The sequence below is a fragment of the Lolium perenne genome, chromosome 7, assembly GCF_019359855.2.
Source record: "Lolium perenne isolate Kyuss_39 chromosome 7, Kyuss_2.0, whole genome shotgun sequence".
NCBI lineage: Eukaryota > Viridiplantae > Streptophyta > Magnoliopsida > Poales > Poaceae > Lolium > Lolium perenne.
Genome location: NC_067250.2, coordinates 121,810,496 through 121,882,584, shown reverse-complemented (window position 1 = coordinate 121,882,584; position 72,089 = coordinate 121,810,496). Strand labels below are relative to the sequence as shown.

General features: G+C 46.1%; 3 protein-coding genes across 3 annotated transcripts; all 3 read left to right on the top strand.

Moving 5' to 3' along the window:
- Window positions 1–22,071: 22,071 nt before the first annotated feature.
- LOC127323770 (probable carboxylesterase 2) lies at window positions 22,072–23,496 on the top strand. Its single transcript, XM_051351890.2, has one exon. The coding sequence runs from the start codon at window positions 22,159–22,161 to the stop codon at window positions 23,236–23,238; it is 1,080 nt and encodes a 359-aa protein (XP_051207850.1). The 5' UTR covers window positions 22,072–22,158; the 3' UTR covers window positions 23,239–23,496.
- Window positions 23,497–46,587: 23,091 nt separating this feature from the next.
- Window positions 46,588–47,854, top strand: LOC127323883 (probable carboxylesterase 13). Its single transcript, XM_051351983.1, has one exon. The coding sequence runs from the start codon at window positions 46,795–46,797 to the stop codon at window positions 47,755–47,757; it is 963 nt and encodes a 320-aa protein (XP_051207943.1). The 5' UTR covers window positions 46,588–46,794; the 3' UTR covers window positions 47,758–47,854.
- Window positions 47,855–56,775: 8,921 nt separating this feature from the next.
- Window positions 56,776–58,192, top strand: LOC127323882 (probable carboxylesterase 2). The gene has a single exon (XM_051351982.2). The coding sequence runs from the start codon at window positions 56,901–56,903 to the stop codon at window positions 57,876–57,878; it is 978 nt and encodes a 325-aa protein (XP_051207942.1). The 5' UTR covers window positions 56,776–56,900; the 3' UTR covers window positions 57,879–58,192.
- Window positions 58,193–72,089: the final 13,897 nt, after the last annotated feature.

The following is a 72,089-nucleotide window of genomic DNA, read 5'->3' as shown; positions in this document are numbered from 1 at the left end:
TTTTGTTTATGGACTGCAACTTCATCACCTCACTCCCAACTCTATCCTCCATATTTCCATCTTCATCACCCTTTGCGAGTCCTTCCTTGGCGTCCAGCCTAACTGGGCGTTGTGGAAACGCATCTTTTTCTGTCGCCGTAATGGCTCTCCCAATGTCGCCTATAACATAGGCGGCGTTGTTATCTGCGTTCGCCCTGATGTCGAGTACTTCGATGTCAAATTCCCTGACTCAGTTCAAGGGTGGCGCAAAAAATGGCTGTACATCCACGAGGAGAATCATGGGTGTGCTGAAAACAACATCCCTCCTTTTGACGGTGCCGAGAAAATTTATCGCCGCCGCTCCTGGGATGCAGAAGCTACCGATGAAGAAAAAACGGCGACGGAGGCGCTGATGGCCCGCATCCACGAGCTCCAAAGCACCCGCGGTAAAGAACCGTCGGGTATCCAAATCACGGCGTATTTCCTTAGGATCAGAGTGCAGCCTCTGCAGGCTCGCAAAAATCCCCTCTGGAAGTATGCTGGCGACAATGATGTGGATCGGCTGTCGGTGGATTTGTCGGTCAAGGATTTAGAAAAACTTGTCCGGAAAATCTCCTCCCTCAGCAAGAAAGATGATGTCCCCTCTTCTTGTCGCGTAAAACCATATAGCACCACCAATGCGCTTCCCAAGGTAACCTTTGTCGACTTGCTCATTTTTTGTTTGACATCCTTTGCATAGCTCTTTTATCGACATCCCCATTTGTTTTCTTATAGAACCATCCAGATCTTGTCTCTCTGCCTCCCCTTCCTAAAGGTGGAGAAGTCGAAGAACGAGCCGTTGTCACTGATGACAACCAAGATGCTCCTTGCCCTGATAGTGAACCCGCAGGTTCTCGAAAATCTGCGGGATCCTCTGAAAAGGAGGCTGGCTCTAAGGCTACCACATCGGCACAGTCTCCTCCTCCTGCTGTTTCTCCAAAGAACAAAAGGAAGAGGACATACGTCGAAGATTCTGGCACCTCCAAAGCCGAAGAAGCTGCGCCTTCAAATCGGAAGGCGGATTTCGATCCATACCTTGACGCCCTCGTCAGTTCGTAAGTCACCCCTTGTTTCTTACTGCTTTGCCTCTTTGAAGATTTTTGTCTATCTTGCTTCTTATACTGTCGCCATTTAATCGTAGTGGTGACGAGGAAGAAATGCCAGCTATTGATGCGACTGCTTGAACGAGTACGTCGCATACTTTAGTTGTTTCTGAAGTGCAAGTTGAAGGAGAAGAATCTTCGCCTCCTCAACAAAACACCGACGCACCTACTCCTCCTGCGAGTCCCCTCGTCCCTTCACCAAAAAGGGCGAGGGTTGAAACAATCGCAGAGCCTACCTTGCAATTGGGTAGCTCCTCGACTCCTCTTTTGGATGATGTAAGTCCTTGAATGCTTTCTGATGCTGTCGATGTTTTCATTGTCTGCTTCTTTTCATTTTGTGCCATCGCACTTTTCCCATACCGACGCTTTCTTTCTCTATCTTTCTTTAACAGCCTTTGATTAAGGAATTCATCCGCTTTGGTGCCCAATTCGTTGGGTACCTGTTATCACCAGAATTTGACCGGATTAGAGGTGGGCCGCGATCAAGATTGGGCTTGAAGAATATACATGGAAGAAATACGTGAACCGGCCTTGTACACGAAGTTTGGGCAGTTTGCCCTTGTATCTGTAAATATAGTAGGATACGTGTCGGTTAGTTAGAGTTTGGCTCGTGCACGGTTGGGATTATTCCCACGTTAGAAAGTCTACGGACTATAAATATGTATCTAGGGTTATCAAGAAAAACAACAATCACGTTCATCACAAACCAATCTTGGCGCATCGCCGACCCCTTGTTTCGAGGGTTTCTTCCGGGTAAGCATCATGCTGCCTAGATCGCATCTTGCGATCTAGGCAGTATACGTTTATTCGTTGTTCATGCGTTGCTCGTACTGAAGCCTTTTTTATGGCGAGCAACGTAGTTATCATAGATGTGTTAGGGTTAGCATTGTTCTACCGTGCTACATGCTTCCGTCCATGCAACCCTTAGACGTCTAGCCGTCCTTACACCTTTCTTAGGTGTAAGGGCGGCACCTTGTTTGATCACTGTTTAGTAGATCCGATCCGTTATGATTGCTCCTTGATTCCTCAAGGATTAGTTTAATATCTACATAGTTAGGCCTTACAAACGGGTTGAATGATCCAGTAGCGCGTAGGGTGTAGTTTGCTAACCCTAGACAAGATGTTCCGGGGATCAACTTAACGTTGGTTTTTAGGCCTTGTCTAGGGTCGGTTTATTATCACCGTGCGTGGCTGCCAGGCTCAATCACGAGTAGGATGTTCCGATTATGTGGTGAAAACCCTAAATCGTCGTAGGTCGTTTTAGCTTCATATTGATCAAGCAGGACCACCATGCAATCGTAAATCCTATACGAGTCATGGGTGGATCGGCTCCTTGAGCCGATTCACGGGACAACCTGAGAGCCGATCGAGGCTCGTATTTAATGTTTACGTGTATGCCATGCAGGGAACTTAGCGAAGCAAATCCATCACCTTCCTGATCAGGTATAGATCAGGTGGCACGCCCTTGCACCAGCATCGGGACGTGCGTACCAGAAGCTTTGCGGGCCGTCGCTCGGAGGGACCAGGGCCAGCCGCAGCCCTAGGTTGTTCCCGGCTCTTCGTGTTGCCAGCCGTAGCTCGCCGGTGGGTTTCGGACGCCAACACATTCTGGCACGCCCGGTGGGACAGTCTTCGACATCAACTGCGTCGCCATCTACATATGAGATGGCGAAAGGTACTCCAGTAACATACGAGGATCTGCCCAAGGAGCTCAAGAAGAAGTATGACGACGTCAAAGCTATCCTCGAAGCCGACCTCATCGGCTCTTTCCACAGGACCCGCTCGCACGGCATCAGGTGGAGAGGGTTCACACCTGAAGGCGCGCTCGATGGAGTGGACCTGTCCACCCCTTCAGAAGAACGCACCAGGTCCTTGCGTCAGGAGATCAATTTCATGGTAGCTCATTCGCTACACCGCCATTCTGAGAGCCTGGTGAACACTTTGGAGCGTGTCGCCCTTCGGGTGCTCCATGAAATCTTGAGGCATCAGTACTCTCCGTCAGGGCCGGCTCTAGGGACTCACCAAGGAGAGCTACCACTCCAGAGCCGACCACCGCTGCCGTTCGCGCTGGCAGCACCAGAGGTGCCGAGTACACCGGCATTCGTCGTCTACAAGATCGGTGGCGATCCTAGCGATTACCAGTTCTTGTATGAGGCGCCTAAGGATATCCCTCACGGATACACGTCCACATACGTGCCAGACAGCAGTAACTGGGCACTCACGAACCAGGCTGCAACAGCAGGGACTTCCGGAACAGCAGGAGGAGCCTCTGGATCAGATCTTGAGAAGCAGACGTGGCTAGCTAAGTATGCCACTCCGACGAACGTCCAGAGCTCAACTCCTGCAGCTAGCTCAGATCTTGAGAAGCAAGCGTGGCTAGCTAAGTATGCCACGCCAGCGAATCTTCAGAGCTCCACTCCTGCAGCTAGCACTGCGGATCAGATCAGCACGATCTTGAGAGACCAGTTCGGCATGGTGCCGAAAAGGAGGGCAATCGGCTATTCCAAGCCGTACCCCAACGACTACGATTTGATCCCACTACCACCCAAATATCGGCTCCCTGAATTCTCCAAGTTTAGTGGGTCAGATGGCTCCAGCTCTATCGAGCATGTAAGCCGATATTTGGCGCAGCTGGGCACGATCTCAGCTGCAGATGCACTACGCGTGAGGTTCTTTGCACAGTCCCTCACAGGATCGGCTTTTGGGTGGTACACATCACTGCCACCAGATTCGATCCGGACTTGGAAGAAATTGGAGGAACAATTCCACATGCAGTATCACTCAGAAGCTTCCGAGGTTGGCATTGCCGATCTAGCACAAGTACGTCAAAAGCGCGGAGAAACAGTGTCAGAATACATCCAGCGCTTCAGGGCCGTTAGGAACCGATGCTATTTGGCTCGTTTGACTGAAAAAGAAGCGGTTGAGTTGGCGGTGGTGGGTCTCGCATCACCGATCAAGGACATGGCTTCCCAAGCAGACTACCCTTCACTGACGCACATGGTTCAGAAACTGTCTTTGTATGAACAGCGCCACCCAGAGCTGTACCAAGACAAATTCAAGCGTGCAGTAGTCCTGGTTGAGACAGAGGAAGATGAAGGGTCTGCAGGAGATCAAGAGGTAGCAGTGGCTGAATGGACTCGGGGGGCAAGCCCCGTGTCCTGCAAGTGGGTGAAGCCACAAGGTCCTCCAAGAGGGTTTGACTTTGACGTAACTAAAGCTGAGCAAATTTTCGACCTCTTACTTAAGGAGAAGCAGCTGAAGTTACCCGAAGGCCTCAAAATCCCCACGGTACAGGAGCTGAACGGAAAGCCATACTGCAAATGGCATAACACGTTCTCCCATACCACCAACGACTGCAGGGTGTGGCGTCAGCAGATCCAAATGGCGATAGAACAAGGATGTCTAATTTTCAACCAGTACGCCATGAAAGTCGACACACACCCCTTCCCCGCCGTTAACACGGTGGACTACGCTTACCCCGAGGGGTGCCAGCCAGGTTTCTCGTTGAGCATTAACATGGTCGAGCCTGGGCACCACTCTGGTAAGGACAAAGGCGAGGGCAGCCGCTCTCGTAGCAAGGACAAAGAGGAAGCCGTTCCACGCGATCGGCTCCGGCACGACAGCAAACGCTACATCACTGAGGGAGAAGTGAAGAATGTGCGGTATCAACGACCTCTCTCTGATCATCTCCTCAACAAATATGTAAGTCAGTACGACCAGCGCCGGCGGTACAACAGCGACGATGAAAGGGATCGTCTAGCTAGCAGGGACGCTAGGAGACATCGTCGGCATGATCGCGATGAGGAGAGATACGTGCGCCGTACCAAGGAAAGGTCAAGAGAACAAGAAGACGTGGACAAGCACTGGGACTGTCCTTTCTTCAAACATTGCTGGGATTCAGGAATGAGCCGATTGCCTACAATCGGCAACTGCCCAGAATGTAGACAGAAGAAGAAGGGTGCAACAGACGTGTCAGTGTTCAAACGTCTAGGGCCTCTCCCATCTAGGAACAAGCAAACTGAGTCCTCTCGGGAAGAAGACCTCGAGGAGTTAGAAGATGACTACGAAGAAGAAGAGGACAAGTACCACCGGCCAAGGTGGTGCCCAGATGGACTCAGCCGTTCCCAAAAGCGTAGGGTTCAGCGACTGCGTTGCTTGGAGGAAGCCGAAAGGTTATACCTGCACACGCTAAGGAAGGCGCGGCCTGATCTGGCAGCGAAAATTCAACGAACCCTAGACGAAGAGGGTCGACCACAAAAGATGGAGTGGCGCCCCAAGCAAAGGAAAGCCGATGATGAGACATCGGCTAGTACAAACATGGTGTTCATCCTTCCAGCGGAGTTTTGTGCTCCAGGATTAGACGAAGCGCCTGTGGCACAACTTGGCTGCGGCCCACGGCCGGTTATCTTTGAGAAGCCACGTGAAAGAAGTTACAGACACCTGAAGGCCCTGTACTTACGAGGTTATATCAATGGGCAACCTGTCAATAGGATGCTGGTGGACACCGGAGCGGCAGTCAACATCATGCCATACTCCATGCTACGTCGGTTGGGACGCTCTAGCTCGGATCTGATCAAGACCAACGTTACGTTGAGCGATTTCAACGGCCAAGCATCAGAAGCACAAGGTGTTCTGAACGTGGATCTGACCGTAGGGAGGAAAACCATCCCTACGACATTCTTCATCGTCGATAGCAAGAGCACTTACGCTGTCCTGCTATGGAGAGATTGGATCCGCGCCAACTGTTGCATTCCATCTACGATGCACCAATGCCTAATCCAGTGGGATGGAGATGAAGTAGAAGTCGTCCATGCAGACGATACAGCCGAGGTTTCAACGGCTGGCATGAACGTTTGGGAGACGGAAGGCCAAGAGCCACTCTCAGGCATCACTTTGGACGACTGCGAGTACATCGACGTGTCAAAAAACGGGGTGAGGCTGGTCTTATCCACTGGCCTGACCATGTAACAAGAGCAAAGTCTATGAACGTACATGGGAAGGCCGATCCTTGTGATCGGCCCCAAAAAATAAAAAGTAATGATCTTGTCTCGAGCATGCCACGTAGTCATAGTGAAGCACGAACAAGATGTAAACCTCTTTTGAGCGATGCAATCAAGATGGGGGCCGATCCCAGCAATCGGCCCATATTATCCTTACCACACGTTTTCCCTGTGTTCGGTGTCGATCTAACATGTGACGGAAAGCTAGGGTATGGGTTTACATCGGCTTGTGAGCTCAAAGAAATCGGCATTAGTCATGTATGCAGAGCCGATGTTCAGGTTTAGTTCTTTGGATAACTGCAGAGCCGGTATCTGCAGTAACCTGACAGATTCGGCTCGGGGGGCACATAATCAGAGGAACATGTGCGATACATGGGCAGCGAGATGTGAGGGGCCGATAGAAAAATCGGCCAGTAAAAAAAAAATTTACATGCAAGTCACAGCCGATGCACAGACATCGACTTGAGGAGAGGCACGAAGACAACAGCATACAAGTACAGCCGATGCAAAGACATCGACTTCAGAATAAAAAGCCGATGCATAGTGATCGACTTTAGAGGTACAAGTTCAGCAAAACATTTGACAGTTTACACAGAAAGGCTCTACTGAAGAAACGCGTTGAGGGCGTGAAGGGCGTCAGCACGGATACGATCCACCTCGGCGATCTCAGCCTCGTCGTCCTCGTCTTTGCCCGTCACCATCTGACTGCTCCGGGTACAAATTTCAGCCAGATCGGTCTTCAGATCGGCTGTGAGGCCCTTTGCTTCCTCTTGAGAGCGGGCAATAAGGGCTTCCTTGTCTTGGATAAGCTGCTTGGTCACCCTGACCCTCTCTTCAAGGCTCTCCAGCTCCTTACGCAGGGTCTCGAGTTCGGCACTATTGGCAGAAGTGTCAGTTTTGGCGTCTAAAGCAGCCTTTTTCTCGTTGAGCCGTTGACACTTGTCTGCAATATCGGCTCTCAGTGGAAGCTGGGCGTGGCGAAGATTAATTCTTTGACGAGCCGACTGCAACATTGACTTGAAGACCGACAGAGTCACAGCTGGCCAAAGCTTCACCTGCAGTGTCATAGGGAGATGGGGCTGGATATCTTCGAGGATGCCCTTGACTTCCTCGGGATTTTCAACCAGGGTCTCAATTGAGGAAGAGAGCAAAGCCTTGAGACGCTGGAGTGGACCATGGACCGTGCTGGGACTGGGCTCTTCACTTGACTTGGAAGTAGCTGGTTCGATGGATTCAGGATCGAACGTCAGCAAGCTTGAAAGGTCACAACCCTGACAAGACGAACAAAAGTGGTATTAGTATACAACGAAGAAAGGGATAGAGCCAAGGAAGTGGAGTGTACCTCTCCCAAGGTAGGAGGAGCAGCCGATGTTGTGATAATCGGCTTTTCCGTGGACTTGGCTAGGTTAGCCACTTGGTCAGCCACGATCGTCGAGGTGGCTAGGTCTAGCGTGGCGGACGGCATCAGTACCTCCTCGACGTCTCCGCTAGAGGTATCATTGATCTGCAAAAGGAAGTAATTAGCCGATCCAAGTGGCAATGGGTTAGCATGAAATATAAACCAGGGAGATAATTACATTTGAGACCTCCTGGCTTGATGGAGAAGCTTGTGGGTCTTTGCGAGCCCTTTTGACGCATCGACGCTTCATGCGTGACCCTGTTTTGATCGGGGCTTGGGGAGCAGTAGGCTCGGGAGTCGACCTTTTCTTAGAAGCTGGCGCTGGCGAGGCCGTCTGGCTCTGTGTGGTGGACCTCTCGGAGTTGCCCGAGCTCGAATCCCTCTGGCTGGACTCTGCGTCCCCGCTGGAGTTCTCTTCGGTGGAAGTCTGTAGAAAGAAGTACAAGCATGTTGCAAAAGACTGGGGAGGCAGATAAATGTGGTTAAGGCACAAGTCAACTTACGCGCAAGCTTTCTTGGGCAGGAGCTTTGCGCTTCAGGGTCTTTCTGGTAGCCACTTTCCTCACTGCCGTCCTCGCCTGAGGTGAGGCTCGGGGGGCAACTGGCCCCAAAGATGCTTTACTCTTGGGAGCCGATTTCGGTGAAATCGGCTGACTCTGCATTATGACTTTCTTCAGGGATGGCGAGCTCTGGCAGAAGAGAACCACTGGGGCCGGAGGAAGGAATTCGAAGGGGGAACCATCGGCTTGCGTGGGCTCTGGGCCATCTTGTTGCTGCCAGGAGATAGAGTCGGGTTACAGACAATTACCATGAGCCATTGCAAGAAATTTATAAGTAATGGTACCTGGTCTGCAGGAACGTCATACTCGGCATCAAGTTGTCTCAGCAACGGTCCTAGAGCTCTTCTGAAGGCATGGGTCTTCCACATGGACCACCAAGTCTCGAAACCATCGGTAGTGGAGGTGAAACGGAGGTTGTGGGGAATTGGAACGGCCAGAGCATCAAAGAAGGTGTAGCACCTTTGGCCAGTGAGGATGTCAGGCAGTTCAGCTACCGCTGTCGTCAGGTGGTGTAGGAAGAAGTGTGGAGGCACCTGCCCGAGACCAAGCTGTCGGGCTACTACTACCGGTTGGTAAGACTCATAACCAGGCTTGATGATCCGGTTTGAGGTACTCATGCCAACTGGGAGAAAGCAAGGACGAATCATGATAGAGTACAAATGCCGGGTGCTAGCGTCATCGGCAAAGTTATCCAATCGGAAGGAGACTGGGTTCTCAAAGTTCTCCGATTCAGTATAAGGAAAGAACAGGGGGTTGTCCAAGCCTTGGAAGAAAATCTTGAACCACCCTGCTGCTTCCTTAGGGATCAGCCTGCTGCCTGGGAGACCATACAAAGCTTGGCCATAGCTGGTGCATCGGATCTCCTTTCCATTAGCATCTGGGAAGGTGCAGGTGGCCAAAGGTGGGAAGTCTGGGATCTGGTTCTGAAAGTACAGCTGAGCCCATAACTGAATAAACCACCAGGGGCCTCCAGTTTTAACTGTCTTTTGAGAGAACAGTTTGACAGACATCAGTTGAAGAGATCGATAGACCTCTCCAAGAAACAGTTTGCCAAGGCCAAGTTGGGTGCCTTTGGCAAGTTCATAGGCCAGGGAAAGGTAATTCTTGGTTGGGGCGAGTGATGGGCCACAGAATATGAAGTGCTCCAACCAGAAGTTCAGAAAGGCTGTGTGCTCTCTCTCTGTCACAGGGCCTTTGGTTTTCATATAACGATTGAGGTAGGCACCCCAGCTGGTACACTCTTTTTTAGAGGAAAGGGTGAAAGGAACTTTCGGCAGCTTGAATGCAGAGGGGCTTCGGGATGCAATGTCTAGGCCTGTGATCATGGCCACATCCAGCAGAGTTGGTGTCATAGGGCCATGGCCAAACATGAAGTAGTTCAGTGCATCAGACTAGAAGTAGCCGATGGTTTTCAGAATATTTTCATTCTTTTCAAGGGGAGACAATGATAATGACAAGGCATCGGCTATCCCTATGGCTTCCCAGGTGGCATAGTGGGTTTTGGACACTCTATTGTACCATGCCACCCAACCCTCAGGAGGATTAGGCCAGGCTCGCAGGCAGTCGGCCGGCCCAGAAGACAGATCTAAGTTCTGGTTCACGAAGGGGATTCTGTTAGCCTCGCATGAAATTAAAAGAGCGGGACTCTCGGAAGAACGGGGACCGAGGCACATAGAATTTGCGAGGGAAGGATGTGGCAGCAGGATGTCTGAAACCTAAAATTAATAACGGAACAGAACATTAATTCAGGTGTTTGCTATTAATCCTAACGTTGATTCGAATGGCGGGAGGCGATTAAGGATTACCTTCAGACCGGAGACCATGGCGTTGGTATTGGATGATTCCGCCATTGGATGCGCTGTGGAGTTGGGGTGGTGCGGTTGAGATCTGAGATGCGGGTGGCCGTGAGTTGGAACTGCTCGGGCGGCGATTTGGGGATCTGAGTTTGCTTTCTCAGACGGAGGTCGCAGGTTACCGTTTGGAGGGGCAACTGGGTTGGCCTTGCTCGCGTTTTATGGTAGAGGCCGATGCGATGCCATCGGCTCTTTTTTGGGGGGTTGTTTGACTTTGACTATCGGCAAAAAATTGATTGGGAACACTTCTTCATTAATAAAAGGGGATTCTTACAATGAAGAGCCGATTGCTCAAGAAAGGAGGAACAAAGGAAGAGCCGATTGCTCAGGAACTACTAATCCTACACTACTAATCCTCGCTGGCTTCGTCGTCGGCATCGTAGCTGCCGTCGGCGCTGCTTCCGGAGAGTTCCTCGTCGCTGCTACCCCAGCCCTCGGCCGGAGCTTCTTCCTCCTCGTCATCATCATCGTCCTCGCTGTCCGCCCAAGCGCGGAAGCGCTTCGCCGGCGGATACCCAATAGAGGAAGAGGAGTCATCCTCCTCCTCTTCCTCCTGTTCCTCCTCTTCTTCTTCGTCTTCTTCCTCCGCCTTCTCGAAAGAGGTGGGGTTCGCCCAGGAGTGGAGGTCGTCCTCGCTCTCGCTCTCCAGCTCCCCTTCGATGAGGAACTGGAGGTCGTCCTCCCCATCGGTTAGGGGCAGGTCACCATCTGACCCGACGAGGGCCTCGGGTGGGCCATCTGGCACAAAGTCGAAGTCCCACTCCTGCTCACTCGAGGAAGAAGATTGGAAAGAAAGGCCTGATGAGACGGAGGAAGAGGAAGACATTGCTACAGGGAAAGAGGGTTTTTTGGTGCCGATAGCTAGAACAGAGGAGGGGGATGAAGAGGCGAATCTTTCGGCACGGTTAAATAAGGGGGAGCATAGTGGAAATTTAATGCCATTACAGTTTCCGAGGAAGTGATGCTAAAGCTATCAAATCTTGCAGAGAAGTTGAGAAGGCAAGGCATCATGATGAAGGTTACTGCGACGGTTCTGCTCTGCCACGACATGACCCGACCAAGAAAAAGCAGAGTGATTTTGGAATTATCAATTCCAAAACCAGGGGGCATGTGTTATCACCAGAATTTGACCGGATTAGAGGTGGGCCGCGATCAAGATTGGGCTTGAAGAATATACATGGAAGAAATACGTGAACCGGCCTTGTACACGAAGTTTGGGCAGTTTGCCCTTGTATCTGTAAATATAGTAGGATACGTGTCGGTTAGTTAGAGTTTGGCTCGTGCATGGTTGGGATTATTCCCACGTTAGAAAGTCTACGGACTATAAATATGTATCTAGGGTTATCAAGAAAAATAACAATCACGTTCATCACAAACCAATCTTGGCGCATCGCCGACCCCTTGTTTCGAGGGTTTCTTCCGGGTAAGCATCATGCTGCCTAGATCGCATCTTGCGATCTAGGCAGTATACGTTTATTCGTTGTTCATGCGTTGCTCGTACTGAAGCCTTTTTGATGGCGAGCAACGTAGTTATCATAGATGTGTTAGGGTTAGCATTGTTCTACCGTGCTACATGCTTCCGTCCATGCAACCCTTAGACGTCTAGCCGTCCTTACACCTTTCTTAGGTGTAAGGGTGGCACCTTGCTTGATCACTGTTTAGTAGATCCGATCCGTTATGATTGCTCCTTGATTCCTCAAGGCTTAGTTTAATATCTACATAGTTAGGCCTTACAAACGGGTTGAATGATCCAGTAGCGCGTAGGGTGTAGTTTGCTAACCCTAGACAAGATGTTCCGGGGATCAACTTAACGTTGGTTTTTAGGCCTTGTCTAGGGTCGGTTTATTATCACCGTGCGTGGCTGCCAGGCTCAATCACGAGTAGGATGTTCCGATTATGTGGTGAAAACCCTAAATCGTCGTAGGTCGTTTTAGCTTCATATTGATCAAGCAGTACCACCATGCAATCGTAAACCCTATACGAGTCATGGGTGGATCGGCTCCTTGAGCCGATTCACGGGACAACCTGAGAGCCGATCGAGGCTCGTATTTAATGTTTACGTGTATGCCATGCAGGGAACTTAGCGAAGCAAATCCATCACCTTCCTGATCAGGTATAGATCAGGTGGCACGCCCTTGCACCAGCATCGGGACGTGCGTACCAGGAGCTTTGCGGGCCGTCGCTCGGAGGGACCAGGGCCAGCCGCAACCCTAGGTTGTTCCCGGCTCTTCGTGTTGCCAGCCGTAGCTCACCGGTGGGTTTCGGACGCCAACAGTACCGCGAGTATGCTAGCAAAGCTGAAGGTAATGTCTTTCTGCTTCTCATTACCGTTGCCTTCTTACTCCTTTCTTGTAGTGATTTTGACTGGATTTGACTATTTTGGCAGAAAAACTGGCGGAGGCCAACAAACGTGCCGACGCACTTGCTCAAAAATTAGAGCAAAGTGAGGAGGCTCGTAAGAAGGCCGAATCAGATGCTAGTAAGGCTAGGGCAGAGGCTGACAAGGCCAAGGCAGACTCTGCTGGTGTCGAAGAACTTCAGAAGAGGCTTCACGACGCCGAGACTTCGTTGAGCGAGCATAAAGCCGCACAATCTGCTCGCGAAGACGCGATTACTAAACGCCTGAAATCGCAAAGCCGTCGCTTTGTCAGTGAGTACCCGAACTATTTTGTGTTCCTTGGACTTGCTTTTCTTTACTCGTCTATTGATCAATAAATTTCCGCCTCGACAGGTAAAACATCTCAAGAATATGAACTTGAAGATCCCGACAATGATCCTCTTCTTGACGCACTTGCTTTCCTTGAGTTTCACGGAGAAGAAGCACGCGACGACATTGATCAGGCCAAGGAAGGATTGTCGCGGCTCTTCCCCTACTTCTTCCCGAAGAAAAAGGAACCCGCGACTTTTCTTGCTCTTGCCAAGTGCTTTAATCCCCCAGAAGATCTTGGACTGAAGCTTCGCCAAGAAAATATGAAGGTTGCCGTTGAGAGCACTGTCGCCCTGGTTGCTGACAGCCAGCAAAACATCGACTGGACCAAAGTTGGCGACACACAGGAGATGGAGACCACGAAGTGGCAATCGCTGATCAGGGCTGCAAAGCCTAACACAAAGAAGATCCTTGCCTATCTTGGATTCAAGCCCACTCCTGCTCCTAGCTCGTCGAAGCCGGAGGTCTAGTAGAATGCCCTATCTTTTTATGTTTTTATTTTTACTGTTTCTTTTGATGTTGTCGTCGCAGTAGCTTTGCCGACAAACGTCGTAGTAACTCTTTTGAAGACTCCTTCTGTAATATCTGTGTAAATTTCCCGAAGATCAATGGAATTCTATTTTGCGTGATCATTGATACTGAAATTTTCTTTTCCAGTTGATATTTGATAACTACTCCGCAAATCCTCATCCTGCCGATGCTTTTCCTGCTTCCTCCTTCTCGAAGAAGACACTTGTTGATGATGACCTTATCGAAGGTTCTTCAAGTAAACACTCCTCACAAGATTTGCAAGAACTTCGCCAACAACTTCAGTCCATGAAAAACAAACTCTTGCGATGATGGAGCAATCCCGCAAAGCATCCGAAAGGGAGAGAATTGCCCTTCAACAAGCTAAAGAAGCCATAACTGCCAAGGAAGCTGCTATTTCGGAAGCTGAAAAAGCAACTACTCGAGAAAATAGTATGCTCGAGCTAATGACTGAAGCTAGTGTGGATATGTTGGGTATGCTTTTTTCAACCCCGAACTTCTTCTGTCTTTTGTTGTACCCCCCTTTTTTTTGAATTTCTTATTCTGTCGCTCAATAGGTTCCATTCTCAACGCTGCTGCTGAAGATGAAAGGGTGAATGTGAGAACGAACCTCCTCGTTAACCTTTCTCTTAACCATGGCTGTCTGTTCTGGGCCACTCCCGAGCTGACTCAACAGATTGTCAGGTTCCAAGACCGCGCCTGTCAGGTTCGCGAATTCCTTAACTTCTGCACGAGAACCTTGACCCTTGTTTACAAGACTTTGTTCCCTCGAGATGAAGCTCCCGATACTCTTCTTGGATAGATGGAGAAGTTTCGAGATCCTCCTCGTATTCATAACTTTGTACGAGCTCAGTTGACTGCTGGAGCAAGATTCGCCATGATCATGATACATATTTGCCATCCGAAATTAGATCTAACGAAGATTGTCTCTGACTGCCTGGCCAAAAAATCGCGACGAAAGAATAACGTCGACGAAATCAATGACATGGTGACTCCTGTGGCCGAAGCGATGATGGATGAACTTCTTCGGATGGATTCTGAATTCTTCGTCAAGGGGAGCTATGCTGAGCACAAGACAACCGCTGCAAATAACAAAGGTTTATCCATAGATAGTATATTAGGCCTTGACTGAGTTGTACTATATTGCGAAAAGTTATGTCTATATTTTTCGTCGAATTCTCTGTATTGATGAAGTTGTCTATATTGTAAAGTGTAATCTATATTGCGAAGCCCCCGAGCCTTTGGATGGAACTTATACTATTTTGTCATCTCGAAGAATTTACTGTTTTGCGAGAATATATGTATTTTGCTGTCGTGGGTTATGAGCCCCCGAGCCTATCGAAGAAAAGGATGTATATCATCACTATCTTTTATAATATTGCAGCACCGCGAGCCCGCCTCATTAAAAACCTTTCCAGCCCCACTTGGTGCCCTGAAAAGGAAAAGAGTGCGTCTGAAAACTCGCGGGCGTTTCAGTACATTGTATTTTTACAAAGGAGGACTATATTTCGGCTCTAAGCGTAGAACCGCCTGAGCTGCGCCACGTTCCAGGGGTTTTTCTCGGGAACCCCTGTCTTCTTGTCCTTGATCCTGTACGCTCCTCCTTCGATTACTTCTGTGACGACGTAAGGGCCCAGCCATGGTGACTCGAGCTTTTCAGTACTTTGTTGATTGAGCCGTAGGACCAAATCTCCGACCTGGAAAGATCTTGGCCGCAATCGTCGACTGTGGTAGTTTTTTAGGTCTTGCTGGTACTTGGTGACTCGTGAGAGTACTTCATCTCGAGCTTCGTCGAGTGCATCCACATCGTCCTCCAAAGCTCTTCTTGAAGTTTCTTCGTCATACTCTGTGACTCATGGGGAGTCATGCTCTATTTCGATCGGTAGTACTGTCTCAGCTCCGTGGACTAAAAAGAATGGAGTTTCTTGTGTCGCCGTATTTGGTGTTGTTCGAATACTCCACAAAACACTTGGCAATTCTTCTGGCCAGGTATGTCGAGCCTTTTCAAGCGGTCCTAGCAGGCGCTTTTTAATACCATTGCAGATGATACCATTGGCTTTCTCGACTTGACCATTGGTTTACGGGTGCCCAACTGACGCGAAGTGTAATTTGATGCCTACTTCTGCGCAGTATGCCTTGAATTCCTTGGACGTGAAGTTGCTACCATTGTCTGTGACGATGCTGTGAGGTACTCCAAATCGAAAGACGATGTCCTTCACGAATTTTATTGCTGTCGTTGCATCTGGTGAATTTATCGGCTTTTCTTCTATCCACTTGGTGAATTTGTTGACAGCAACCAACATGTATTCGTATCCTCCTGGAGAGGCTTTATGCAATTTTCCCACCATATCGAGGCCCCATTGGGCAAAGGGCCAAGACAATGGTATTGGCATCAGCTCTGCTGCCGGAGAGTGGGGTCTTGCGGCGAATCTCTGGCACGCGTCGCAGGTTCGTACTATCTCTTTTGCATCCTCGATTTCTGTCAACCAGTAAAATCCAGCCCGAAAAACCTTGGCCGCAATAGCTCGACTGCTCGCATGGTGACCACATATTCCCTCGTGTACGTCCTTTAAGATTTTCCTTCCTTCTTCAGGTGTAACGCACCTTTGAAGCACGCCCGAAATACTTCGCTTGTATAACTCCCCTTTGACCACTGTGAAGGCTTTGGATCGTCGAATAACTCGCCTTGCTTCAATTGGATCGTCGGGTATTTCTTTCCTTAGGATATACGATATGTACGCTTGCATCCATGGGACTTCTACCATCATGACCAGCTCCTGGTCTTCTTCTTCGTCTGGAGCTTCTTTGAGGGGCGCCGAAGTTTTCTCCTCCTTCGTCTTCTTCTGCGCCTTCTTTGGCTTTGTGGATCTCTCAGCTATCTCTTCCCAAAACACACCTGGCGGGATTGGAAGGCATTGCGACCCGATGTTTGAGAACGTCGGCTTCATCATTGCTCAGCCTACTGATGTAATTTACTTTACATCAATCAAACAGCTTCTAAAGCTCGTTGTACACTTCCTTGTATGCCACCATGCTGTCATTGACTGCGTCACATTAGTTCATAACCTACTGAGCTACCAATTGTGAGTTGCCAAAGATTTTTAGTCGAGTTGCGCCACAAGCTTTCGCAATCTTCATCCCGTGTATAAGAGCTTCATATTCTGCTTCATTGTTAGATGCGTTTGGGAACGTCATCCGTAAGACATACTTCAATTTGTCGCCTTCAGGTGATATGAGTATCACCCCTGCACCAGCTCCTTCTACTCTCTTGGATCCATCGAAGTTCATGGTCCAAGTTCTCGACAAATCTGGGGGTCCTGTATTTTGCAGTTCCATCCACTCTGTAATGAAATCTGGCAGAATTTGCGACTTGATTGCCTTTCTTTTTTCATACGTGATGTCCCGAGGGGAAAGTTCTATTCCCCAAAGGGAGACACGCCCTGTAGCTTCTGGATTGTTTAGTATATTTGATAGAGGTGCTTCATTGACCACTATTATCGGGTGTGCCGAAAAATAGTGGCGCAATTTTCTTGCTGTTGTGATCACTCCATATGCCAACTTCTGGTACTGCGGGTACCGTTGTTTGGAAGGCGATAAAACTTCACTGATGAAATATACCGGCCTTTGCACTCCATGGAGCTTTCCTTCTTCCTCTCTTTCAACGACTAACGTCGTGCTAACCACCTGCGGTGTGGCTGCGATGTATAGTAGGAGAGGTTTCTTCTCTTTCTGCGCCACCAAGATTGGTGGTGTCGAAATTGTGCGCTTTAAGTCCTTGAAGGCTCTATCGGCCTCTTCGTTCCACTGGAATTTCTCCCCTTGCTTGATTAAAGCGTAGAACGGTAACGCTTTTTCTCCCAGCCTGGCGACAAATCTGCTTAAAGCTGCGACTCGCCCAGTTAGCTGCTGTATTTCCTTCAACTTTGTTGGCTTCCTCATTGTTACGATAGCTTGGATTTTTTCGGGATTTGCTTCGATCCCTCTTGCTGAAACTAGAAACCCAAGAAGTTCTCCTGCAGGGACGCCAAAGGAACACTTCATCGGGTTCAACTTGAGACAAAACTTGTCGAGGTTGTCGAAGGTTTCCTTTAGATCCTCGATTAGCGTCGTCCCCTTTTTTGATGTTATGACGACATCATCGATGTACACTTGTACGTTTTTCCCAATTTGTGTCGCCAAGCACTTCTGCATCATCCTCTGGTATGTTGCTCCCGCGTTTTTCAGACCAAAAGGCATTGTTCTATAGCAAAACACGCTGTAAGGTGTAATGAACGCTGTTTTGACCTCATCTTCTTCTTTTAATCTGATCTGGTTGTAACCAGAATATGCATCCAGGAAGGAAAGACGTTCATATCCTGCCGTGGAGTCGATAATTTGATCGATCCTCGGGAGGGGAAAGTGATCCTTTGGACAATGTTTATTGAGACACGTAAAATCAACGCACATGCGAAGGACTTTAGTGTTTTTCTTCGGCACCAGCACTGGATTTGCTACCCATGTGGCCTCTGTATGCAGCTCCTTGATAAAACCAGCTTCTCTTAGTCGATCGATTTCTGACAGCATAGCTTTGCGGTTTGGCTCCGAAAAACGCCGCAAAGGTTGTTTGATTGGTCTCGCTAGTGGATCCAAGTTTAGGTGGTGCTCGGCAAGTTCCCTGGATACTCCTGGCATGTCAGCTGGACACCATGCGAAGATTTTCCAGTGCTCACGGAGGAACTCGATGAGCGTGCTTTCCTATGCGAGGTCCATGTCGTTTGCAATGGACGTCGTCTTTTTTGGGTCTGTCGGGTGGATCTGCACCTCCTTAGAATTTTTCTCGGTGTTAAAAGCTGATTCTTTGTTGGGCCTTCCTACATCTGGCAACACATCATAGTCAGTCGTGAGCCTTGATGCCATATACTCTGCTTGCATCCCAAAGGTTTCTGACAGTCGATGAAAATCCTTATCACATTTATCGGCTAGCGCAAAGCTTCCTTTGACTGTGATTGGTCCCTTAGGTCCAGGCATCCTCCACAACAGGTACGTATAATGTGGTACCGCCATAAACCTAGCATATGCTGGGCGTCCCAACAAAGCGTGGTATTGTGATGGGAAATCCACAACTTCGAATTCCAGCTTCTCTATCCTGTAGTTTTCTCGGGTCCCAAACTGAACGTCGAGATTAATCTTCCCAAGCGGATAACTTGGCTTCTCCGGTGTAATACCATGGAATCGCGTGTCGGTTGGTTTCAGGTTTGCTAGGGATATGTTCATCTTCCTTAGTGTATCTGCATACATAAGGTTTAAACTGCTGCCGCCATCTATGAACACTCGCGATACGTTGAATCCTGCAATTACTGCTGGTAAGATAAGTGCTGATTGCCCTGGTCGAGGAACTTGCTGTGGATGATCCACTATTGTGAAGCCAATATCTTGCCCTAACCAGTTAAGATACTCGACTGTTGGTGGAGGCATCTTTTCTGCCATGAACACCTGTCGCGAGATTACTTTCTGAGCTCTATTGGATGGTCTGCCTTTCTGAATCATCGAGACCGCTCTGTTAGAGTTGGGATCAACATAAGGCGGTGGTGCAGGTGCTGCCGCTATTCTGAGCTGATGTCGATTATCGTCCGTAATTGCGGGAGGAGGTGGCAAGTGAATCTCACTCCTGGGTCCTTGAGGATTTCTGTGTGCTGCCTGGGCATTGGCATGCCCTGCCCACCTTAACATTGCCTGGAAATTTCGGCAATCCTTTTGCAAGTGTCCTGACTGTCTTTTTCCGTTATTGTCGAGATAAAAATGCATCTGACATGGCCCGTTCATCATCTCCTCGGGAGACACGAAAGGCCTCTGAAACCTTGACCCTGTATTTTGCCTGTTGTTTCGAGAGTCATCTCTGTTGTCGCCTCGCTGCTCCTTGCTCCTCTGATAATCATCTCTGTTGTTTCCTCCGGCGCTTGCTCGGAAGCCAGCCGAAATTTGCCCAGGAGCATCATAGCCCGAGTACTGCCGAGGAAATCGTCGCCTATTTTGATAATTTCGGCCGCGGTCCTCCTCTGGTGACCTATGCCGTTTATTGTGAACAGCATCTTCTCCATCTGCCCATCTGTTTGCTATCTCCATTAGTGCGGATACTGTCTTTGGATTGGTTCTCCCCAAATCCTCGATAAAACCTCCTCGCCTGATTCCTGCGACAAACGCATCTATCGCTCTCTCGTCAGATATATTCTCTGCCGAGTTTTTAATGATATTCCACCTTTGGATGTATTTTCTCATTGATTCGTCTGGCTTTTGTTGACACGCCCTCAATTCCTCTAGCGATGCAGGTTTTTTGTAGGTGGACCGGAAATTCTTGACGAACACATCCTCGAAACTATCCCAGCTGTCGATAGATCCTGGAGGAAGCTTTTTTATCCAAGATCGCGCGGCTCCACTTAAATGCACCTGGATGCTTTGCATAGCTGTTGCTCTGGTTCCTCCTGTAAGCTTCACCGTCTCGAGGTAATCAACTAGCCAATCCTCTGGATCTTGCAGACCGTCAAATTTTTTGAAGTTATCAGGCAGTTTAAACCCTGAAGGGACTCGAGTTTTTCGGACTCTCCTCGTGAAGCATGGCAAACCGCACATGTCCTCGTCGTTTAGTTCTAGGGAATGCCGATGTTCCCTTCTACTTTGCCGTGCTCTGTCCACCCTTGCCTGTGCTGCCGTGTCTCTTGCTCCACTTGTTCCTTCGGGAACCGCTGCTGCTGCCGCAGGTCGTGGACTATTTTTCCTTGCTGTTCCTTCGGGAGGTGTTGATGCAAACGCCGTTCCCATGGCTCCGACTCCTGCCATTGCCATGTTGTACAGTACCTCCCTTGGATCTCCTGGAGGTGGCCTGGATGCAAGGATAAAGGCCTGTGTCGCCATATACCCAGCTTCTGGTGTCTTGGGGATAATATTCCCTCTCGTGTCTATCGACATAAAAGACATGTCGAGGTTTTGAACCAAGTGCTCTCTTTCTCCTTCAGGTATGTTTTGCAACCTTGATCTTGCTCTGTTCCGAGCTTCCCTGTGGCTATCTCCCGAAGTTCCAGATTGTCGACTCAGCTCTGCCCTTCGCCTGCTTGACGCGGAGGCTGCCTCCCTTCTTCTGTTCAGAGCAGCTGTCTGTTTTTCCAATTCCCTCGCAGCTCGTGCGAGCCCATATTGATATGCTTGCAACTCTTCTGGCGTGGCTGTAGTGGCCATTGGTTCTGAGCCATCCATAGCTTTTGCGGCTCTATCCCATGCTGCTTGCGGGAGTTGAACCCTAACACGAGGCGTAGGTCCGACATATTTGTTGCCTAGACCTCGTCGTAAATCAGAGGGATCGACGTATGGATTTCCCAAATCGTCGAAAGCCTCAGACGTTTCCTCCTGATCGCGGCTTGGCTCTCCAATGACATAGATCTGATGCTATTTTGTATTCAGATCTGTGCTGGGTTTGGTGACACCATCATAAAGATTGGTGAAGACCTTGCCCACTGTAGTGGATTTGTCGATGAAGTTGAAGCTGTCGACACTGCTCGAGTCATCGCTTATATAGGAGTCCGCGGATGACTCGAAGGACATGTCGCTGAAGATCTTGGCGAGCTTTTCGCTTGCCCTGGTGCTGATGAAGCGTGGCGATGAAGTCTCCTCTTCGCCTGACTCGATTGACGATGTTGAGCTCGAAAAATCGGAATCGACCGCCGACAATCCCGACGAGATCGGAACTTCGAGACGATACGCTCCCTCTTTTTCGACGCGAAAGTGGAATCTTTCGAACGTCATCTCCATAGGCTCCTCCAGATACGCATATGCATCCAAACGGGAGGGCGGGTGAGGAACAAAATCGACAGGACCAGTTGCGATCTGTTTACCTCGATCCATCGCGTTGCTTGCTGTTGATGAAGTCGACGATCTTGAATGTGCCATCGAGATCAGATCCTTGACGCCTCTAGTCCCCACGGTCGGCGCCAATTGACAAGGGATTAACTTGCCAATGCCTACGGGTTGTAGACTAGGGTTTAATTGGAAGTAGAGGGCAAGTAGATCTCGAAGGTTTCAGCCGAAAAGTACTCGACGATATGAAAACTAGGGTTTGTCTCGACTCCCCCTTATATAGGAGGTGGAGCCGAGGGATTCATATTGTACAAGTTACAGAGTCCGGGAGGGTTTCCAACTCATCCCGCAAGATTACAAATATTATCTCCTAATACAACTCTAGCTTTCCTTAATAACAACTTGGGCTTCTGATTCTTCTTATTCTTCGAGTCGTGGGCCTTCAGTAAACTCCGGGTACTATCTTCGGCAGGCCCATTGGGGATGCCTATGTCACATATGTCCACATCAGCTTCACTAGGCATGGTGCCACCTCGGTGCTGACATTGGGACCCACTGGTCATATCATTTTTTGTCAAAAAAATAGAAAAGTATGATGTTTCTTTCTGTAAAAGTAAAGTGATGGTATTTGGTAAATTTAAGTATAAAAACGGTTGGTTCATGCTATGAACTCAATGAACGGCTAGGTGAGGAGTAATGTTTTTGTGGCCGTGACGCTTTCGGTTTTGTTTGTGCGTGGGGCTTGATTAACTAGGCGCCAGTTACGGCTTGGGTGAGTGACGATGGACAGGAGTAGGATAGGTCCGCGCACTTAGCACTAGCTACGCGCCCGATGGTTACGGTCACTAGTGCCGTGGCGAGTGTGCCGCCCCACTACCCAAGGAAATTAAACGGCAAACGGCCCTGCGTGCGCATTGACCCAGAGCCGATAAACGTTTCGCGAGTGCGCGCGCCACGTCACGCATCGGTCGTTTCCCGCGCACCACCACCCGTTCGTCCCGAGCCCAAATGGTGCGCGCTGCCCACCGTGTCGGCCGCACCGATCGATCGGCGCATATAAGCACGCGCGCGAGCGAGCCCTGGTCAGTTACACTCGCGGCAGCACCACGGCACGGTGCAGGTAGATCACTCGCGGCCGCACCGTCCCCGATCTCCGTGCTCCGGTCATGGCGACGCCGCGAGCCGCCTTGCTCGCCTCGCTCCTCGTGGCGCTCTGCTGCTGCTCGTCTCTTCGGACAGGGCTCGCTCGGAGCGGCGCGGAGGAGGAAGGGTCGGCATTGCGCAGCCGCGGTCCGTACGTGGACGAGGTGAAGTTCGACTTCACGCCGTTCCTGATCCAGTACCGGAGCGGCCGGGTGCAGCGGCTGATGGGCACGAGCGTGGTGCCGCCGTCGCTGGACGCGCGAACGGGGGTCGCCTCCCGCGACGTGGTGATCGACCGGGCCACGGGCCTCGCCGTCAGGGTCTACCGCCCGAGCCAGAGCCGCACCAACAAGAAGCTGCCCGTGCTCCTCTACTTCCACGGCGGCGCGTTCGTTGTCGAGTCGGCCTTCGGCCCGGCCTACCACGGCTACCTCAACGCGCTCGCGGCGAGGGCGGGCGTCATCGCGGTGTCGGTGAACTACCGCCTCGCGCCCGAGCACCCGCTCCCCGCCGCCTACGACGACTCCTGGGCGGCGCTCCAGTGGGTGCTCTCCAGCGCGCGGAACGGCTCGCGCTCCTGGCTCGCTAGGCACGGGGACATGTCCCGCCTGTTCGTCGGCGGCGACAGCGCCGGCGGCAACATCGCGCACAACCTGGCCATGCGCGCGGGCGGCGAGGAGCAGAGCCTTGTAGTAGCCACCGGCAGCAGCAAGGCGCGGACCATCGTCAGGATCAGGGGCGTGGCGCTGCTGGACCCGTACTTCCTAGGCGCGCGCGCGGGCCCGTGGGCGGAGCGGGCGTGGGGGTTCATCTGCGCGGGGCGGTACGGGACGGGCCACCCGTACGTGGACCCGGCGGCGCTGCCGGCGGGCGCGTGGCGGCGGCTGGGCGGGGCGCGCGTGCTGGTGACGGTGTCGGGGCGGGACCGGCTGGGACCGTGGCAGAGCGGCTACGTCGGCGCGCTCCGGGGCAGCGGCTGGGGCGGGGAGGCGCGCCTGTACGAGACCCCCGGCGAGGGCCACTGCTTCTTCCTCAACTACCTCGCGTCGCCCAAGGCCGCCATGCATATGGCCACGCTCGCCGACTTCGTGAACCAAGCCTAGGCTTCGAGCTCTTGGTCGATCGGCGGCGCGGTAACTTGGGGAGACGGTTATATACATAGCGTAATAAGTACAGTAGTGAGTGAGAGCGTGTGTTACTGCCACCTCTGTTTCGTTGTTTGTAACGGCAGTGACAAATGGCTTAATTTGTTCGCCGCGGCCGGAGAATGCACTGTATTCCTCCCGTGCCACCATTGTTGAATTTTGGAACAGATATATATGGATGGCTCGATCGATTTCGACTTGCCCCAAGTTAATAAAGGCAGAAGTGGCTCGTGTAGCAAGCCGTCGGCTACGTGTTTCCCATGTTGCCGGCTGAATCTTGAAGTGTGTTCCTCCTCTTCATTTCATCCACGCTCCCCGGCATGCATGACCTCACGGCGTCGGCGTGCATGGTCGTGAACGACTAGGCTTTCACCTGCGCTTGTGCTGCATCATAATCTTTCTGCAAGAAAAATAATAACACACACGTCCTTGAGAAGTTCAGGTTTATCTTTTTTTTTTCTCCATCCCTCAACGGGGCGCCGTGAGTCCGTGAGCTAACCTCTGGACCATCGGTAGCAAAGCTCGTATCTGAAGAAGTTCAAAAAAAAAAATGATGCTTGTGGAAGCAACGCAGAAAAGTCATCAACGCAGAACAGAGGATGTTGCGACCATGATCTTGAGAGATCACAGTCTCGAGAAGCTATTGCCAAGGTGGGAAATATAATCCCAACTTCGGTTAGATAGAGATGGGGGATGTAAAACTCTCAAGTTCCGCGACGGAGATGTACCTGGCTAAGCTTCATGAGGCCGAAGCGGCCGCCTTTTAAGACCCCTATGGCACACGGAAGACATTTTCCTTATGTGGTGCGAAATACCGCTGACCCCAATAATTATAATCGTGTGCGCGTGGTGAGGGCAGACTCTAGAGGGAGTACAACTCAAACTCTTATGTTTAACAGAAACTTCGCACATGACTCAGCTTGTAGAAAGCGTAGGCAGACGCTTGTCATTCAAGATCTAATGTCGGACGATGGACTTCAACCTCCAGCCCCTCGATGTTGCTCCAAAGAAAAAACGTCAATCTAGGTGGGCTAAATGACCTCTATTCTCACCGCCGCCCATGTCCCTTCACCGGAGACGAAAAACTCGAAGGCACAACGGGACCAGACGGACTAATCTGAGGTTGCCTCAGCCTCCAGCCACCCTACTGGCTGGTGGAGGGAAGGGGATCCAGCTGCGTTGGCGCCATCCACCGAGGGGAGAGCTGATCGCCTCCTGAGGAAACTTAGGAACAAAAAAATGCTTCGCGTCCTAGTACCACAGAGGTGATTGATAAGATAAATTTTGAGATCTCTCGGATAGGCCTTCGGTGGGCTGTCCATTTGGCACGATACAAAGGTTCACATCTATCTTACCTCTAGAAGTCAAGGGCTACAATAGTATTTTCTTTAGAATCAAGAGCTTATGAAGATTAATAAAAAACACCATAACCAGTAGTGCTTGATACAAGTTATAATAAATGCAGTGATCCCAAGTTCGCTGAAGAAATGAAATTGAGGCAAACTCACATGAGTATGAGCTGCTACGTTACCTTTGTCTTAACATGAACCCGACTCAAAAGATATGCATCTTCCTGTAAAATGTTGAATTTCATTTAGAACAGGGTAGCATCATGGCCTTTGGCTAGTGCTCTTGAGAAATGGTCTGGTCTACCTCATTTCTCAAAAGATGTATTTACACTATCCCTTATTTTATTTCTTATTCCTAGAGGATTTTTGTATTAAGTTCTCCTCTTTCCGGTTAAGATATACAAAGAGACCTGCCAACTATCTTTTAGTGAATCTTTTAAAGAAAGATTATGTTTAGGTTTTTCTTTACTCTGTCCTCAAACCATAATTTTCTTTTTTCTACTTTCTAGAATATATAAACTGGATAGAGACCAAATTTTCAAGTTTGACCAAATAAAATAATGAACATTTTCTTTAGAGGATGGACAAGACAGAGAGCAGTTCTGTTTAAAGGAGAGAGAGAGAGAGGGAGAGGGAGAGGGAGAGGGAGAGGGGGAGGGAGGGAGGGAGGGAGGGAGAGAGGGAGAGGGAGAGGAAGAGAGAGAGATGGATGGATGGATGGATGGATGGACGGAGGGAGGGGGAGAGCGAGAGCGCGTGAATGCTATACGCCGACTAGGTCTGCACGTACCGCGCACTGTACATGCCGACCCAGTAAGGCGCGCTAGCGTTTTTCTTTAAATCATGTTTCTTCTTTTTTCCCTTTTTGTTTTGTTTTGTTTTCGTTTCTGATTCTTTTTGTTTTCTGTTTCTTTTTTTAAAAGATTCAAAAAATGTTAAGATTTAAAAATTATATTTTTTGAAAACTATGCAGATTTTAAAAAGTGTTCAAATTGAAAATATAAGTTTGAAAATGTTCAAATAGAAAAAATGTGTAAATTCGAAATTTGAATAAATTTTGAATTTTGAACGATTTTGAAATTTGAACAAAATTAAAATTCAAACATTTATAAGATCTGTAAAATCCAAATCAAATTATAAAAGTTAAAGTAGAAAAATAAAACAGAAAAAATTAAAAGAATGTTAGTTTTTAAAAACAAAACTATAAACAGAAAAATAAAAAAAGGCGTTTTGCCTGATAGGCCCCGGCCCAGTTAACAACTGTCGGGTCGAAGGGGTGTGCCGCATCCCATAAGTGCTGACCTGGGGGGACTGCTATACGCCGACCTGGTCGGCGCGTGCGGGGTGCCGCACAGCCCCAGCGACCAGGTCGGGTAGTTTGGGCCGCGGCCCATTAGCTCAGGTACGTTTTTTTTTTGTTTTTTCTTCTTCTCTTTCTTCTGTTTTTTTTTCTGTTATTAATATTTTTCTTTTTCAAAATCTAACATTTTTTATGAAATTATTTTTCAAGATTTTTTTTTCAAACTATGAACATTTTTAAATTCAACAGTTTTAAAATTTGAGAGATTTTATATTTTGAATATTTTTCAAAAAAATATATTTTTCAAAATTTGAACATTTTTCACGTTTGAACGGTTTTTAAATTTGAATGGTTTTTAAATTTGAATATTTTTCATGTTTGAACAATTTTCAAATTTGAACAATTTTTAAATTTGAACGATTTTTAAATTTGAACATGTTTCATGTTTGAACAATTTTCATGTTTGAACGATTTTTAAATTTGAACGGTTTTCAGATTTTAAACGGTTTTTATATTTGAACATTTTTTTAATTTAATTTTTTAAAATATTTCTATTTTTCGAATCTGAAAAATAAAAGTAAAAAAAGTAAATAGAAAAAACGAAAGAAAAACGAAAACAGAAAACAGAAAAAAGAAAACAGGAAAAAAAGAAACAAAAAAGAAACAAAAAAGAAAAGAAAAATCAAAAAGAAGACAGCCCGCACCTAACTGGGCCGGCCCGTACCGCGCACGGGGTGTGCGGCGCGCGGTACGCGCTGACCTGGTCGGTGTATAGGGTTTGCCCTGACGGGGAGTGCTGTACACCGACCTGGTCGGTGTGTACGGGCCACCGCACACCCCACCGACCAGGCCGGTTAGTTGGGCCGCGGCCCATTAGTAGTAGGTACGTTTTTTTTTGCTGTTTCTTTTTTGTTAATATTTTCTTTTTTAATATCTAACTTTTAAAAAAAATATTTCAGAGAACAAATTTTCAAAATCTGTTCAGATTCGAAATTTTGGAAATTTTAAAAATGTTCAGATTTTGATTTAATTTTTTTCGAAATTTGAACATTTTTTCGAATTTGAACATTTTTCCAAATTTGAACGCTTTATATATTTGAACGGATTTCAAATTTGAACGCTTTTATAATTTGAACATTTTTCAAATTTGAACGGATTTCAAATTTGAACAATTTTTTGTATTTGAACATTTTTCAAATTTGAACGGATTTCAGATTTGAACTTTTTTTGTATTTAAACGGTTTTAAAATTTGAACGTTTTTAAAATTTGAACATTTTTTAAATTTTGAATAGTTTTCAATTTTGAAATTTTTCTGAATTTGAAATATTTTCAAATTTGAACAAAAATAAATATAAACAAAAAAGAAACAAAACAAAAAAAAAAGAAACAAAAAAGGAACAGAAAATAAAAAAGGAAAAGGAAAAAGAAAAGAAAAAAGAAAAGAAAAGAAAGAAAGAGAAACAGAAAACAGAAAAAAGAGGCGAACTGGGCCGACCAGGCCGGCCCATACCGCGCGCGGGGGGTGTGCGGCGCGCGGTAGGGACCGACCTGGTCGGTGTATAGGATTTGCCCTCCTGTACACCGCCAATTGCGGCACGAGGTGACTGGCAGCCCCTGAAGCAATTGCGACACAGACCGGCCCATTAACATAAGTGAGATCGTACGGCATCAGCAGCGTACGTGAGCTAGCTCTTTTTTGTTTCTTTTTTTTTCTATTTTTATTTCCTTTTGTTTATTTCCTGTTTTCTTTTGTGTTTTTCAAAATCTAAGCACTCGGACAACTGATTTTTTTTCTTCAAAAATGAATAATTTTAAATCTGAACATTTTTTAAAACTGATCATTTTGAAATCTGAACATTTTTCAAAAAATAAATGTTTCCCTACATTGAATGTTTAAAAAAACTGAACATTTTAATCTGATTTTTTAATGAACTTTTCATAACTGAACATTTCTTAAATGTTCGAAAATTTTAAAATCAAATAGAAAACCGCACAGAGAAAGGACTGAAAAAACCCGCGGCACACAAAATAGAGCAAAACCGAAGCAAAGAACCCTGAGAAAACCAGAACTAAGACAAAAAAAATGCAACTAGCATCAAGAATCAAAACCCTAGACGAGCGAAAATGGGCTAGTCCCAAATTCTCGCATTAGCTCAAAGGGGTGTACAGTGTGAGTGCTTTTGCACCGCAGCAGGTGTCTTTCCGCCTAGTCACCACCTAAGATATCCTTGGTTCCTTTTATTTGCAAAAGGGATCCTGTCATTAAAAGAAACATCGAATAGTATAAAGCACCTCAGATTTTACCAAAGAAAGTCGCATCATTTGACTTCATAATTGTACCAACATGCATATCGGATACCTCAGATTTTACTATCAAAAATCTGTAGCCAATGCTATGAAATGCATATCCCAGAAGAACACAATTCACGGTTTTTGGTCCAAGCTTGCGCTTCTTGGGTATCGGCACATTCACTTTCGCCATACATCCCCAAGTTCGTAGGTAAGAGAGTTTCAGTCTTTTCCTTTCCCATTCCTCAAACGGTGTAATGGTTTTGTTCTTTGTGGGGACACGGTTTAGGACATGACATGCAGTCAATATCGCCTCCCCCCACCATGTCTTGGATAGACCTGATGTATCTAACATGGCGTTAACCAAATCAGTTAGAGTACGGTTCTTTCTTTCGGCCACCCCATTTGACTGAGGTGAGTAGGGAGGCGTCCTCTCATGGATAATACCATGTTCCGCACAAAAAGAATCAAACTCGTTGGAAAAATACTCTCCACCACGATCAGACCTTAGCCGCTTGATCTTTCGATCAAGTTGGTTTTCTGCTTTAGCTTTAAAGATTTTGAAGTGATTAAGAGCTTCATCTTTAGATTTCAGGAGATACACATAACAATATCGAGTAGAGTCATCAATTAAAGTCATGAAGTATCTTTTCCCTCCTTTTGTCAATTCACCATTCATTTCACAAAGATCCGAATGTATAAGCTCCAGTGGTGCCAAGTCTCTTGCCTCCGCAGTCTTGTGAGACTTACGTGGTTGCTTAGCTTGCACACATACTTCATAATTCGCTAGCCGCGTCATGCACCCAAAATTAATATGACAAAGTCGTGAATGTCAAATATCGGACTCACTATCATTGCGAACATGATTAATAATTTGAGTACATAAGTCTGACAAAGATAAGCGGAACAAGCCTCCGCACACATAGCCATTTCCAACAAATTGTCCACACTTGGAAATTACAACTTTATTGGACTCAAAAACCAACTTAAAACCATCTCGGCATAAAAGCGATCCGCTAACGAGATTCTTATTAATGGAGGGAACGTGCTGCACATTCTTCAGATGGTCTTTCCCGAAGTAAACTTCAGATCCACCGTACCAACACCACGAACAGAAGCACGTGAGCCGTTTCCCATCACCACGGAGGAAGTCCTTGCGACCTGATAAGAAGAAAACATAGACACATCAGAACATACATGTGTATTGGCTCCGGTGTCTATCCACCAATCATGAGAATTACATACTAAAAGGACAGTAGGAGAAATACCGTACCCAACGTCCTTCATCTCAGGATCAACGCCAATAACAACATTTGCGAACTTGCCGCTGTTCCCACGCCGATCATGGCGTTCTGGGCAATCAGGAGCCCAATGTCCAGGAGCGCCACAAACATGGCAGTTCCCTTTCTTCTTACAAGGAGTCTTCCTCTTGAAGTTGGTTGAGTTGGAGGCTTTGTTCTTCTCGTCATACTTGCCTTTTTCATTGTTCTTATTCTTAGACTTGTGAGATTGGAAGTTCTTCTTTTGTACCACATTGGCACTAGAACCTCCCTCAAAGCTACGAGCGCGTGTGTCCTTTGCTCTCGCCTTCTCTTCCACATGAAGCGAGCCAATGAGATCCGAAACGGAAAACTCTTGTCTCTTATGTTTCAGAGAAGTAGCAAAGTTCCTCCACGAAGGAGGAAGCTTGGCAATAATGCCACCGGCCACAAATTTGTTCGGTAAGGTACACTTAAATTGCTCGAGTTCTTTGGCAAGTGACTGAATCTCATGAGCCTGCTCAACCACTGTGACGCCCCGGAACCGGTACCATGAGGATTCCAGCGATCCCGCCGAAATCCGCACGATATCGATTCAGAGACGCCCTTCGACACGACGTGCGCGACGAGTCACACACGTGATGCCAGAGGAATTAACACGAGCGGTAACATTACAACAGGATTACAATAGAGCCCACAAGAAACATATATTACAACAACGACTCCAACGAGTCAAGATCCAAATCATACAGAAGATCGAATACGTCTGAGTACGGACAAGATACAAATTGGACTAAGAGTCCTGAACAAAACCAGTGGCGTCCATAACCCTGCCCAGGCCAAGCCGGAAGGGTAACCTTGCTAACGTCGACATCTCGTACCTGCCGAAGTCGGGCCATCGATTGCCGACAAGAGGAGGAAACAAACGAGAAAGAGAAAAGGCGAGGGTAAGTACCAAGGAACGAACTCCGGCACGTACTTAGCGAGACTAGAAATGGCTATGCTCACCAGGCGAATATATCACCGGGGGCTATATGGTAGGTTAAGCGGCAGCAAAACTATAACCAATAGAGACACACTACAACAACCGTCTACTCAGAGAAGATAAGAGAGCGCACAAGGTAACAAATAAATACTACACAAACATAACCCATCCAAATACACATATCCCCTTCAACAAAGCGAAGAAGCAATGTAAAAGGCACTCCACAGTTGACAATTTTATTATATGTTGGTTGTAGTAATGCTATATTACTACGCAAGTTATTATCAGATTATTAGCAACAAGATAACGGTGTAAGTTGTTCTATGATCAAGCTATACAATTTCAAGTCGTCCATAACCGCGGACACGGCTTATCGATAATATGTACACACTGCAGGGGTTGCCCAAATGTAACCATATGCATGCTCGACCCGCTTCTTACAGGCGATGTCTCACAACAAGACTGTTCCCAGTTCAACAAGAAAGTCTAGGGGGGCCACCCAACTAAGCTACCCGTGACGAAGTTCGGCCGTACTCCGAGACGGACCCAGAGGTTGCGTAGGCGTCTAGGCGGGCACTAACGGCCAAGCACTATATAAGTCGTCTAGCAATGATGCAGTACGGTACAGAATATAAACACCCGAAGGCAACAGGAAGTAAATCGTGCATATCGTGCATATGAGAAAATAAAACCAAGGTTGTGGCCCCCTTTTCAACAGACTTGAGAAAAGGTAAAGGGTGAGGGGGGTCCCAATAAACATCCCCACGTACGGGTAGAGCGCTCAATCTCGGAACAGATAACAAGAACTCGGGTCCTAGGGGACATTAGCGAGTCAAAGTTTCGATGCTTTCGCAAAGGGGCTCACAGATGCCTCTGCTTACAATTTTAGTTGTTAACAATAAAGTAAAGCATGCATATCTCCAACAACTTATATAGCATGTGATAACCTCCCAACAACCCAACATTTCCCGATAACAGATCGAGATAAACAACAGAGACTAAACACGCCTACGACTCGCAAGGCTCAAACATCAAGCAACGGCTATGGGTAAGGAATGATACATATACAATTATTATGGTAAACAAGTGGAATAGGACACGTGACTTGATAAAGAATCGCAACATAAGAATAGCAGTGAGAGGGAGAGCAAAATATAAAATAGGTGAAGAGGGAGGGCTCGCCTGTGAAAAGCTGCAGAAAAACTTGTTGGAGAACTCGTCGTATCTCACATCAACACTTCGGGTTCCTATCCGGGAAGAAGCAAAGCACTACAACAACCAACGGATGCACATCTTACTACCACGGCAAAAGAATCAGCATGCTCATGGTATGATATGCATGGCATGGCAAACATGATGCGATGCAACTTATCCATATTAATCGGAGTCGGAACCCCAGACAAACAAATTAGGTTGGACTTGCATTTTCTACCTACAAATTTAAGGGTGGATTAGCATGGCAGTAGCATGGCAAGGGTGAGCTACATCAAAATTAATTGGAGCGGGGAAACCTTAGTCGGTGTCCGAAATACTCCGGGTATATGTGAGGTGAACATACACGAACTATCACACGCGACATGATGCGAGATCCAAATAGATGAATAGATGGCATATTCATGTTCCTTATGTTTTTCTGATCAATTTTCATACAGAACACATTTTATTTCGAGTTATAGTTTAGGAGATATGCATTTTGCAAGAATTACACAAATCCTGCTATTTTCGGAAAAACAGAAATAGGCCAGGGGCGTTTCTCACCCAGGAACAGCTAGCCACAGGAGCTGACATGCGGGGCCACGGTACTGACTGGGCTGCGGGTTGGTCACAACCTGCAGGGGGGTTTTGTAAAGATTAGCAGGGACAGGGGCGTCGGGTGGATAGACAAAGCTGCAGGGGGTATCTGCAAAAGGGAACAGATCCAGATCTGAGGAGGGTTTCTCACCCAGGGGAGATCTAGGCGATCTGGCTGACAGGTGGAGCCGAGGGGACGACGTGGCGAAGCTTGCGCGCGCGCCCAGAAGGTGTTCGATGGGGGGATGTCGCGCGCGTCGCGGGGAGCGGCGGTGACCACGCAGGGCGTTGATACGTCTCCAACGTATCTATAATTTTTGATGTTCCATGCTTGTTTTATGACAATACCTACATGTTTTGCTCGCACTTTATAATGATTTCATGCATTTTCCAGAACTAACCTATTAACAAGATGCCACAGTGCCAGTTCCTGTTTTCTGTTGTTTTTGGTTCTAGAAAGGCTGTTCGGGCAATATTCTCGGAATTCGACGAAACAAAGACCCAGTATCTTATTTTTCCCGGAAGATTCCAGAACACCGAAGGGGAGACGAAAATGGGCCAGGGGGGCCCCACACCACAGGGCCGCGCGGGCTCCACCCTGGCCGTGCTGGCCTATGGGGAGGGAGCCCTGGCGCCCTTCCGACTCCGCCTCTTCGCCTATAAGAGCCCTTTCGACCTAAAAACGCGATACAAATTGACGAAACTCCAGAAAGACTCCAGGGGCGCCGCCGCCATCGCGAAACTCCAATTCGGGGGACATAATCTCTGTTCCGGCACGCCGCCGGGACGGGGAAGTGCCCCCGGAAGCCATCTCCATCGACGCCACCGCCTCCATCATGCTCCGTGAGTAGTTCCCCCATGGACTACGGGTTCTAGCTGTAGCTAGTTGGTACTCTCTCCCCCATGTACTTCAATACAATGATCTCATGAGCTGCCTTACATGATTGAGATTCATCTGATGTAATCAGTGTTGTGTTTGTTGGGATCCGATGGATTGTTATATTATGATTAGTCTATCTATATAAGTTTGTGAAGTTATTGTTGCTGCAATCTTGTTGTGTTTAATGCTTGTCACTAGGGCCCGAGTGGCATGATCTTAGATTTAAGCTCTATACTTATTGCTTAGATTGTATCTACAAGTTGTTTGCACATGTCTATGTCCGGAACCCGAGGCCCCAGAGTGACAAGAATCGGGATAACTGGAGGGGAAGGCTTAGGTATGAGGATCACATGTTTTCACGGAGTGTTAATGCTTTGCTCCGGTGCTCTATTAAAAGGAGTACCTTAATTTCCAGTAGATTCCCTAGAGGCCCGGCTGCCACCGGCTGGTAGGACAAAAGATGTTATGCAAGTTTCTCATTGCGAGCACGTATGACTATATATGGAAAACATGCCTACATGATTAATAATCTTGATGTTCTATCTTAATGCTATTTCAATCATATCAATTGCCCAACTGTAATTTGTTCACCCAACACTTGTTATTGGAGAGTTACCACTAGTGTAGATAGCTGGGAACCCCGGTCCATCTTTCATCATCATATACTCGTTCCTACATGTCTTTGGAAGTAGTATCAACTATTTTCTGGTGCCATTGCTCTCATATTACTGCTACTGCTGCTGTGTTACTGTTACTACTGCTCTCATATTACTGATGCTTTCACATCACCCCTGTTACTAGTGATTTTCTAGGTGCAGCTGAATTGACAACTCAGTTGTTAAGGCTTATAAGTATTCTTTACCTCCCCTTGTGTCGAATCAATAAATTTGGGTTTTACTTCCCTCGAAGACTGTTGCGATCCCCTATACTTGTGGGTTATCAAGACTATTTTCTGGCGCCGTTGCCGGGGAGGTAAGGTAAAAGGCACTCACACTCCGGACCCCGGCAACTAAGCTATTTTCTGGCGCCGTTGCCGGGGGGGGCATAGCTCTACTCATAAGTTCACCTGGGGAGTACACTCTACCTCTCTCTCTGTTTTATTTTGTTTTGTTTTGCTTAGTTTACTTTTGTCTAGTTTATTTGTGCTTAGTTTATTTCTGTCTAGTATTGTTTTGCTTAGTTTACTTTTGTCTAGTTTCTTTTTGTTTTGTTTTACTTTTCTCATATACCCAAAAATCCATAAAAATTTGAAAAACCTAAAAATTAAAAACTGTTGTTATGGAAGAACCCACAACCTATTTGGAGCTTATAGAATTATATATTAATTATAGAGAATCAAGAACGGGAAAAGTTATGAGTGTTGTGATAGAAAAATTGAATACAATTGCTAAAATCTTGCTTAAACACCATGATATAAACTGTTGCTCTAAACAGGATACTAAACATCTTAAATTTCAATGTGGCTTTAGTGAGAAAGTTTTAATTAAGAACTATAATTGGAATAACTATATTCATTTTGGGTTCGAAGAGGTAGAACAATTTGTCTTATTTATGGGAGCATCTAAGATAGAATCCTTCATGGCTGAAAATTATGAAACTTGTGTTGTTTGTAAGGACCTTAAAGATTATGTATCTTCTATCCTTAATTTTTGCATAGAAAGTTACAGTGATAATCCTTATATCATTGATTATAAAGAGAGACTCATTAATGCACAAGAATGCACTCACAATTTGCAGGAACCGGTGGAAGAAGAAATTGATGAACCTGAAAGCTCATTGGATGAAAAAGAGGAGGAAATTGATGAACCTGAAAGCTCATTGGATGAAAAAGAAGAGGAGAGTGATGAACAAAAGGAGGAAGAATGGATTAGCTACCCATGCCAACCTTCTAATGAGAGTAACTCTTTATCTCCTACATTATTTGATTGTCCTCCATGCTTACCAAAGGAGGATGAATGTTATGTTCCTGTGGATTCGCTTGAAATATTCCCTATGAGTAAAACTTGTGAGAATAATTATGCTACTGTTATCTATGATAATCCATGCTACTTTGATAAATTTTATGATAATGCTTTGTTTGTGCCTGATGTCGAAATGCATGGTACTAAAGAGTTTTGCTTAGCAAATGTTTATGATAAATCTCTAGATGATGGTCCTATGTTACTTGATAATATTAATTGTACTACTAATGAAAATGGGATTGGAGAAGTCTTGACTTTATCTAGGAGTCCCATATCTTTTGAGATTGATCAATCATCTTGTTATATTATTGATAAAAGTGGGTTTGAAAGTTCTGATCCTATTATTTTTGAGCTTGATAAAAATTATGTGTTTGTAGATCATGAAAATCATGCTTTATGTGATAGTTATATTGTTGAGTTTATCCATGGAGCTACTGAAAATTATTATGAGAGAGGAAAATATGGTTGTAGAAATTTGCATGGTACTAAAACACCTCTCTATATGCTGAAACTTTTGAAGTTACTCTTGTTTTATCTTGCTATGCTTGTTACTGTTCTTCATGAATTTATTTGTGTACAAGATTCCTATGCATAGGAAGTGGGTTAGACTTAAATGTGTTTTGAATTTGCTTTTTGATGCTCTCTTTTGCTTCAACTCTTATTCTTTACGAGTGCATCATTAAAATTGCTGAGCCCATCTTAATGGCTATAAAGAAAGAACTTCTTGGGAGATAACCCATGTCTTTATTTTGCTACTGTTTTATTGTGTCTTGGAAGTTGTTACTACTGTAGCAACCTCTTCTTATCTTTATTTTATTGCAATGTTGTGCCAAGTAAAGTCTCTAATAGAAGGTTGATGCTAGATTTGGATTTCTGCGCAGAAACAGATTTCTATCTGTCACGAATTTGGGCAGGGCTCTCTGTAGGTAACTCAGAAAAATCTGCCAATTTACTTGCGTGTTCCTCAGATATGTACGCAACTTTCATTAGTTTTGAGTTTTCTGATTTGAGCAACGGAAGTACCTCTTAAAAATTCGTCTTTACTGGATGTTCTGTTTTGACAGATTCTGTCTCTGTTTTTTGCATTGTCTCTTGTGGACTTTAAGCAAGACTTTCTAGACTTGGAGAGCTGTAGCTAATGTTTTATTGAGTTCTTGCAATGTTTCACTACAGGACTAAAGTGGATTAAAGTTTTTTGAGTACTAACCCCTCTAATGAAGTTTATGAGAAGTTTGGTGTGAAGGAAGTTTTCAAGGGTCAAGAGAGGAGGATGATATATGATCAAGAAGAGTGAAAAGTCTAAGCTTGGGGATGCCACCGTGGTTCATCCCTACATATTTCAAGAAGACTCAAGCGTCTAAGCTTGGGGATGTCCAAGGCATCCCCTTCTTCATCAACTTATCAGGTTTCTTCTATTGAAACTATATTTTTATTCGGTCACATCATATGTTCTTTACTTGGAGCGTCTGTTTGTTTTTTTATTTTTGTTTGTGTTTGAATAAATTCGGATCCTAGCAATCCTTGTTTGGGAGAGAGACACGCTCCGCTTTTTCATATGAACACTCGTGTTCTTCGCTCTTACTTTTAATGTTCAATGACAAAAGTTGGAAGCTATTGCACTCATTGTTATTTGGTTGGAAACAGAAAATTCTTCATATTACCTTGAATAATTTGATACTTGACAATTGTTTTGAGCTCTCAAGTAGATCATGTTTAAGTTCTTGCATCATGTAGTTTAAATCTATTAGTGGAGAACTACCGTAGAGCTTGTTGAAATTGGTTTGCATGATTGGTCTCTCTAAGGTCTAGATATTTTCTGGTAAAAGTGTTTGAGCAACAAGGAAGACAGTGTAGAGTCTTATAATGCTTGCAATATGTTCTTATGTAAGTTTTGCTGTACCGGTTCATACTTGTGTTTGCTTCAAACAAGCTTGCTAGCCAAAGCCTTGTACTGAGAGGAAATGCTTCTCGTGCATCCAAAACCTTGAGCCAAAACCTATGCCATTTGTGTCCACCATATCTACCTACTATGTGGTATTTCCTGCCATTCCAAGCAAATACTTCATGTGCTACCTTTGAACAATTCAAAAACTATTATCTCTTATTTGTGTCAATGTTTTATAGCTCATGAGGAAGTATGTGGTGTTTATCTTTCAACCTTGTCATTTACTTCTGACAGACTTTCACAATGGACTAGTGGCACATCCGCTTATCCAATAATTTTGCAAAAAGAGTTGGCAATGGGGTTCCCAGCCCCAATTAATTACAACTTTCACTAATAATTCTCTTCACGTGTTTTGCCCTGATCTATCAGTAAGCAACTTAATTTTGCAAATAGACACTCCTTCATGGTATGTGAATGTTGGAAGGCACCCGAGGATTCGGTTAGCCATGGCTTGTGTAAGCAAAAGGTTGGGAGGAGTGTCATCCATAAATAATGAAACTAAAATACATGTGTAAACAAAAGAGAAGAGGGATGATCTACCTTGCTGGTAGAGATAACGTCCTTCATGGGAGCCGCTCTTGAAAGTCTGGTTGATAAGGTAGTTGGAGTACCCGCTACCATTCGTTGACAACAACAAACACCTCTCAAAACTTTACTTTTATGCTCTCTATATGATTTCAAAACTTAAAAAGCTCTAGCACATGATTTAATCCCTGCTTCCCTCTGCGAAGGGCCATTCTTTTACTTTTATGTTGAGTCAGTTTACCTACTTCCTTCCATCTTAGAAGCAAACACTTGTGTCAGCTGTGCATTGATTCTTACATACTTGCTTATTTGCATTCATCATATTACTTTGTGTTGACAATTATCCATGAGATATGCATGTTGAAAGTTGAAAGCAACTGCTGAAACTTATATCTTCCTTTGTGTTGTTTCGATGCCTTTACTTTGAATTTATTGCTTTATGAGTTAACTCTTATGCAAGACTTTTTGATGCTTGTCTTGAAAGTACTATTCATGAAAAGTTTTGCTATATATTATCTACTTGTTAGCAAATATAGATCATTGCCTTGAGTCACTGCATTCATCTCATATGCTTACAATAGTATGATCAAGATTATGTAAGTAGCATGTCACTACAGAAATTATTCTTTTTATCATTTACCTACTCGAGCGCGAGTAGGAACTAAGCTTGGGGATGCTTGATACGTCTCCAACGTATCTATAATTTCTGATGTACCATGCTTGTTTTATGACAATACCTACATGTTTTGCTTGCACTTTATAATGATTTCATGCATTTTCCGGAACTAACCTATTAACAAGATGCCACAGTGCCAGTTCCTGTTTTCTGTTGTTTTTGGTTCCAGAAAGGCTGTTCGGGCAATATTCTCGGAATTCGACGAAACAAAGACCCAGTATCTTATTTTTCCCGGAAGATTCCAGAACACCGAAGGGGAGACGAAGATGGGCCAGGGGGGCCCCACACCACAGGGCCGTGCGGGCTCCACCCTGGCCGCGCCGGCCTATGGGGAGGGAGCCCTGGCGCCCTTCCGACTCTGCCTCTTCGCCTATAAGAGCCCTTTCGACCCAAAAACGCGATACGAATTGACGAAACTCCAGAAAGACTCCAGGGGCGCCGCCGCCATCGCGAAACTCCAATTCGGGGGACAGAATCTCTGTTCCGGCACGCCGCCGGGACGGGGAAGTGCCCCCGGAAGCCATCTCCATCGACGCCACCGCCTCCATCATGCTCCGTGCTACGGGTTCTAGCTGTAGCTAGTTGGTACTCTCTCCCCCATGTACTTCAATACAATGATCTCATGAGCTGGCTTACATGATTGAGATTCATCTGATGTAATCGGTGTTGTGTTTGTTGGGATCCGATGGATTGTTACATTATGATTAGTCTATCTATATAAGTTTGTGAAGTTATTGTTGCTGCAATCTTGTTCTGTTTAATGCTTGTCACTAGGGCCCGAGTGGCATGATCTTAGATTTAAGCTCTATACTTATTGCTTAGATTGTATCTACAAGTTGTTTGCATATGTCTATGTCCGGAACCCGAGGCCCCAGAGTGACAGCAACTGGGATAACTGGAGGGGAAGGCTTAGGTATGAGGATCACATGTTTTCACGGAGTGTTAATGCTTTGCTCCGGTGCTCTATTAAAAGGAGTACCTTAATTTTCAGTAGATTCCCTAGAGGCCCGGCTGCCACCGGCTGGTAGGACAAAAGATGTTATGCAAGTTTCTCATTGCGAGCACATATGACTATGTATGGAAAACATGCCTACATGATTAATAATCTCTATGTTCTGTCTTAATGCTATTTCAATCCTATCAATTTTCCAACTATAATTTGTTCACCCAACACTTGTTATTGGAGAGTTACCACTAGTGTAGATAGCTGGGAACCCCGGTCCATCTTTCATCATCATATACTCGTTCCTACATGTCAATGGAAGTAGTATCAACTATTTTCTGGTGCCATTGCTCTCATATTATCACTATCGTCGTGTTATCACATTACTGCTCTCATATTACTGCTGCTTTAACATCACCCCTGTTACTAGTGCTTTTCCAGGTGCAGCTGAATGACAACTCAGTTGTTAAGGCTTATAAGTATTCTTTACCTCCCCTTGTGTCGAATCAATAAATTTGGGTTTTACTTCCCTCGAAGACTGTTGCGATCCCCTATACTTGTGGGTTATCAAGCGTCGCGCGTGCGGGCGCTGCAGGCCGTTCCAGGAAGCGTAGATAGGCGCATTCGACGCGCCTCGTCCACGCAGGTTAAGAGAGGGCAGCGCCAGGTGCTGGGACTCACCAGAACATCGCCGACGGTGAGGATCTACGGAGGAGGCGGCCGGCAACACGGTGAAGAAGCGAGACAGGAGGCAAAGGAAGAGAAGAGGATGTCCAGGGGGAAGCTGCACTCGCTCTGATGCTCAACGTATGCTCGGACAAAGCAGGGGAGGCCGCGGTTCGCCGGAATTTGAAGAAATCTTCGCCAGGGACGAAGAGGGGAACGGTGATGTTGGCGGTGATTGAAGGCCTCCCGGTACGATTCCTCACACTGGGAGAACAAGGAAATCGAGGTGCACCCGCCGGTGCCCTCGGTTCGACGCAGGGATGCCTGAAGGGGTGGCGCCATGTGGTTACTGTGGGGGAGGCTCCAGAGGTGCTCGCTGCTTCATGGGGAAGAAGAAAAAAGGAGCAGAAGAGGGTGGCGGCGGCGAAGGAGGGAGGGAGAAAATCTAGGGTTCGCGAGGGATTAAAAAGGGGGAGGGGAGCAGGGCGCTGTGCGGTGGTGGAGCGAGGTGACGTCGACGTCGCACGCCTCCTGCATGCTCGGCGTCCAGGAAGACGACAAGGGGGACTCGGTCTCCTCGCGCTGAAGGGGTACGCGGGCCAGGTTGGCTGGGCTGCGAAGGAAGAAGAGGCCGGTGCTAGGCTGGGATGGTGGTGGGCTGCAGCGGTGGAGGAAGGTGGGCCGGGGGAGAGAGGTGGCCTGGATTAGAGGGTTAGGGTTTCATTTTTATTTTTAAAAACTTTCTCCTTTGTTTTATTTCAGAAACCTGTTTAGCAAACTGATTTGAACTAACACCAACAAGAGTTGAATTTTGAATACAGATTGGAGATAAGACAAATAAGAACCAAGGTTTTATAACAAAATATAAATAGTTTTATTTTAGGGTTTTGCTAAAAGAATAGAGAATGGGAGGTTTATTATAAAAACCATATGAGAGGGAAAACAAAATAATTAGGGTTTATTAAAATAATTTTATTTTGTTAAAACATGGATGTGATGCATGCATGATGCCATGATGATGCATAAAAGGAAAGCACATACAAAACTGTTGGGGTACTATCCAGGGCCGTTACAATCGACACCACTAACAAGGGATCGCGCCCCGAGATCCCACGGCATGGTACGGGGGAAGAGAGGTGAACTATCGGATCTTCTGGTGGCGTGTCGATCTCCTCGACACCACTAACAAGGGTTCATGCTCCACGTAGATCGGCGACACCACTAATAGGAAGTCGTTGTTCCGTTGTTGATGATGCACTTCCGTCGAGATCCTCCAAAGATCGGACCTATTAGGTGAGGGGCAAAGATCGTCCAACCCGCGTTGGTAACCTAAGACTCAGAAAACTTAGATAAGAGAGAAGACTCAAAACCCGCAAAGGTAAGAGGAGAAAGAATTGAGGTAAGGAGAAAAATTAGAGCTAATAAGATCTATCCAACGAATTTTAGAAAATAGTTTTGACACTCTAAACTCAACGACCATTGGCAAGGTTATCCTACAGACTGGACTAGTGGGATACCATCAACATGAGCTCTGATACCAACTTGTGACACCCCGGAACCGGTACCATGAGGATTCCAGCGATCCCGCCGAAATCCGCACGATATCGATTCAGAGACGCCCTCCGACACGGTCGTGCGCGACGAATCACACACGTGATGCAAGAGGAATTAACACGAGCGGTAACATTACAACAGGATTACAATAGAGCCCACAAAAAACATATATTACAACAACGACTCCAACGAGTCAAGATACAAATATACAATACAAAGATTCAAATCATACAGAAGATCGAATACGTCATAGTACTGACAAGATACAAATTGGACTAAGTGTCCTGAAGAAAACCACTGGCGTCCATAACCCTGCCCAGGCCAAGCCGGAAGGGTAACCTTGCTAACATCGTCATCTCGTACCTGTCGAAGTCGGGCCATCGGTTGCCGACAAGAGGAGAAAACAAAAGAGAAAGAGAAAAGGCGAGGGTAAGTACCAAGGAACGAACTCCGGCACGTACTTAGCGAGACTAGAAATGGCTGTGCTCGCCAGGCGAATATATCACCGGGGGCTATATGGTAGGTTAAGCGGCAGCAAAACTATAACCAATAGAGACACGCTACAACATCCGTCTACTCAGAGAAGATAAGAGAGCGCACAAGGTAACAGATAAATACTACACAAACATAACCCAGCCAAATACACATATCCCCTTCAACAAAGCGAAGAAGCAATGTAAAAGGCACTCCACGGTTGACAATTTTATTATATGTTGGTTGTAGTAATGCTATATTACTACGCCTGTTATTATCAGATTATTAGCAACAAGATAACGGTGTAAGTTGTTCTATGATCAAGCTATACAATTCCAAGTCGTCCATAACCGCGTACACGGCTTATCGATAAGATGTACACCCTGCAGGGGTTGCCCAAATGTAACCATACGCATGCTCGACCCGCTTCTTACAGGCGATGTCTCACAACAAGACCGTTCCCAGTTCAACAAGAAAGTCTAGGGGGGCCACCCAACTAAGCTACGCGTGACGAAGTTCGGCCGTACTCCGAGACGGACCAAGAGGTTGCGTAGGCGTCTAGGCGGGCACTAACGGCCAAGCACTAGATAAGTCGTCTAGCAATGATGCAGTACAGTACAGAATATAAACACCCGAAGGCAACAGGAAGTAAATCATGCATATCATGCATATGAGCAAATAAAACCAAGGTTGTGGCCCCCTTTTCAACAGACTTGAGAAAAGATAAAGGGTGAGGGGGTCCCAATAAACGTCCCCACGTACGGGTAGAGCGCTCAATCTCGGAACAGATAACAAGAACTCGGGTCCTAGGGGACATTAGCGAGTCAAAGTTCCGATGCTTTCGCAAAGGGGCTCACAGATGCCTCTGCTTACAATTTTAGTTGTTAACAATAAAGTAAAGCATGTGTATCTCCAACAACTGATATAGCATGTGATAACCTCCGAACAACCCAACATATCCCGATAACAGATCGAGATAAACAACAGAGACTGAACACGCCTACGACTCGCAAGGCTCAAACATCAAGCAACGGCTATGGGTAAGGAATGATACATATAGGATTATTATGGTAAAAAAAGGAATAGGACACGTGACTCGATAAAGAATCTCAACATAAGGATAACAGTGAGAGGGAGAGCAACATATAAAATAGGTGAAGAGGGAGGGCTCGGCTGTGAAAAGTTCCAGAAAAACTTATTGGAGAACTCGTCGTATCTCACATCAACACTTCGGGATCCTTTCCGGGGAGAAGCAAAGCACTACAACAACCAACGGATGCACATCTTACTATTACGGTAAAAGAATCAGCATGCTCATGGTATGATATGCATGGCATGGCAAACATGATGTGATGCAACTTATCCATATTAATCGGAGTCGGAACCCCGGACAAACAAATTAGGTTGGACTTGCATTTTCTACCGACAAATTTAAGGGTGGATTAGCATGGCAGTACCATGGCAAGGGTGAGCTACATCAAAATTAATCGGAGCGGGGAAACCTTAGTCGGTGTCCGAAATACTCCGGGTATATGTGAGGTGAACATACACGAACTATCACACACGACATGATGCGAGATGCAAGAATAGATGGCATATTCATGTTCCTTATGTTTTTCTGATCAATTTTCATATAGAACACATTTTATTTCGAGTTATAGTTTAGGAGATATGAATTTTGCAAAAATTACACAAATCCTGCTATTTTCGGAAAAATAGAAATAGGCTAGGGGCGTTTCTCACCCAGGAACAGCTAGCCACAGGAGCTGACATGCGGGGCCACGGTGCTGACTGGGCTGCGGGTTGGTCAGAACCTGCAGGGGGTTTTGCAAAGATTAGCAGGGACAGGGGCGCCGGGTGGATAGACAAAGCTGCAGGGGGTATCTGCAAAAGGGAACAGATCCAGATCTGAGGAGGGTTTCTCACCCAGGGGAGATCTAGGCGATCTGGCTGACAGGTGGGGCCGAGGGGACGACGTGGCGAAGCTTGCGCGAGCGCCCAGAAGGTGTTCGATGGGGGGATCCCGCGCGCGTGGCGGGGAGCGGCGGTGACCTCGCAGGGCGTCGCGCGTGCGGGTGCTGCAGGCCGTTCCAAGAAGCGTAGATAGGTGCCTTCGACGCGCCTCGTCCGTGCATGTCAAGAGAGGGTGGCGCCAGGTGTTGGGACTCACCAGAACATCGCCGGTGGCGAGGATCTGCGGAGGAGGCGGCCGGCAACACGGTGAAGAAGCGAAACAGGAGGCAAAGGAAGAGAAGAGGATGTCCAGGGGGAAGCTGCACTCACTCTGATGCTCAACGTATACTCGGACAAAGCAGGGGAGGCCGCGGTTCGCCGGAATTTGAAGAAATCTTCGCCGGGGACGGAGAGGGGAATGGTGATGTTGGCGGTGATTGAAGGCCTCCCGGTATGATTCCTCACACCAAGAGAACAAGGAAATCGAGGCGCACCCGCCGGTGCTCTCGGTTCGACGCGGGGATGCCTGAAGGGGTGGCGCCATGTGGTTACTGTGGGGGAGGCTCCGGTGGTGCTCGCTGCTTCGTGGGGAAGAAGAAAAAGGGAGCAAGAGAGGGTGGCGGCGGCGAAGGAGGGAGGGAGAAAAGCTAGGGTTCGCGAGGTATTAAAAAGGGGAGGGGAGCAGGGCGCTGTGCGGTGGTGGAGCGAGGTGACGTCGACGTCGCACGCCTCCTGCGTGCTCGGCGTCCAGGAAGACGACAAGGGGGACTCGGTCTCCTCGCGCTGAAGGGGTACGCGGGCCAGGTTGGCTGGGCTGCGAAGGAAGAAGAGGCCGGTGCTAGGCTGGGATGGTGGTGGGCTGCGGCGGTGGAGGAAGGTGGGCCGGGGAGAGAGGTGGCCTGGATTAGAGGGTTAGGGTTTCATTTTTATTTTTAAAAACTTTCTCCTTTGTTTTATTTTAGAAACCTGTTTAGCAAACTGATTTGAACTAACACCAACAAGAGTTGAATTTTGAATACCGATTGGAGATAAGACAAATAAGAACCAACGTTTTATAACAAAATATAAATATTTTTATTTTAGGGTTTTGCTAAAAGAATAGAGAAGGGGAGGTTTATTATAAAAACCATATGAGAGGGAAAACAAAATAATTAGGGTTTATTAAAATAATTTTATTTTGTTAAAACATGGATGTGATGCATGCATGATGCCATGATGATGCATAAAAGGAAAGCACAGACAAAACTGTTGGGGTACTATCCGGGACCGTTACAACCACGGAGCGCTCATCAGTCATCCTATAGTCATAGTATTGTTCCATGACATACAATTCAGTGCCAGCATCCGAGACCCCAAATTTGCCCTCGAGCGCATCCCACACATCTTAACCATGGTCGAAAGCCATGTACGGGTCAACAATGTTGTCCCCAAGAATGCTGAATAAGGCCGACTTAAACATGGCATCGACCTTCTCAAACTTTTCCTGCTCCTCTGCAGAAAGAGGCCCCTCGGGTCTAGCATCTGTGGCGCTAAAACAGCCTAGGTTTGTAAACCATATAACTGTCTTTGTGCGCCACCTCTTGTAATGCATACCATCAAAGAGGAGAGGTCGAGTAGCGGCAGCAACGCTGCTTGAATTGATTTGCCTATAATCAGGTTTTTGGGCTGTTGAATATATAAGCAAATATCCATATGAAATAATCCGTACAAGTAATTGATAAATCATGACTATGAAAACAACAAATAAACTAAACGTGCAGACTAGTAAGATAGATGAACAGATCACATGTAAACAAGATAAACCGATCGCATATCACAGAAACTAGAATAAGGAACTCTAACAGAAACTGAAAGAGAAACGACAAGGTCACATACTTCGCAGCAGCGTCGTTGTCGCCCATGTTGAGGTTGTCGAAGAAGTCGCTGAGGTCCGGGAAGAAGTTGTCGGTGTGGAGGAACTCGTCGTCCGATGACGACGTCGTGATGCCAGTAGTCGCGCCTCACTCGTACAGGTTCACGAGAGGCAGGGTTCCGGAGGCCTACTGTCCCGGCAGTCGGTGCACGCCGACGGACGGGATGAGGAAGACGAAGGCGGATGCGCAATGATCTGGAAACAGGTAGTCGCGTATGCGTCTAGGGTTGCGCAGGGTCTTATGTAGTGCGGTTCGGGAAGGTCGTGAGGCGCAGTCCACATCCGAGTCGGCACAACCACGATCCAAAAAAACCGGAAGGCAAAACGGCTGAGTAACGCGTCCGTTAATGACTCAAAATTTAATTTTCCAAACAGCAAAAAGATAAGCTCGGCGAGATTCCCGCAACCCGCGTCGCGTCGCGTCGTGACGAGGCGGGTGGCGGAGGAGGAAGAGTGCGCGATGGCTCTCTCTCTTCTCACTCACTTACTAAGACTAGAACAGCTCACCTTATATACCACTTCAACTCTCTTGCAACTAGCAATGTGGGACTAAACTTTAGTCCCACTAGTGTTGCCACTGATTTTTGGAATGGGCCATGTGAGTTTCAGAATTTGATAATGGGCCATGAGGCAAAGGCCAAATGTCCAAAATTCCAGAAAAAACACACCAATTCCACATTGCAAATTGATAGAAACGAAAAATTGACATTGCAAACACAGGGCACTGCAATCTGAAGCATCAGGTAGCATTTGCATCAACGAAGTCCGATCCGTGCTCACCGAGTGACAGACCAAGATCACATGGTGTATGTGGTGAGCAACCTAAACAAACAAATATCAAGACTGACAGACCAAGCCCGACGCTGCGCGATTCAGGCCTTCGCGTCGTCGTGGAGCGGATGGCGATCGATGAGGCGGGTGCCTCCGCCGCTGGAGATACACAGCCCGATGCAGTCAAATCTAGGCGGTTCGCCTCTTCAAGCTCTGCCCTCACTCGCTCTTCTCTACAGTCTACACCCAACCTGATAACCGCCGTCCGCCGGCCGTGCGAATGGACCCTGAATCCGAGATCGCGTTCGAGTTCGTGCCGATCATCCGGCAGTACAAGAGCGGCCGCGTCGAGCGCCTACTCCCCGCGAACCCCGTCCCGCCCTCCGTCGACGCCGCCACCGGAGTCGCCTCCAAGGACGTCACCGTTGACCCGGCCACCGGCCTGTGGGCTCGCCTCTACTTCCCCGCCGGCACCACGGACGCCAGGCTCCCCATCGTGGTGTACATCCACGGCGGCTGTTTCGTCGCGGGCTCGGCCGCCGACGCGCCGGACCACGCCTTCCTCAACCGCCTGTGCGCCGGCGCGCGCGCCATCGCCGTGTCCGTCGAGTACCGCCTGGCGCCGGAGCACCCCGTCCCGGCGTGCTACGACGACGGCTGGTCCGCCCTCCGGTGGGCCGCGGCGGGCTCCAACCCGTGGCTCCGGGACCGCGGCGACCGCGACCGGCTGTTCGTGGTCGGGTACAGCACCGGCGGCAACGTCGCCCACAACGTCACGCTCCGCGCGGGCTCATCAGAATCTGACTCGCTCCCCCTCCCGCGCGGCGCCCGGGTCAGCGGCCTCGCGCTGCTGCACCCCTACTTCCTGTCGGCCGGGGCTGACGGCGAGACCGAGGCGACGCAGGCGTGGCTGAGGGCGAAGCTGGAGGAGCTGTGGGGGTTCGTGTGCGGGGGCCGCACCGCCGGGCTCGACGACCCGCGGGTCAACCCGGTGGCCGACGGCGCGCCGAGCCTGCGGCGCCTGGGCTGCGGCCGCGTCCTCGTCTGCCTCGCGGAGGAGGAGCTTCGGCCCCGAGGCAAGGCGTACCACGACGGGCTGCTGGCCAGCGGGTGGCCGGAGGAGGACGTCGAGCTGCTGGACTCCGTCGGCGAGGATCACGAGTTCTTCCACCGGGAGCCCCGGAGCGCCAAGGCGCTGGCTCTCATGGACCGGCTGGTCGCGTTCATCGTTGGGAAGCAGTAGAAGAACAGACGTGCGCTACAGCTAGTGCAGGTAGAAAATCGCGCGTAGAACGTCACTGCGTTTGTTGCTGTAACCGCGAATCGCTGAATCTGGATTCTTGAACGAGTAAAATACATGGCTAGTACTCGAACTTGTTTGCCGGGTTCAGATAGGTCATCCTACTCATAGAATACCAATTTACGGTAATTAAATACGCGCTATGGTTCATCTACGGTCACTCCTGCCCGGTACAGGATTGTATTAGATGACGTGGAAATAATTTGACTAGTCTGACAGTGCATTTGTTTTGCAAAATACCCCTCAAGTAAAAACAGTAGTAGCGCACCCCTTTTGCAAAAAAGGGCCCCCAACTCTCTCTCTCTCATGGTCTGGGAACGTCTTCTTCATTTTCAGTTAGCAGGCACGGCAAGCCGGCGCTAGTGCCGCTCCTCTGCCTGGCCGTTCTCGAGCTGACCAGGGAGAGGCCATGGGCCACGCCGCGCTTGGCGGATGCGGTCCAGGGAACCAGGGCGACAGGAGGCCGAGGAGCTCCGGGATGGCCGTGAATCGATCGCGGCGCCGCTCGGCCAGATTCCGACGACTGGAAGCTCCCCGGCCCGATTCCTTCAACGGGGATGCGCTGCTCGACGATTCTGAGAAGTACCGGTGGTCAGCTAGACGCGTATATGGCCGAAACGGCGGCGGCGTGGGCTGCGCGCGTAGTAAGACCTGGAGCGGAGAGAGATAGAGGAGACAGATGCGGTCCTCGAGGCGTCTTTATCTTCCCGAGGGAACCACGGCGGCAACAATCATCACGGGGGCCGGCGGAGTCAACACGACCTGCCCCGCCGCAGCGGTGGTTAACGCCTTCTTCTCTACGCGCCGAGCCGGGCCGAACTGAGCTGTTGCCGACAATGGATAGGAACGGGTGGTACATGAGAGCTCCTGGCCGAGAGAAGTAGATGCGGGATGGGAATCGAGAGAAGCGGCAGCGTGGGGACGAGCGAGGACAGCGCGCCGGCGTGCTCCGGCGGCGACAGCCTCAGTTTTGGGTCGTGGTCGGGTCAGGCAGGTCAGGTGGGGGAAGGAGAGAATACACCGTTTTACTAGACTTGCTGGAGGAGTTGGGGGTTTCTGCAAAACGTAACGCAACTAAGGTACCGACAAGCGGGCCCCATGAGTGCCACACCGACGAATACGTCCAGTTCCCAGCACCAGTGACCGTAGATGAACCGTCGCTCGTCTTTAGGTACCGTAAATTGGCATTCTTTAAGTACGATGATCAATCTGAATCAGGCGAACAAGTTTGAGGACTAACCATGTATTTTACTCTTCTTGAACTGTGTGCAGTATATGGACTGATTCTTCTGACGTCGACTCGATCAACTGGTTCATTTTTTTTTGCGGGTAACTGTGTGCAGTCCTCTTCTGAAGCCGATCAATCGGATTCTCCATTTCTCCGGTGGTGTAGTAAACCGCAAGATAAGTTTTGTTATATAACTTGATTGAAAAGTCCAGTTTTGAAGTCGATCAACTGGGTCATTTGCAGTGCTGCTCACGTTTCAGTACTATGCGGCTATGCCATATGGGGCGGCTCTAGATTTCAATTAGGCGAGGTGTTCTTGTTTGACTCTAAATTCTTTTTGTTGTTGCTGAGCTCAGAGCGTATGTAACGGAATCTTTCAGAGCACAAGAACGCCTCAATCATATTCGTTGCATTCGCACAAGCTAGGTAACCAATGTTCTCCGGATCAAAACTTTTGGTTCAAGAATAGAGTAAATCTATGTGCAAGATATAATATTTAACATTAAATTTTCTAGTACTATGTGTTATGATATGCTATATTTACTTGGTTTGTTTTGGGTTTAATATCATTATTATGTTTGTCATCTTTAATTGCACTGCCACATTAGCGCATGCATGATACTATCGATGATAGTCCAATAGTATAGCCAATTGTTGGCTATAAGTAAGATGCCATGTTATCTGTAGCTAACATGTAGTAGCTAATAAATACAATAGTTGACTATAAGAATATATACTACTTTCTCAATGGATGACCCACCTTTCATTCACACAATTTTCCTAGAAGCACGTGCTAGAGCTAGCTTTTGCATAAGACTACTCAGAGCAAGTTTAATAGTATAGCCAGCTGCTGGCTATAAGCCATGTGCCATGTTATTTGTAGCTAACATAGAGCCAACATGTATAATAGTGAGCTATAATCATGTACTACTTTATCAATGGATGGCCCACATTTCACTCTCACAAAGTGCCTAGGAGTGCCTAGGAGCACGTGCTAGAGCTGGCTCTTGCATGAGAGCTCACTCCTCTTCTCTCTCCTCCTCTACCTCCTCCAACTAAGCATGAATATATTATTTTAACCCTTATAGCCAGCTGACTAGGACTTATTATACTTGCTCTCAGAGCAATTCCAATAGTGTAGTCAGCTGCTAGCTATAAGCCAAGTGACATATCATCTATAGCCAACTTAGAACCAACACATACAATAGTAAGCTACTCCCTCCGATTCATATTAATTGACTCCAATACGGATGTATCTAGAACTAAAATGTGTCTAGATACATTCATATTAGAGTCAATTAATATGAACCGGAGGGAGTATAAAAATATAGTACTTTATCAATGTATGACCCACCTTTCACTCTCACAAAGTGCCTACGAGCACGTGCTAGAGCTGGCTCTTGCATAAGAGCAATTTCAATAGTGCAGCCGGGTGCTGGCTACAAGGTCAGCTATAGTCAGCTTATAGCTAACTTGTACAATAGTTGGCTTTAAGGATTGATAACTTTATGTGTAAAAGGCCCACCACACATACTCACAAAGTGCCTAGGAGCACGTGCAAGAGCTGGCTCTTGCATGAGAGCCCATCTCTCTTCTCTCTCCACATCTCTCTCATCCACCTAAGCAAAACAACACTATTTTAATTCTTATAGCCAGCTGAGTCGGCCTTATTGTACTTGCTCTAAGAGCCCACTCTCCTTCTCTCTCATCCTCTCTCTCCTCCAACTAAGCAATAATATACTATTTTAATCCTTATAGCCAGCTGACTAGACCTTATTGTACTTGCTCTCGTAGTGAGAGTAACTAAGGTAGTAACATAGAGCTACATGCATTGCCAACTAGGAAAATTGATGACATGGCATGATATTAAATGAAGAAAGAGATGGTTGTGGTAACTAGGCATGTTACCATAACATCACACTTTTCAAGATTGAATGAGTCTACAAGCTAATTAATACACTCATGCATGATACTACATCTAAGTTACTATGCATTATGAAGGTAGTAACATATAGTAGTGTCATATGAATGACACTACTATATGTTACTCCCCACTATGACTAGTCTAAGAGCCCACTTACATTCTCTCTACTCTTCTCTCTTCTCCAACTAGACACAAATATATTATTTTAATTCTTATAGCCAGCTGACTAGAACTTATTATACTACCTTTTATGGGTTGTCTTAAAGTATCTTTAACAGATGCACCATGATATGGTGGCGCCGAAGTATTTTGGGCATGTCCAAAAAAGTCATAACAAACAATACTCCCTCCGTTTCCTGATATAAGCTATATAGTTTTTGGTACGAAAATTAAAGAACATACATTTAGAAAAAAATACACTATGTTTGGCTAGGATTAGCCCTAGGCAATTGTCGAGAGCTAATAGAGGACTTTGCATAAGATAAGTAAACCATACTAAATTTCTAAAAATATTGTTCATACAAGTGGAGCAATCGCAATAAACCTTATATTCTAGATTTTTTTCTCAATACATTATATGCCTTATATCTAGGAATGGAGGGAGTATATATTTGCGGCATGGGTCGCGACGCTACAAAATCTAAGTATCGCGTGCTCAGTCTAACCGCTGAGGTGAAATATCTTGCGCGTGACCATCGTTGCCTGCACCATTTCTCGACAGTCTCCGGCGACCTAGCAACCCTGTTTCTTCCTGCCACCGTTCCCTAGTAGTTCCACGATGGCGCCGTGTCGATTTCTTCAACCCCAAATGGCCTGCCGCGACGCGCCGCTGCGGTAAATTTGGGATCTCCGCCAACAATACCACCAGTTTCCAGCCGCCGCCGTAGCTTTTGGCCATCGATTCGAGTGGCCCTGAGCCCCGATTCATCGTGTCGTAACCCACCGCCATCCACTACTACCGAATCAGCCGCCGGATTTGAGTGGCTGTGATCCGCCGCACCCGGTGAGAGTTGGTTCGAGTGGATGCGACCCACCGCCATCCGTGAGCTTCGATGCGGCTGCCGTCCCGCACTCCGACGAGCTCTGAACTGTAGTCCACTTCGACCTCCCACAGTCGACGAGCAGCGCCTCACACAAAACGTCTTTGCAAAAGAATGGATGAACTACTACTTGATGTAATAATGGTTACTTCTCCTGAGATATATTATTGATGGTGTCATGTTGTTGCAAGAGATTCTGAGAGAAAATAAAGTAAGGAAACAACAAGGTGTGGTTTTGAAAATTAACTTTGAAAAAGCTTATGACAAAGTGAATTGGTATTTTTTTGCTTGATTGTTGTGAACAAAAATGGGTTCAGTGACAATTGGATGATATGAATGAGGAAAGTTGTGAAAAAAGGGACACTCATTGTGAAAGTCAATGATAAAGTGGGTCCCTATTTCACTAGTCATAAAGGAGTTAGGCAGGGTGATCCCTTTGAACCTTTTTTTGTTCAACATGGCAGCTAATAGTTTGGCTAAGATGATTCAGTTAGCTCAACCCAATGGGTTAATCACTGGACTTGCTAGTATTCTTGTTGATAAGGGGGTTGCTATGCTCCAGTATTAATTTTAATACAATTCTTCTGATACAAGATAATCTGCAGCAGGCAAGTAATTTGAATCTCCTTTAATACACTTTTGAATCCATGTCTGGTCTGAAGATAAATTTTGAGAAGAGTGAAGTCATGCTAATTCTTGATGATGATACAAAGGCTCATTTCTGATTTTTTTAACTGTCAAAAAGACTCATGGCCAATTAAATATCTCGCACACCTATTTATTCTAGGATACCCACTTTTACTGAGATGGGGTTCCTGCGAGAAAGAACTAAAAAATGAGTGGTTGGGTTGACAATACCATGTCCATTGGGAGGATTTATCAAGATTAATGCCTGCTTATCAAACATTGCAGTGTATCAAATGTCCATGAGATTGTTACGTAAGACAAACATTAAAGAAATTGATAAACCCATTAGAACTTTCTTTTGGGATGGAAGTCTTGACGAAAGAAAGTATCATTTTGTGAGATGGAAATGGATATGTAAGCCAAGAAAGAAAGGTGGTCTGGGCTTGAAGGACTTGTATAAATTTAATATTAGCCTGATCTGTAAATGGTGGTGGAAGTTGGAGAATGACAATTGCCCTTGGCAGGATTTTATCAGGAACAAATATCTTAGAGGGCCTGGTGTTTTATTTGCAAAACACAGGCCTGGTGGCTCCCCTTTGTGGGATGGTATGCTTCAGATCAAAAATTTGTACTTGTGTGGGAGAAGAATGCAGGTTGGCAATGGAAGGATGACCAGTTTCTGGGGTGACTCTTGGTGTGGGGTAATCCCCTTGAAAGATATGTTCCCTGACATTTACAACATCTGCAATGAGCAAGATAACTCAGTGGCATCTGTTGTTGGTATGGACTGGAATTTGACCTTTGAGAGGTGGATGACTTCTGATCTTGCTATCCAAAAATAGGGTTTGATAGCTTTATTATCTCAGATTCATCTTCATGAGGAGAAAGATAGGCCTTCCAGGAAATGGTCAAAAATGGTAAGTTCACTATCGGCCAGTATATAAACATCTGTGCAACAATGGTATGGGCTGATCATTCGGAAACTTGTGGAAAAGCAAGATCCCTCTTAAGATCAAGATTCAGTTATGGCTCATATGGCACAATGCAATCACCACCAAATACAACCCGCTAAAACGAAACTGGTCAGGGTGCCCTCGCTGTCAATTCTGTTGTGATAATGAGACAGTCACTCATCTTGTTTTTTGAATGTGTAGCTGCAAAATTTGTCAGGAGTTCTATGGGGAAGGTCATTGGTGCTCCCACACGACCATGCTCCTTCTCACAATTCTTCTCGTGGTTCCCTCAGTTTGTTCCTGCCAGCCGCAAGGCCGCAACACACAAATTGATGGACTGCAGCAATCTGTTGGGAAATTTGGAACTTGCGAAATAGGGTTTGTTTTTATGGCAAGATTATCCATCCCCTCATTAAACTCATAAGCTATTCTGTGGTTTTTATGAAATACTGGGCATGTCTCCATGGAGCTACAGATGCTGAGGACATTCACGCTGGCGCTGACAACCTTATGAATCTTGCGATGATGGCTGTTGGGGTGAGAACATATGGCTCTACGTCGAATCCGCCCCTTCTGATGGACAAGATGGACACTGGATATGATGGCAACAAGTCAATTGCTGATGGGTGAAAAATAGTAAAAAGCTCCCAGGGGATGTTGGTTTTCAGTTCCTGTAGTTGGCAGGAGTTCGTGCCTTTGGATTATCTTACCCTATCGTTTGTTTGGCCATGTAATATACTTCTTAGTCTTATCTCTCCCTTCTGAAAAATGCTAGCAGTAGGCGGCGCCTCCCCCCACCCGCTCTCTTTTATTTTGGGTTTAATCACCTAGATGATCTTGGCCGTGTTTTTCGTTATCTCTATGGTAATGAAAATCGATCATGCCGTTGGGTCGCTTGAAAAAAAAAGGTTACTAATCCTACTATTTCTTTTGGTTTATTTGTGATGTGTTCGATCTTTTTTTGTTGCATAAAGGTTGAAAATTATGTTTACAGTGCCCTATTTTACGGCATCCGGAAAACTACAACCGACAGCGAGACGTTTTTTCATCTAGAATAGATGATGCCGGTTTCATGCCCAAAAACACTAAAGGTTCCGTAAAAGAAAAATTGGTGCTTGAAAATTTGGTATCCGTGAGACCCCCTTATCGAGCTACTATCCAAGCGTCCCAACCATTCCAGATTTGTGGATTGAGTACTTTGCATCTTCATTCCCCCTTGAGCAAATTTAGTACTTTCTATGTCCCATGAAAATCGTCTGAGATTTGTTTAAATCTAGATGTATGTAGACACTATTTAGAATGTAGATATATCAAAATTTTGACAAATGTAAGCTGATTTTCATGGGACTGAGGGAGTAGTAGAGATAGTAGTTGGCTACAAGATATTAACAAGTCATATGTAGTCATCTTACAACCAACTTTGTATAATAGTTAGCTATAAAGATGTACTACTTCCTCTATCCTGATTTTTTTTCTTAACTTTGACTAGATTTGCATTTATTTGCAGACTACAACCGTCTAGTACAAAGTTGATACGTCCTCGGAGGGAGTACTTTATTAATACATGTTCCACTTTTCACTCTCATAAAGTGTCTAAAAACTCTTGCATTAGAGCAGGTATAATAAAAACTAGTTACCTGGATATAAAGATTTAAATATTATTTATGTGTTTAGTTGGAGGAAAGAGAAGATGCGAGAGGAGATAAGTAGGCTCTCATGTAAGAGTATTCTTTAGCACGTGCTCTAGGCATTTTTGTAAGACTGAAATGTGGTTCATACATTGATAAAGTGGTACATCTCTATAACTTATTATTGTAGATAGCAACTATATGTTGGCTATAGATGACATATGATTTTTTCTTATAGCCAATGATCTTCTATACTTTCGAGCTTGATCTTAGAGTCAACTTCCCTCTTATTTTTAATATCTCTCCCCCCCCCCCCCCACATAGGCAAAAGTGCCACCCACTATTGTACTTGCTTTTAGTAGTATAGCGCTAAGAGCATCTCGAGCAACCCAACCCATTTCAGATGCCAAATATAATTGTTTGGGCTTGCGGGCATGCTAGGCCCCGGTCCTTCCCCGACCCTCTCCATGTTCCACCTCCAGTAAGAACTCACCATCCACGCATCATGGTCACTGCGGAGGCCCTCCTCAACAACTCTCACTCCACAACAAACCATGAAGCACAAAAGGCTTATTGGACACGTCGGCAAAGCCGACTAGCAAAACCCACTTTGTAACCCAATTCCACTCGATGTTGTCATTGTTTCCAACTAATCAACACGTATATGACCCTCATCAGCCACCTCAGCATCCACATACAAGCGGCCGAACAGTAGTCCCTTTGGCCGGTGTCAACCCTGGGATGATGCCTTCAAGGAGGGAAACAACATTGATTGTGCCTCAATAGCCTGATCTAGGGTGCCCAAATCTGACAAATACTCCTCGAGCTTGAGGGGAGGAGAGAGATCAAGACAACCACAACACCTTCGATAATATGAACGACATGTATGGTATTTCGGTCCAGATTTGATACAAAAAAAATTCATTCTCCTAGTGGCCTTTTGTTAATGGGTACTTTGTTGTTCATGGATATGAACTTATGGTTTTTTCCATACTCCAGAACATGCATGATTTTTCGGTTAAGTAATTAGGCTGCTTGTTTGGTTGAATATGTTTTTTTTTTACTGAAATTTGGTTGAATACGTTGTCCACGAGAATTTCTGTTGGATGTAAATTATTTTGGTTCTAAATGACCTAAGAGAAGAATTGTTTTTGGGTTAGAGCTTATGGGTTTTTCATAGTTTGTAGTATATGTGATTTGTGTTTACATAATATTAGTGCCCATGTAAGAATATGAATTGTAAACAATGAGGTGGGAGAAAGAAAAGAACAACAAACGAATATACATGGAAAGCAAACTGTGTTTTACAAAATGGGATGAACAAAATAATGAGGACCGGATATAGTTAGAAGGACAATGCTGTAAAATTTTAGCACAAATCTCCAATTTCTCAAAGGTCAGGATAGACCAGGGATGTCAACTTCAAGTATAGTAAGATTTTCGTTTCGAAACATGGCGTCTGGCCAGCTTAATCAAACAGTGGAACCAATCAAATTTGGGCAAGCAGATCATAATTCAGGACTCCCATGTTCTAATCATTCTGGCTCAAGTTAAGTAGTTGCAGAAAGTAGCCAACCAACGACCATCCTTGGCCTAGAGCCATTTTACTTGCCAAAGCAAAGTCTACGCATCCATCTTCTTCTTCTAACCCCAACCACCATCTTCTGCCCAGATCTCCACCGCGCGATGGCCGCCGTACCCACCGCGCCCCCGCCGGCATCGGCCGACGACGAGATCGTCTACGAGTCCATGCCCTGCATCCGCATCTACAAGAACCGCGTGGAGCGCTACTTCGGCTCCGAGTTCGTCGCCGCCTCCACGGACTCCGCCACCGGCGTCGTCTCCCGCGACCGCACCATCTCCCCTCAAGTCTCCGCGCGCCTCTACCTCCCCCGCCTCGACGCCGACGCCAAGCTCCCCGTCCTCGTCTACTACCACGGCGGCGGGTTCTGCCTCGGCTCCGCCTTCAACCCCACCTTCCACGCCTACTTCAACAACTTCGCCGCGCTCGCCAACGTGCTCGTCGTCTCCGTCGAGTACCGCCTCGCGCCCGAGCACCCCGTCCCGGCCGCGTACGCCGACTCGTGGGAGGCGCTGGCCTGGGCCGTCTCCCACGTCGCCGGCGCCGGCGCCGGGGACGAGCCGTGGCTCGCCGACCACGCCGACTTCTCCCGCCTCTACCTCGGCGGCGAGAGCGCCGGCGCCAACATCGCGCACCACGTCGCGATGCGGGCGGGCGCGGAGGGGCTGGCCCACGGCGCCAAGATCCACGGCCTCGTCATGATCCACCCCTACTTCCTGGGCACCAACAAGGTGGGCTCCGACGACCTCGACGCCACCGCGCGGGAGAGCCTCGGCAGCCTGTGGCGCGTCATGTGCCCGGCCACCACCGGGGAGGACGACCCGCTCATCAACCCGTTCGTCGACGGCGCGCCGGGCCTCGACGCCCTGGCGTGCGGCCGCGTGCTCGTCTGCATCGGCGAGGGCGACGTGCTCCGCGACCGCGGCCGCCTCTACTACGACCGGCTCACGGCGAGCGGGTGGAGCGGGGAGGCGGAGATATGGCAGGCGCCGGGAAAGGGGCACACTTTCCACCTCCTGGAGCCGCTCTGCGACGAGGCCGTGGCGCAGGACAAGGTCATCAGCGAGTTCCTCAACCGTTGACTCGTCCTCCACATCGCCGGAGGAGAGGAGTCAAGTACTGTACAACTTCAGCGTATAATCAGAAAAATAACTGCAGCTTCGTCGCCGATTTGATTGATGCTGTTTTCTTTACACTACATTTCGGGTTCAGAGTTCAGAATTGTTTTCGAATTGATTGCCCTTTGATGCACGGATGGAAGGGAATCGCCATTGTTTTAGGCCTGGGTGTTGTATCAGGATTGTGGGAGGAAGATACTACAGCCATTACCCATACTGTAATACAGATGATGATGTTATACTTGTTGGATTGGACAGAGTACACTTTTGAGTTCAAAGTTCAGGAATTATTTCCTCGTCACTAATTTTATAGCTATACAAGCTTCTGACATTGTTTGCCAGTTCGGATCTAGAGATGAAATCGGAACTTGGCACTTGGCTACAAGAATTTGCAAGTTGCTGGTAAAGAACGTTCCAAGCTTAGCTGGGTTCACAACTTCACATGGAGATATACCTTTGCATAGCTGTTGCCATTTGATAACTTGTATTGTCATCCAAGTTGCCATGACCATGTTATGCTGCCCTGCTGAGTTCTGCAAGTCAATGGTTTAGCTTATTCTCTCGTTTACACTTGGTAGTAGCCATGATCCATGAATGCCGCAAGATAGTGTCCCTGTAAAATAACACTTCTAAATTTTAATTATGGCCTCCATTCCAGTCACATTCTCACCCTGAACTCATTGGAAGTAATCAGGGAGCTTTCCTAAAAGGACGTTATATCCATGAAAACTACAAACTAGCAAGGGAATCGGCAAAATACCTCAAAAACAGAAAAAATAATGCATGAGTCTGCTCCTTAAACTCGATATTGCTAAGGCGTTTGATACGCGGTGTGGCAGTTCCTTTTGTAAGTTTTAAAGCAGAAGAGATTTGGGCAGCGGTGGAGGAAGTGGTTTCTGATGCATAAGAGATTTGGGCAGCGGTGGAGGAAGTGATTTTGGCAGTTCCTTTTGTAAGTTGGCTTCATCTTCTTCTTCCATCCTCCTCAATCGCTAGGGGCCTTCGGCAAGGTGATGTGTTGTCCCCTATAGTGTTTATCGTAGTTATGGATGCCCTAGGGCTTTTGTTTAACAGAGCTGAAGAAGAAGAAATCCAATCACAACATCCCAATTTATGTCTGTCTATGCAGACGACGTCATTCTCTTAAAGCAGATCAGAGAGACGCGGTCGCCATCCGACGGATAGTCAACATTTTTGGACACACAACATGCCTGCAATGCAATTTGAACAAGATCTCAATTTTTCCCCTGGTCTGCAGCGATGGAACAATACAGGAAATCTGCTTGTCACTTACTTAGGATTGCCGCTCATCTAAATAAAGAAAGCAAAGAAGGAAGACTTCCAAGCTTTAATTGACAAAATAAAAAACTGTCTTGCAGCATGGAAACCATATATGTTAACGCAAGGCGGGAGGCTCATATTGGTGCAATCTGTCCTAAGTGCTATTGCAATTTTATATTTGTTGTCCTTGGATCCGCCTCCTTGGGTGTACAAAGCAATTGATTAAGTCAGAAGAGCTTTCTTTGTGGTACTGATATAGTAGTGGAGGCAAATGCATAGTCAATTGGAACACCGTCTATCACCCAATACCCAATCAATATGCCGATGATACAATTCTGTTTATGGATCATGATCTCGAAAAAGCTCAAAACCTGAAATTAATTTTGGTGGCTTTTGAGCAGTTGTCGGGATTGAAAATCAATTTCCATAAAAGTGAATTGTTCTGTTTCGGTGATGCCCAAGATGATACAGCTCTCTATACAGAGTTGTTCGGTTGCGGGCAAGGCCAATTTCCCATTCGCTATTTGGGTATTCCGATTCATTATCGGAGACTCACGATCGCTGAATGGAAAATAGTAGAAGAAAGATTACAGAAGCGCCTGAGTAGTTGGAAAGGCAAATTGCTATCCCTAGGAGGAAGATTGGTACTCATTAATTCGGTACTGACAAATATGGTACTGTATATGTTATCATTCTTCCTTTTACCAAAAGGAGTTCTGCACAAACTCGATTATTATCGATCCAGATTCTTTTGGCAAGGAGATAGCGAGAAAAAGAAATATCGACTGGTTAAATGGAGTGTAGTTTGTAGTCCCAAAGATCAAGGCGGGCTTGGTGTTCATGACCTGGAAGTCAAGAATACAGTCCTGCTAGGTAAATGGCTTTTCAAGCTCCTTACGAGGATGGGATTTGGCAAACTATACTCCGGAGAAAGTATATAGGCTCCAAGACGTTATCTCAGGTGGTTTGGAAACCTGGAGATTCACACTTCTGGGCTGGTCTAATGGCGTCAAAAAATGTCTTTTTTCGTCATGGTACTTTCTCAATTAAAAATGGAACACAGATACGTTTTTGGGAGGATGCTTGGTTAGACAATGCACCTCTAAGTGAACAGTATCATGCGTTGTATAGTATCGTTCGTCGCAAGGGAGATACCATTGCCACAGTAATGGCTACCTCACCACCGAATGTGACGTTCCGACGTGTTTTGCTAGGACAAAGGCTAGTGGCATGGAACGCTTTAATTCAAAGGTTGGGGGATGTTACCCTATCACCTGAACCAGATGAATTTAGGTGGAATTTACATGTAGATGGCTCTTTCTCAGTAAAATCCTTATACACCGCCATAATCCATTCTGATTTACCGGTTGATAATAATAAGAAAATTTGGAAGATGAAGATACCATTAAAAATAAAAATATTTGGATGGTACCTTCGCGAGGAGTCATCCTCACCAAAGACAATCTTGTTAAGCGGAACTGGCAAGGAAGCCAAGGAAGCTCTCGATGTATTTTTTGTCATCATGATGAAACTATTAAACACCTCTTCTTCCAGTGCCAGTTTGCGAGATCTATTTGGTCTGTCATCCAAGTAGCGTCTACCTTGTATCCTCCCACTAGTGTGGCCAATGTCTTCGGTAATTGGCTTCATGGTATAGATTCAAGGTTCAAGTTGCTTCTTAGGTTGGGGGCGCTAGCAGTTATCTGGGCGCTCTGGCTGAGTAGAAATGACAAGATTTTTAATGACATTAACTCCTCTTTGTTGCAGGTCATCTACAGATCTACATGGATTCTTCTTTCGTGGTTACCTCTTCAGCGTATGGAGAACCGAGACCTATTTACGGAGGTCTGTACACGATTGGAGGCTACGGCGAGGGATACTTTTTCCCTACATGGGTGGCAGCATAGTCTACGGATTGAAGCTCCACCCACACCTTAGGCGTTATATGATTCATCGTTCCGATATGTATTTCGACTAGATATTTTTTAGTTTGGCATCTTTTTTTGGACTCGAGACTCAAAAACGGCTGTGTGCATCCTGGTTATGCAGAGGCTGGATGTAATTGCTTCCTCAAAAGTAATAAAGCATCCTTTATCAAAAAAAAAAATCACCCAATACCCAAAACCTCTAGGAGGACGGGGCATTCTGAATCTGAACATGAGGACAGCCTTCCAAGTTCGATGGGCCTATAGAACCTGCGAGCAGAAGAAGAAAAACCATGGTATTCCCTTTATTTTCTAGTTGATGAAAAGGTGAGGAACATCTTCAATTCGGCAACCAAAGTGTCAATCGGAAATGGGAAGCGGTGCTTTTTCTGGCTGGACAAATGGATAGACGGAAAAACTATCGAAGAAATTGCTCCTGAAGTTTTTTAAGTCATCACCCCGGCTGTGAAAGCAAAAAGGGCAGTTGCCCAAGCTTTGCCAAATGCTAACGGGATGGAAGACATAAAAAAAAAACAATAACGATAAATGCTTTCCTTCAAGTGATTGCGACTTGGGAAGAAGCAAGCACTATTATTACAGTTTAGAAGAAGAGGACAAGTGAATCCAGTAGAGGGATCGAAAAGGTCGTTGCTAGAAACAAGCGCTATTCTTGCGGTATGTCAAGCTCATTTTCAAATTAAAATCACCAGCAACAACTGCTGCAATTTGTAATGCTCAGTCCCCGTTCCGATGCAAGATCACATCCAGGAGACAGTATGGATTGCCAACAGACTTCAGAAACATGGCCTTCTCCGCAATGACAAATGTGTCTTGTGCATCGCTGATGAAGAAGATGTGCACCACCTACTTACTGGTTGCGTGATCGTTAACATCATATGGGGCAACATCCTAAACTGGGGAACCTACACCGGTCATGGCCCTGTCCCTGCGGAAATGGTGGACTCGTACAAGAGCCACTTTGCCTAAAAATATCAAGGTAAAATCCAGCTCCCTGGTAATGCTGGTTACTTGGTCGGTTTGGTGGGAAAGAAATCCTAGGGTTTTTGAGAATAGTTTCAAGACGGTCAGCATGCTCGTAGAACAAATTAAAGTGGAAGGAAAACAAAGGTCGTTAGATAGCATGGGTCGACTATCACTCCCTGACTCTTAGTTAGATTTTGTAACCTGGAGAAGGAGAGCCCTCTCCTTTTTGTTCTTTTTTTCTTTGCTTCGATCGGATCCCTTCTTTTCTTTAGGCCTCCTTTGATTTATAGGATTGTTATAGAAAAACGTAGAATTTCTAATGTAGGAAATTCTACTGTAGCAGCGTTTGATTGACAAGAATGCAGCAAAGAAATTTTGAAGGAATTTTACCTTTGTAACCAGCTTCCCAGGGAATACACGGGAAATGAACAATCAAGTCAGACCTCCTTTTTTCATTCCTTTGCAAGAAACGAGGCAAATCAAAGCTAAATGGTTCTTGTGCTGAAGTAATGCCGATGTAGCACAGCCACCAGATGCCGCTACCCTTGCTTATTATTGAAGCTAATCAAGTTGCTTAAGAGCATGTCAACAGTCCTGTAGTATTTCTTTCCAATATTTTAAATGACCAACAAAGGAAATGTTCCTATGCGGTTAGCTTTCCAGTGAAATTCTATCCAATTCCAATTCCATTATATTTCCTATTTCTGCAGTTTGGGATCCTATGAATAAAAGAAGGCCTAAAAATTCAGCCGATTTCATGGCTTTCCCTCTTCTAATTTAGTACATACATGACCTCTGCATGGTTCGAAAAAAAAAAAGATTTAGCATAACATAACTTGGATCAGTATATTTCAGCCAGCTGACTTATCTGGCCCAATATCGTTTCAATCGGTTGTAGCATTATTTGAAATGAACATCGCCTACTCCTGTACACCTGGTCCATTCATCAAACTTCAAAGAAACCATTCTCCCCCCCCCCCCCCCCCCCCCACCCCCCCTACTCAAAATAGAAATAAAAAGACTTGGCATAATCTGCAAATATTCTTTTAGAGGCAGGCCAATGGTGGCGCCGCGGCCGCCTATCTTTCCTCCAGTGGCTGCAGAGCGACGAAGTAGCCTTTCTCAAAATATTCGTAAGATGCGTTCTTTCTGGTTTCCTTGAATGGTTATCATAAAGCTTCAAGGCACAGATGTCGAATAAAAGAACGCAAGGTTGTTGCCGACTCCAGTTCGTGCGGACACTGAATATCAAGTTTTTCAGTTGTGGCAGAAAAGTTCTGTAATATCGCGGAAGAAGTATGGACGGGAGCCCCATCTTGCAGATTTGTATACTGCTGTATTTACAGTGACTCCATCAAACTCTGAAGATTCTAAACCAAATTTGATTCTGATGCTTAGCATTATGGTCTTCCTTAGTGAGCCTAACCATGAAGATCGATTGATCCTCCTTCCGACAACAAAAGCGAGACATCTCTATCTATCACTAAACAATTTGCAGTAAATGATGTGCTCTCTCGCACCGCAGATAGTAGTGTGTACTTGTTGATTTTACAAGTACGATTGTCCTTGCCATAAACATATCTGGGCATTTTAAATCGAAGGGGAGTAGGGGGACAAAGGCAATTGGCCAAGGAATCTTAGTACTTTTGTTGAATGGCAGCAAAACTACGTAGCCATCATGTAGGAGCTCAAAGGAGGTCCTGCCGTTAATAGCAGATTTGTGCAATGATGAAACGATGATCTCCTTGGTCATATAGGGCTGTTTCCTTGGCCAGTCAAAAGATGATTTGATGGATGGAGCAGATCATAGGAGTAAAACTTGAATATATATACGTATACAAAACTAAAGGCAGCTCCTGTGGTCCGACCAAGGAGATTCCCCGTTTGTACCGTACAATTATTTCCAGTTTTTTCTCTAAAAGATGTGAATCACTTCTTTCCTGAATGGTATAACAATATAAATGAGTGTTCTGTTAAATTATGGTGATAAGACAGCTGAAAAAATTACGGTTGATAAGACAGCAGAGAATTGCCACTTTGGATGAGGAGCGGTTGTGTGCATCTTAGTTATGCAAAAACCATGTGTAATGCTTAAATCTTTAAAGTGTCATTTATCGAAAAAAGCTAGCAAATAGATTGTAGTATTTTCAAGGGCAGTGACATGGAATTGTTGTCATTGGTTCCCCGAGCATATGTAAATTACAAAACAGTAGTTCTTTAGGAAACCAGCAGCTAACTGGTTCATTTTGCGCACTATCATCTTTTTTCCTTAAAACAACTTTTCTGCAAGCATCATTAAACCGTCGAGCTTTTAACCTACACTTCTCCCACTATATATATCGTTGTAGCGCAGGCACCCCATCTCACATTAGCCCCGAAGCCTCATCCTAGCACACAGCAGTAAGAGACTTTGAGCTATCCTGCTAGTTCCACTGAGCTAAACTACACTGCCTTTCCCTCACTCTACTCTACTCTTCTCACATGGATGGCTCAAAGGCTTTCTGCACTTGCATTCTGATCTTCCTCGTCATCTCGAGCCAGGCCGAGGCGAGGCTGTTCCAGAAGGTAACGGCGGTGGGCAAGGGCAAGGAGCCATACGACGAGCTACGCGGTACGAAAGGTGACGGCAGAAGCGTCAGAGCAACTAGAGAAATGGCTTCAGCTGCAGGAGCAGGGCAAGATGGCAGCAAAACCATGCCGATGGCAACCACGGTCGACTCCCGGGCGACCTCCCCTGGGAACAGCCCCGGCATAGGCAACAAAGGGAAGACCAACTAGTAGTATTTGGTGGCTGAATTGGTCTCTAGTTTTCTTATCACTTGGTTTCTTGAATTATCTTCGTTGCTGTGCGTCTAATTTTTCAGTTCATTGCGAAGTGTGTACTCTGGTATCGTTTTAGATTTATTCAGATAAATAAAGTTGTGAGGAATTGTGGTTTCTTTCTTTATCTTGCATGGTTCAACTCCTATTTAAATAAAATACTTAAGAAGACTAAAATGCACATTTATAAGATTCAATAGCAAGGATCAACGACGGAAATGCTGGACTTACGGACGGGTGCTTGAAAAGATTGCTACGGACATACGTGTAAACAAGTGGTTGGTTCGTTTGCTCCACCCTTCCGTGATTTTAGGGATCCAACCCTAATGGCATGCCTCCGATCCACGTCAGTCCATAAGAACCAATCTGTAGAAAACCTTCCGTAGATGTAGCATTACTCGATCAAAGATATCCGGTGTGAGGTGTGGAGATTGGAGAAAAAGGAAAGTTGTCAATGCATTGTTACTACTATGCACATTCTAGCTCGAGTCTTAGCAGCGTCGAGCATGATAGTCTGGCTACATTTGCAAATGTCCAAAGTAACAATGTGTTGACAACTGGATAATAGACTTACTGAAACCACTATACTAGCATTTAAAAAAATTAGAAGACAAAACATTATGATGGACGCTAAAAAAGGTTTATTAGTAAGACTAGTTTTTAGTAGCTCATGGGTCGGAAAGTAATTTGAAACTTCTGAAACTTGTACTAATAGTGTCATTCAGTTAGTGAGAAAAATCAATCCTCGAAAGGACCAGTTCTACAATTTGTGTTAATATGGCATCGTGCTCAACTAAGCACCTTCTATGGCAACCTGTTTTCGGCTCGTGCTAGTGTTTTTAGTCATCGCTTGGTGGTCTAAAGACCAACTTGTATTTTTTTATTACTTTTTGTGTTCTTTGTACTATTATGGATGATTATCAGTAGATCGGTGGATTTTTTCACAAAAAAACTAAGCACCGTCTACGTCACAAAAATATCACACCCTGACAATATTGCGCTTGCGTCCAACCATATGCACTACCAAACACTAGTACAAAACAATCCTAAGGACAACCCTTATTCGACATGGTTCGCACATTGAAAACGGTCAAGCACAAAGGGGCATATGAGATGAGGCATGTCAGCAAAGGGCGATTATCTCACCCACACTGCCAACATCGGCAAAGTACATTTCAGGACACCGGTGTTGGTTTTGTCCTTCTAGGAAAATAATTAATCAAGGTTAACCGTTGATGAGGTGATAATGATTTTATATATCCTTTTGTAACACGTACAAAAACCATAAGTCCCCCACTCTCTTCCCGATCTGGGCACGATGTGGCTGCAGGGTGAGGGGGAGGAGGCGGCATCGACGCAGGTGAGCGGGAGGAGAGGAGTAGGTGCCAGCACCCACGAGAGACCATGCTAGGGACAATACCGTGTGGGACACATCTGATTGGAGGAGGGAGATTATGAAAATGAGGCCGGTGTAGGTGCTAGAGATATCCCCTGTCCCATGGAGACGTGATCCGCGGGCGGCACAACCGTCTCGGATCAGGTTCCTTGCAAGAGGAAGCTCACCGGAAGAGTCGTTGGCTGGACGAGAGGAAACAACCCCGGCTATGAGCCACCTGCTAAGGGCTCTATATATAACGTATAAACCCTTGTGATATCGGCCACCATACTGACGAAGTTGTTATGCGAAGATGCCATAGTGTCGATTAACTTGCTATTGTTAGTATGATTAACATGCCATGATTTATATGGTTTCTAGTACATACTTGGTAAGTAATAATTTTTTTATTGTTAGTGTAACTAAAATTCCACTGTACATTTGGGTAATTATGCAAATGTGGTATTGTTAGTATGATACAAATCACTGTTCAGATGCATTTTCCTTATGATTAGAGTTAACCTAGTGGATTTTGGATTTGTAAACTTTATCAGTATACCTAAGATTTTTCTACTTCCAACGAGTCAGTACTTATCCTAGTTTCTTTATCAAGTCAAACGTTCATTTGTAGTTGATTGCCATGCTATTTGTTCTCAAATAATAAATTTCTGCAGAAAAATAAAATGATCATGTTTGAAGCTTCGCTTTCTTTTACGAAGCATCAACCGTAGGCATTAAGCTTGTGCCATGCACATGCTTCGATCGATCTTACAGATACACAATAATGTACGTGCCTGTCTGACATAGTGACATGCCATGGTGAATTGGTGGTCTATCGATCCGATCATCGATAAGATCTGCTGCAGTAGTCACGGAAACAAGATATGAGATCCTCCCCCAGCTCGAGATCCTCCCCCAAGATTCCAAGCAAGTTCCCTGTATCCCACAGAATATTCTCACTCGTCGTGGAATGATCGCCTCGATCGGACGACCGTCCATTGCGGTGGCGAGCTGGGACCAAAAGGAGTCCCACTGCTACTGCAAACTCTTTCTAACCGTTGGTGTGTTTGAGGGACCGAAGCAAGTCCAGCATCATGGGACGCACAAACGGCAGATCAAATTTACATGCACATGCATGCAACTGATCACTGCGTGCATGTACATACTATGCAGTCTATGTAGTGCGGTAATAGCTAGCACTTCAGAAGCATCTTTTCCTACACAGAATCACTTTTGCCGGAGAATGGATCTTAATTATGCGTGTCCGGTTAGGTTTGGCATGAGATTCTCTGAACAGATTAGCGATTTCTGTTCTAGTTAAATATAGATTAATAGTAATTTGGTCATGTAAATTTGTTCCCCACAAACTAAACTAATTCAACATTACAACTAGTGAACCAAAACAACCGAATGGTCCTTAAGATGTGATACCTCCGTTCTAAAATAAGTATCTTCCTTTTATGTATATAAACACATTTTAATTATAGATACATCTGCATCTAGAAAATATGGAGACACTTACTTACTTTGGAACGGAGAACGTACCTGGTTATATCAAACTGCCCACATTAATGTAAACAAAGTTATTGATGTGTTATCCCAATAATGGCATCAGATGTTCAAGCAGATGTTGTTTGGTCCTTAGCATAGAACGTCTAATACTAGGCTGTTTAATCTAAACAGAGTTTTAGATAAGTGCGCCTTTCTTCTTTTGAAGACTCTCAAATGACATATATCTGTCAGATGCTGAGAGTCTAGACGGGAGCAAATGATTCTTAGCAAGAAATTTAGGAAGACAAAGAACACATTCAACGAATTAATGAACTTGCACCGGGTAGGATCCCAAGTCCGTATGTTTTACGGTGCAGTCCCTGAAGCCTAAATCATTAGCTAGCGCACACATGCGATGAAATATCATGTAAAACACAAGTCATTATTGCACGAATCAAATAATCGAAACCTTAATTTATCACAACTTTGCATAGCTCATGGCTAGCTCAAAAGAAACAACAGAAACATAAGATAAATTGGAGTCCATCAACCCCACAAAGTTCCTTGAGTGTAGATCCGCTATGATACACACCTTTCTTCAATCTTCCTATCCTCCACACAATAAGTTGCAGGTGAGTACACTGAATGTACTCGCATAATAAGTTACACTAAGAAGGGGGAATTCAGCATATCCCTACATGCATAAAGGCTGCCAATAGAAGGCTTGAGATTTATTTGCGGAAAGAAAATTTTCAAGTCAAAGTATTGGAAAACTCTTTTGTTTTATTTGCATGAAAAATAATTCAAGTAATATTGGTAAGAGGTTTGCATCGGAGTTTGCTAGGCTACCATGTGCAACCAAACGCATGGAGTGCACCATGCACCCAAAATCCCAAAATCCCATCTATGAATAAGTCCATGGTCATAGATTTTAAAAAACACTTTTCCTTTGAAAAAGAGAGAGGAAAATCCTTCAAACCCTCCATCCTTCAGTTGCTCGAGTTGTCCTCTGTGGACATGGCTGATCAGTTAGATTGAATAACCCTCGAGAGTTTGTACACTAACCCACAAGTCACGATCAAGCTTTCCGCCAAAACTATTATAATAGTGTTATGGTCGGGATGAGATCATAGCAAAGCTTTTTCTTAGAGCCCCCTTTGCCGACTGGATCCACTCTCATCTAAATTATCCACTGTATGCTAGATCCTGACGGTTTTGTTTCCTCTAAATAATTAGCTAAGACATAGCCCATATTGACTTGTGGTTGTACCGAAAGCTTTTGACATCCGAAACGTCGCAGACTTCCACATTTCTTAGGGGCGATCCTCCACAAAATATCACTCGTTGACCTAATAATCCACTCCTCTCAGATAAAACACTATGATTTTTTATTTCGTAAATACCTGTGAAAATTATTCTCTGACTCGAGCTAATATAAAGGGCCAGTTACCTCCTCTTGGTCCTACCAAATTGGCCCTATGGCCTTATAACCCCTGACAGAAGGAGTACTTCGCGGTTTTGTACGCTACGCCCCTTGAGCCTATTTTTATTCGGAACCCCCTTCTCAATTTCTTGTTTCTCTACTCAGCTTCTTCACATACCCTTGCTACTTGTTGTCGACCTTCGCTCTAGGTGCATCGATTGGATTTGGAGGCCAAACGACAGGTGCCTGGTATCTGGTACCTGCTTTTTTCGAGTTACTTGGCCGCCGACTCATGATTCATTAAGATGATAGTCCAGCAGACTGAGCCTAAGAGCTACATGTGCCGCCACCCATAAATGCTCCTATTACAAAAACAATCATTGATCATTTCATCCATTTTGTTTCTATTTCAGTTTGTAATGCACTGGTTTCTTGTCTGCAATCAGTGTCTTTTTGGAAAATTAGAAAAGAAGAGTTAGGATATAAAAACAGTAGAAAGATTGAATAACTCACTGAGTCTAAAAAATGTTTTATTGAGTCTTGATAATTTTTTTGGTAAATATTGGAATGCTTCTCCTGGAAATCGATGCTACAAAAAAGGTTGCTTAGGATAAACTAATTTGGAATGCTATTTTGATGAGATTATTGACAATGAAATTTCGGAAAAGGTTGCTTAGGATAAACTAATGGAAGATTATTATGTAGGAATGCTACATAGTTTGTTTTTAAGAAACTTGCATGCCTTTATTCAAATAGCTTCAAGGTTTGCATGCATGCTTAAACCAAATGGTGGTTCTAGTAACCAGACATGTCTACCCGCGAACCTCACCAGCTCGTGGGCTTCTTCATTCGAGTCCCTCCATTCATGGCTGAATGAGCTAAAACCTCTTTGTTGCTCTCTCTCTTTAATCTCCAGCAAAATTCTCGTGTTCGCTTTGCAGGCCGTTGACATGTTTTACTGAAACTAAATTGAAGATTTATTATGGTTTTTTATGGAGAAAGTAGGGTCTTTATTCAACAAAACCAACGAAAGGTACAGTGTCTGGAGGTTGCAAGAACCACACCCTACGCCCAAACGGCTGAAAAATGGGATTTCTGGCCACTAAATGGGCATCATAATTAGACTCCCTACTTTCAAAAATAAAATTAACAGACCCAAAATAACTAGATCTCTCCACAATCTCCTTCAGGATTGCACTATATGTTGGAGATATGCCCGAGAGGCAATAATAAAGTAGTTATTGTTATATCTTAGTGTTCATGATAAATGTTTACACTCCATGCTATAATTGTATTAACCGGAAACATTGATACATGTGTGTTGTGTGAACAACCAGAGTCCCTAGTAAGTCTCTCATTTAACTAGCTTGTTGATTAATAGATGATCATGGTTTCCTAATCATGAACATTGGATGTTATTATAATAACAAGGTCATATCATTAGGTGAATGATGTGATGGACATACACCCATAGTAAGCGTAGCATATGATCAAGTCATTTAGTTCTTTATGCTTCAAGCTTTAATATGCATATTAACTTAGGGATTTCTATTTTCGTGCCCTCGGGTCCTTAGTTGTGCTCAGTTTTCCCCAGCTCCTTAGTTTTTCCTCAGTTTTCCCCAAGTCCTTGTTTGAAACGCGCAGAAGCAGCTCAGACGGCAGGATTCCCGTTTAGTTGACCGTTCCGTGCTGACGTGTGGGGCCGCGTCGTGTGGGCCCGCGTCGCGTGGGGCTGGTAGAAAGGGACCGCGTGGGACAGGACGAGATAGCGTTTGGTTGCACGTGAGCAGGAGCTGGGTTTTGTCTCTCTCGGCCCAAATTGGCATTTTCCCCTTTAAGAGTACCTTTTCTGCCTCCTCTCTGCTTTTTTCACCTAATTAGTATCAAATCTAGAGAAGCTTGCATTTCTGTCTTTTTTCAATTATTATTTGTGCCTTTTGGCCCTCGTTGTTTGCCCAATATGGCAGCAAATCTAGTAGGGAGCCCAATCTAGTACTCCATCTGGTCCATATGTATGTAGTTAAATCTAGAAGCAAATCTACAGGGAATGTACGATAAATTCACAAGGTCATATAGTAGAATAGGGATAGATAATAGGGATCCCTCCCTAGATAATAAGCTGCATTCAACAGCCAAACATAGTAGGGTTCGAGGTTCTTCACAGCACCATCATACTAACAACATAACAACGAGGGATCCCTAGCTAACAACAAAGGGATCCCAACAACAAAATGGAGGAGGCAGCAGCAGCACACGTCCAGGACTCCGCCTACCCCATCTGCCTCTGCCTCCACTTGTTGCTCCCCTTGGGAGCCTTGGGCTTGAGCGGAGGCATGCGCCCGGCGGAGATCTCCACCCGCTGCATGCTGTGGAGGTGCATGCCGAGCGCCATGTGCTTGGCGCGGAAGGAGTGGAGGTTCACCGACGCGCCGACCTTGGGGTTGGTGTTGCCGATGTTCTCGGCATGCGTGAGGACGTAGTTGAAGTCAGTGCCGCCGAGCCTCCTAGTGCAGAAGGGGCACCTGTAGACACCCTTGGCGAAGTAGGAGACGTACTGGCCGACCTGCAGCCTCCGCAGCACCTGGCGAGTCTTGATGTCATGGTGCTCGTCGTCGCTGCCGACGTCGCTGCCAGACAGCTGATCCATATCAAACGGGAACTATTAGTGAATGAGTTGCAACGATGACTAACGTGCATGATAACAAAGTTAGGAAAAACAGAGGCAGCCTCAGTTAGAGTGGACACGATTATATGTCTACAGGGACGGTGTAAGCGAACCAAAGCTCATGCACAATAGATTTGTACACAGAAATGGTTCGTTGAACCCTCCCTGTAAAAATCTGTGCCCACCGATTCATCATAGGCAAAGAAATAGA

Coding starts and splice junctions, on each gene's coding strand:
- LOC127323883 (XM_051351983.1), top strand. CDS start 46,795: ATGGACCCTGAATCCGAGATCGCGTTCGAGTTCGTGCCGATCATCCGG.
- LOC127323882 (XM_051351982.2), top strand. CDS start 56,901: ATGGCCGCCGTACCCACCGCGCCCCCGCCGGCATCGGCCGACGACGAG.
- LOC127323770 (XM_051351890.2), top strand. CDS start 22,159: ATGGCGACGCCGCGAGCCGCCTTGCTCGCCTCGCTCCTCGTGGCGCTC.